This window comes from Erigeron canadensis, chromosome 4, assembly GCF_010389155.1.
Source record: "Erigeron canadensis isolate Cc75 chromosome 4, C_canadensis_v1, whole genome shotgun sequence".
Lineage (NCBI taxonomy): Eukaryota > Viridiplantae > Streptophyta > Magnoliopsida > Asterales > Asteraceae > Erigeron > Erigeron canadensis.
The window spans coordinates 2,938,763-2,999,661 of NC_057764.1; the positions used below are offsets into that span (position 1 = coordinate 2,938,763).

The following is a 60,899-nucleotide window of genomic DNA, read 5'->3' on the forward strand; positions in this document are numbered from 1 at the left end:
GGCTGCCATCTTGCACTTCTTCGTGGTTGCTCGTTTGATCTTGCGTTGTGATGTTGTGTTGGTACACCTCTTGGGTAACTAATCTTCTAGATTGGTTTTGCTCAAACAATTGTTCTTGGTGCAAGGAAGATCTTGCTAGGAAGATCTTGCCAGGAAGATCTTCCCATGAAGATCTTGGCCAGGAAGATCTTGCCAGGAAGATCTTGGTAGGAAGATCTTGGCAGGAAGATCTTGCCAGGAAGATCTTGCCAAGAAGATCTTGCCAGGAAGATCTTGACACAAAACGATCTTGTTTTAAAACTTGGCATACTTGAACTTAAATCAATCAGGTCTTGTTCATGTTCGTGTTCTTTGACCCTTAAGACGATCTTGGTTTATGTAACTTTAAAACGATCCTGACCTAGCTTGAGCCATAAGACGATCTTGAGCTTGCTAACCTAAAACGATCTTGAACTAGGATCAGCTAGGACGATCTTGCACCTGAGGGACGATCTTGGAACCCTAAAACCCTAGGACGACTTCATGCAATCATAAAACAACATGTACATGTTCTATAACACACCATACTTAATTCTTTAACACCAAACCAAGTTCATAACATCATTATCATTCGATTAAACACATTAAAGGCTACTTATTAACATCGAGCTAGTTCATGAGTCGATCTAAAACAACGAACCAAGTGCAAACCTTAATTGAGTACACATAAGACATGTGCTAACTAAATTACTAAAGAACGAGTTCTATGAACAACTATATTAAGTTCTAAGGCTAAAGTTCCTTTCTAAAGTCATGTTCAACTCATTAACACGATAAGTATTTAGGTGTGAGTTCAAAGACGTTCATTTCGAGTCCAGTTCATGTATTTAAAGTGCATTTAAAACGCTTTTGAGTCAAGATGTTCAAAGAATCATCAAAGGACCAAATCATCAGTTCATCAAGGTTATTTCAATGATTAATTAATCACAATAACTAATACATGTATTCATATATGTTCAATGACTTGTGATTAGGTTGACATCAAGACATAATTGGATTTAAATAGATATATCTTACTTATATCTGTGCTCATTCTCTATGCTTATAAACTACGCTTGTACCGGATCACTGTGAGTCTTCGTAGCCCCTTTTTCTTTACTTATGTTTTGGGGTGAAAGGAATACTACATATGTTTTTATATATGCCGTAACTACTTTTATTACTCTATGGCTATCTGACTACTTGTTACATATCAGCCGGTCCTGTTGAGGATTGTGTGTGCTCGCTTATTACATATGAGCCGGTCTTGTTGAGGATTGTGTGTGTTCGCGTATACATATTAGTCGGTCCTGTTGAGGATTGTGTGTGCTCGCTTTGTACATACTTGCCGGTCATGTTGATGATTGTGTGTGCACGATTATATACAAACACTTACTTATGTGCAAGTTGGTCTCTAGCCACACTATACTACTTTACTCTCGAATTCTATTGACGGCACAAAACGTTTTTATACCTCTTGTTATGAACTCAAACCTACGAACTCACCAACCTTTGTGTTGACACGTTTAAGTATTCCTTTCAGGTATTCAAGCTAACCGTGGCTAGGATTGGTAGCATGGGACTCTTAGCAGACCGCAGGCTAGGTTTTGAAGTTTGCATGCTCTTGTTTATGCTTAATGGCAATATGCCTAACCTTTTCCCCTGTGTGGGAACTTATCTCATCTCTATTTGAATGCTTGTTTTAACTTGTGTGTGATGACTACTATTATGCTTAATGTATGCACTCATTTAGTATTCCTATGTAACATCCATGTGCGTGTGTGCTTTATCTTACATCCCGAGTTTTCCGCCGCTGTCGGGGTGTTACATGACTACATAGAAACCTTTGCTCCTGTAGCAAAGATGGTTACTGTGAGAACTCTCTTGGCAATGGTTGTTAATCAAAACTGGATATTTGAGCCAATAGACATAAACAATGAATTCCTTCATGGGGATCTCAATGAAGAGGTTTACATATCTCTACCTCAAGGTTACAAACAACATGTACCTCCAAACACAGTCTGCAAGCTCAACAAGTCATTATATGGACTCAAACAAGCTAACAGACAATGGTTTCACAAGCTTACTACCATCCTGCTTCAACTTGGTTTTAAACAATACATTTCTCTTCACCCTCTCATCCCAAGATGACTTCACTGCCCTAGTTGTTTTTGTAGATGATATATTGATTGTTGGATCCAACAATACCCTCATCTCTCAAATCAAACAGCAACTTGATTCCAAATTCAGCATCAAAGACTTGGGTGCATTACATTACTATTTGGGTATTGAATTTCTCAGGAATTCCAAAGGTCTTTGCATGTCTCAACGCAAATATGTCGTTGATCTACTAAACACCTGTTCAACATGCTCGCACCAAACATATTGAGATTGACTGCCATTTTGTGAGGGACAAAGTTAAAGATGGTCATATTCTACCTCGATTCATTCCCACCAACCATCAAACTGCAGATGTATTGACAAAAGGCCTTAGTAGAACACCTCATCACAGATGTATTTCCAAGTTTGGCCTTTATGATCCATTCACACTACCAACTTGCGGGGGGTAAAGGTGTAAACTCTACACCTTGCATTAACAATATCACTACACAATATATTTGGCATTGTAAATACTTTACTGATTGTAATAATATGTAATTATATAGGAAAGATAGTTAGAAAGCTGTTAGGATTGGTCGTTTCAAGTAGTTAGACACGTGTATAAGTTTATCCTCTTGTATATATATATATATAGGACGGTTATTCCTTGTATATTCAGTTAATCCATTACACAAAATATTCCCAAATATCTTTCTCCCCTTTTCTCTCAAATGTCTTATCTGTCTATAAGTTTCTAAGTCAAGTTAGAATAATCATGGCATTTGTATTAAAATTAAGGGTCAAGATTCAATGATGGAATCCCCTTCTAAAGTGTTTTTCCCATTCAACACATGATTCCATAGGTTAGCTTTCCTATTTTTGAAGAGCTAATTCCTTAATTTCTTTTTTTATTATTGCTAATAATACTTATATGTTAACTAAAAACCGTGGTAGACAATAATTATTATAATACAGTAACTTGAATCAAAATCGATCTCTCAAATACAGTACAAAATAGCAATATTTTATAATAAATATTGTATTGTAAAAAGTAACATTTAACTATAAAAACTTAGTGATCAATTATGGCACGGTAGCAATTACCGAGATACATCGATTTTCACGTTGATGACTCTATATTGTAATCTTTTTGGATAAAAAATACCGAAATTTTATATTTTTCTTCGAACGTGTCAATGAAAGGTAATGGATTTATGCATTTCATATATATATATATATATATATATGGTTTGGTTATTGTAAAACAATTATTAAAGTAAAGAGAAATTGTTACAAATCGTCCTTGTGGTTTGCTCAAATTCGCATTTTGATCTCTGTGCTTTTTTTATCATTAGGTGTACTGTACTTTGCATTTCCATCGCTAGTCATCCCTGCCACTAACAACCGTTAATTTTCATCTGTTAAACCCCTCATGTGCAGGGCATTTTCGTTCATTTTGTAACCATAGAGACTACAACAGCAACAACAACTGTACCCAATCCCTGAGCGGGGTATGAGGGAGGTAAGTTGTAGACAGTATTACTTCTACCCAAAGGTAGAGAGACTGCTTCCATAAGGACCTCTGGCCAAGATGATGTAAAAGCCGTAAAAGGGTAAAGTGTTTATACCTGTCTGTCGAGAACATGATAAGAAGATATAACTGTCAGTTGGGTCCGCTGGGTATGTCTACCTTAAGAGTAGGGAAGAGTAGCAAACGTACAGCCTAACAATACCTTAGCAAAGTACATAAACTCTAGCAACAATAGTACGCAAATAACAGCATAAAATGTAGGAACATAATAAACAAAGTCTTCAGCAAGGAGCTCAAACAGGAGGAATGCTCAAACAGGAGGAATGTAAACTGTCAGTACAACCATACCTATACGTACGTATGTAACCATAGGGACTATTTGTGATAAAACATATTTGAGCGACTATTTGTAATAAAAGGAAAAAACTCATCATCTTCTTCCCTCTCTCACTCCCATCACCAACCAAACTTCCGGTCACCTTCACAACCTCCTACCGCCGCTTTTTTTCACCATAAAAAACTCCGGCCATCATCCCCAACAAGGCAACAACAGTTAGGGTTTCATCTCTAACCTAAGCCTTAATTACTTATTCAAAACCACGAAACCGTCGCCGCTGCTGCTGCTCCGCCACTCTACCATCGTTGTTGTTGATGTTTCAATTTCCAGCCACCACTACACGACTCCATAACATCCCAGGAAAAATATGAAACGTAAGTAACGATCTTTTAAACAAACTCATTTCACCTCTCTCCCAAAAAAACCCTAAATCCTTTCTTTTTTTTCTTCTATTTCTCCCTAACACAGCCACGCACCACCGGACTACAACCATCTAACGACGGTCTAGAAAGAAGAAGAGACGTTCAAGCTTCAATACAGTTTGTTATACATCTGAGCATGCTCAATTATTTTGTTTTTCTCTTCGGTTTTTGTTCGAACCGCAATAGACCACCATTCTTCACCACCTTTTATCACCACCATGAACCATCACTGTTTTGTCAATATTTTCGGGACAGAAATGGTTCACTTTTTTCAATGTTTTGGTAACCATAGTGGGATGGTGGTTCTCGGTTTTCGGCGAAGTTTTCCAGCGGTGGCAGGTGGTGTTGGTCGGCCGGTCAGAATTAGTGGTTGGAGTTGTGTGGGAGAAGGAAAACAAAGACTTTTTTATAATCCGATGTTTTATTACACCTAGTCCATGTGGTTAGTGTTTGATCAAATAATCGCATTATGGCTCAACCGGAGGTTTGAGTGTGGTTGTTGGTGTTTATCGGCGATTCCTTTACGCCTATTGTTTTGTTGATCCTAGGTTGTTATGTCCGACTTAGGATTTCAGGGTTTGTTTTAGGGTTAACTCGGAGGTCGAATAAACTATGAATGAGGGTTATGTATGTGATGAATATGATCGTGCCGTATGGCTCTTCCTCTATTTATATAGAGGGTTAATGACTTGGAGAGATGGGTAAGAGAATTAGGGTAAATATCTTCCTCCTTTATGAATATCTTGTTTCCTTCTTGAGAAGATTTGTGGTAATCCTGTTACCAAGCCGTGTCCGAATATATCGTAGCTTCGATATATGTTTAATAGGATAATCATGAGGAAGATCTTTATCCGATCTCCCTTGTATGTCTCCTCGAAGCTGGGTACTTACTACCTTCGGTGCTCCTGGATAATCATATTGATCGAAGGTTAAGCTCCGTTATGGGCATATATACTTATTACCTGTACGAAGGTGGCTTCGTATTCAGTTTCTACTTCAGGTACGGAGCTAGGGCTCCGTATGGGTATATCATCAAGCCCAGTCTGATGGGAGATGCTATCTGTAGGATGTCGCATTAGACTCAATTACATATCTGCTCCGTAGGTTACCCCTTACGGAGGTTACTTGAACAACGTGCGCGTATTGGGCCAAAAATCCTGAGATACGTATTGTGTATGTATTCGCCTGTGCGGATTTTGAGTAGTGGCTTCTGCCAAAATACTCTCATTCCTCACACATATAAATATTATAAGAAACAAAAATAAGAAATATAATACCTTTTTCCGGCAGCTGTGACTTCAACGATTCATCCGTTGTATTCTCAATACAACTGTTTTGTCAAACGAGGTACGTATTTTTAACTTGATTTCATCTTCTTGTGATGCGAATTGGATTAATTCCGTCCTCCTGAAACCCTAATTGATAATATGTAGCTTTATATAACTGTTGTGCCGCATCCTTTGTTAGTGTCTCAATTTATAGATCCTGTGTTTCCCTGCCTGTATTCCATTTGTCCCAATTTTCTCTGAAATGTGTTGTGGGATTATCTTAATTAGATAATGCCTGCTTTTGCCCATCCATCTTTCCTATCGCGATTGGCCTTATTAGGGTTGTCCTTCTGTCTGGAGGTTGTTTATTCCCATATACTGTATTTTTGCGGGATGGCTTTTAAGCAAATGATAAATAGACAATCATTTCTTACTCAGTTGGTTATGAAGGTTGCGCCCTCCGCTCCGGTTTTAGGGTTAGGGACCTCCGGTAGTGATTCGCAGGCTGTTGATCAGGCGGGTCTTGAGGCCATATGTCAAGCGGGTGAGGCTATTTCTCAAGAGGCTGGCTCGGTTGGTCCTCCTGTTGTTGAAGTTTCAGACTTCCCCACTAGTGGAGAGCAAGATGATCAACCCGAGGATGAGCAGGGTACCGTTGTCGGTCGCCTGAGCAGTAGAAAAAAGACTTCCTCAAGGAGGTCCAATGTTTCTTCCTCTAGGAAGAAGGCGAAGAAGTCTGGAGATTTCCGTCTGCATAGAAGTTGCTTGCGCTTGATGTTTAAAATTCTTCCTTATTAATTCTTTTTTATTTTTGTAGGTTTTAATCCTCTGACCCAAGCTCCTAATGGGCGATCTTGCTACCACGCCCTTAGCTCTATAACCCCCTTAAGTGGGTTTCAAAGCTAGCAAATCTGAATTCTTCACAGCTTTCCGAGTTGTTTAATCAGTCATCTTTCTGCTCAGCCATGATTGGTAACGTGTTGGACTCAAGACTTCGTGAACTTTTAGAGGATACAGGGCCATCAGCCGAACAGGTTGAGAAGTTGAAGGTAGAGAAACTATCTTTGGAGTTTAAGGTTTCTGATTTGGAGGTTAGGTTGAGTGGGTTGACTACAAAACTTGAAGTTGTTCGTGAGGGGTTCGTTCGAAGAAGGAGGAAGTTGTATTGCTGAGGGAGGACTTGTCTGCTAAGGATGCAATGCTTGTTAGTGATCGCTTTGCCTATGTGGAGCTGAGAGGGAAGTATAGGCAGCTTATTACTAAAGTGATTCCGCACGCTTGCAGGGAGTTTCTGAATGGGCCCGACGTTGGTGCGAAGATTTCGAGCCTTTGTAATGCAAATAGGGTGGATGCCGACTCAGAACTTATTCGTGTTCTTGCTGCAGAAGGGCGCATATCTTTCCATGGTTCTGAGCTTGTAAGGCATACCATAGGTCCTCTTTACAAAGCTATGAGTGATCTTGAGGATATTCACTCTCAATACTTGTGTGCCCTATCCGCAGATCCTGACGCTTCCCTCTCTCAGTTGATCCAAGTTCCTATTATGTGAATCGTTTGAACATTATGTCCAAAAGTTTGTTTGTTTCTTTATTGGATTCTTCTTCCTTCCTTTTCTCCTTTGTAGATTGTTCCTCCCTAATGATTTTATTTGTTTAGCCTTATGTTTGCGGATTATCTACTGGTATATGCCTTTTCAAGATGTTGGTAAGGCAATCTACTAGCTTTTACATTTTCAAGACTTATTCCTTAAGGCCTTATTTGGACATGCCTTGTTGATCATTTTGTCACGAAGGCTTTGTCCATGAATTTGGGCTGAGCTACTACAATTATGTTTGGAGCTTATATATTGTCTTATGACTGTCGCCTTTTAACTTAATTGTTTTATGGCAGTCATCTTATGACGTAATTGCTTTATGGAAGCGTTATCGGGCGTCCCCTGAACTTCTCATAAAGTCTTTCATATACATGTATATTTTGCGCATGGTACTCTGAGCGATCTTATTTGAAAGCAATTTTTGAAAAAATACAAGGCAGAAGGCCTTTACATAGTAAAGTCTACACTGCGTTAGCTTTCACTGGCTGCTTTCTGGTGATCCGGAATTTTCCTTAACCTGCTTACGGGGGTTGTGGGGGCTGAGCATTGTCGGTCTTGGCTCCGCTACCTGCCTCGTTGATGGAGGCATGGTTTCTGGGTCTGGGTGTGGGTACCCCTTTATTCGCTCGTTCTCCATTCTGCAAAAAGGTCAACCTAGCCATCTTTTTAGGGTTTTTTTTTATTAGTCCCTCCTTTTTACGAGGTTCTTTATTTACTCAGTGTGAGTGTAGTTGTTGGTGTTTATCGGCGATTCCCATACGGTCATAGGGTCGAAGACCGCTTTACGCCTATTGTTTTGTTGATCCTAGGCCGTTATGTCCGACTTAGGATTTGAGGGTTTATTTTAGGGTTTACTCGGAGGTCGAATAAACTATGAATGAGGGTTATGTGTGTGATGCGTATGATCGTGCCGTATGGCTCTTCCTTTATTTATAAAGAGGATAGATGACTTGGAGAGGAGAGTAAGAGAATTAGGGTAAATCTCTTCCTCCTTTATGAATATCTTGTTTCCTTCTTGAGAAGATTTGTGATAATCTTGTTACCAAGCCATGTCCGAATATATCGGAGCTTCGATATATGTTTAATAGGATAATCGTGAGGAAGATCTTTATCCGATCTCCCTTGTATGTCTCCTCGGAGCTGGGTACTTGCTACCTTTGGTGCTCCGGGATAATCAAATAGATCGGATGTTCAACTCCGTTATGGGCATATATACTTATTACCTGTACGAAGGTGTCTTTGTATTCAGTTTCTGTTTCGGGTATGGAGCTAGGGCTCCGTATGGGTATATCATCAGTTAGGAACTTGACAATTATACCCTCATGTGCATTGCACATGTGGGGTTTAACGAAGCAAAACTAAGGGTTGTTAGCATTAGGGACGGTTGGCAATGAAAATGAAAAGTACACAGACACCTAATGACAAAAAAAGGGATGAAAATGCGAATCGAGCAAACCACATGGATGATTTGTGATAATTTCTCTAAAGTAAAACAAATAAGATAAGATCTTGACCCTTAGATCATGGTTAATTTGATGCACGGAGATTCACAAAGTAATTGATGCACGATGATTTTCATGATGCACAGTGATCTTTAGTGAAGAGAAACCTATTATTTTACTTGTTTTACATTAATACTTGTTATATTTTACTAAAGACCTATATATATATATATATATATATATGGAGGTGGTAATATAAGGTTGTTCGGTAGCTAAGCTTAGGTGTGGAACACTCGCATATTATTTTTTTAGTCCATAAAATTTATGGGGGGCCAAACATTTATTCATTAATCAAAAAATATTAAAATATCTGTATGTGTGGGGTTCCACACCTAAACTTAGGTGCCGGACATCCTTATATTCACTTTTCATATATATATATATATATATATATATATACTTGCTAATTTATTTGATTTAGAGACACTACTTTTTTCATTATTTTAAAACCCAGCTTTTGATTTGCAAACAATTAACGATTTTTGACTTATCAAGTAGTAGATGGTCACAATCAATACTAGAGAATGATTTTTGACACATCAAAACATAGTTTACCACTTTACTTATGGCTATTTCTCAAATTAGCCACTCATATCTTATGTATTTATGTCATTGATATATGTACATGGTAGAAGTAGTATTAATACTACTAAGTGTGAGCTAAAAACCGAACTGACTTGATGACCTGTCACTTGAGTTAAGTGTGGTCTTTGTGAACTAAAACCCTATTTGCAGCTTCTCAATGTATTAAAACCCGAATTGCATGCTAAAACCGATCTGCAAGTGTGATTTGTAAATGTCGAACATCAAGTTATTTGTGCTTAAAAATCTGCTTACACTATGACCCAAACAAAGTTAGTTATTTGCTTTAAAATCTGAATTGTTACTCTGTTTGTACTAAAACTCGAACTGGTGTTCTAAACCTGACTCGTAGGTGTTTTGTGCCAAAACTTAAATCTGACTTTTTTTTCTTGTATTAAAACCTGGACAGTTTGTTGTTAAACTCCTTTCAATTCTATTTTCAACTAATATTGTTGTATCTAGACTTTTGTAATGCTAAATCGGCATATTCTATAATTGTTAGCACATCTCGTAAAGTAACTTATCACTTTCTAACATTAAATCATACTTTTAGCATGTCCCCAAAATGAATGTTGCAAAACCAACACGCATGGTCGAAAAAAGTCAATCACAAAAGTTTCTGGTATCGACTTCATCCCAAGTTCAACATGTAACTGCTTGCTTTTGCTGAAATAACACATAAATACATGTTAATCAAATTAAATTCTCATATTTTAGTGTAGGCTCAAAATAAAGATATTGTGGTGCATTCTAAAAGGCAAAAGATGTCTGAAAAGCCTAAAGTGAATCAATCAATCAGTGTCAATATGCCTCCTAGAATACGTTCTCGACCACCAGATTTATAGAGGTTTTATTCCCGTTTGAAGTCCAATGATGAGTGGTGTCGAGTGGGGGTTACTGTTGAAGCTGGGAATGAGGTTTTTGGAGCCGAGAAAACGTTGATCACATTATGCTATGAAGATTTGTATGACTTATTGACGGAAGGTTGGCTGGAGTCGAGCATCATTGCGGCATATATGAAGTAAGTTAAATATATATGCTTTCACTTTGTTGTATCTATAATGTCACTTTACTACCTATTGAACTTTTTAGCGGACTACATTTGTTATTGTCCCAAAAGGCAAGGAACAACCGTTGTGCTTTTATACACCCGAATTCAATTGGCGATCTTCAGATACAGTCTTCACCTTCACATGTAACTCATCTAATCTATGATGCATTTACCGCATCACACAACAAAAACAAAGAGTTTTTCATTGCACCATGTATGGATTGGTAAGTACCTCTATCTAACTTCATTAACTGTTGTAAGATTTTAAGTTTCTAGTTTTAGTTTTATTGATAATAGTTATTATTTTGAATCAATTTAAATGATAGGAATCATTGGGTGCTCTTACTGGTCTTGCGTAGAAGTCGCACTGTCTATGTTTTGGATTCAACCCATGCGAAATCTAAAAGGAAGCCAGAATTATATATGATCAATCATTACTTGACAAGTAAGTAATTTATTGATATGTTATGTGTAATGTTTCCAGTTTTGGTTGCTGTCACGCTTTTAATATATACAACCTTGTTTATTTTATATGTACTACTGTTTGCTTGTTCATAGTTAATAAGTTAATCTGTATTTTGTTGTTGGCAAGTTTTTTTATGCCCGGTGCCTGACAAGTGTATAGGCTAGTACTTATGTAGTTAGGCAGTCGGGTGTAGTAAACCGGCTAGTAATGCTACTAGTATTCGTGTAGTCAGGCTCCCGTGTTTATATGTATAGTTAGACGGGTTAGTGTATGTATATGTTGGTGTGGTCTGTAGTTAAAGCTTGTTTTACATATTGTGTGTATATATGTTTGAATTAGGGTTAGGATTAGGTCGGTATGACCAAGAATAATGTTGCTATTCAAAGTTTATCTAAAGTAATCGTGCATTATATGCTGCCAAAACAACTCTGTTATACTGCTGTTGCTGTCAAAGGTAATTGTATGTGGAATTATAGCGTTACACTACTGTTGCTGCTGTTTTCGTGTATATAATATCGTGTTACACTGCTGCTGCTTTTTATCTCTATATATAAAACAACTCTACTATATTGCTGCTCTTTGTGTGTATATAATGAGTTCGTTATATATATATATATCTTTGGTTGTTGCCATATTAGATACCTACTTTTGTTGGATTGTTTTATATGCATGCATTTGGTCCCGTGTTAGCTTTTGAAATTATGATACTTTTATACACTTGTTATGGCTGCTCTTTTGATATCGACTAAAACAATGTTTTTTTTTCTTTCATGGTATGCATTTTATTTGAGTTGACTATTTTTGTATGTTTATTTAATAGCTCAAACTAACATATTGTTTTCCATATAGGGCTATTATAAAATATAGTCCAAGTATTTTGGCTAGACCAGTGACATGGATCATGGCTGAGGTATATAGTTAATTATTTATTTTGCAACTTTATGTTTATGCTTTCATTTGTCTGATTGTTATATTTTCTTTACAATCTAGTGCAATTAGCAAAAGGAATCATGGGAGTGTGGCACTATATTTGCAAATGGTTGTGTCACTTTGTGATGGAACATCAATATACTTTTCCTCAGAAGGTCTGTTTTAGATTTGTATTAAAATTTTCTTATTCTATATGAAACATGGTATTTTGTCAATCATTATGGTTTCATATATTGATATTCATTTGTAACCTCCATGGAAAACACAATGTTTTTCGAAAGCTGAAGTGGATGGAATTGCTATCTCAATTGTCAAGCGGCTAAATATTTGCTACTTTAAACCATAGTATGTCTTTGTAAGCTTTAGATCTTAATTTATCCATAGCTAAGTAGATCTCTTTAACAAAGATGCTGCATATATGTATGTTATCTTTAATGTCTTCGAATATGTTTCATCTTGATGGTGTTTTTGTAAACTCACGGGGCATTTGGATATATATATATATATATATATGTGTGTGTGTGTGTGTGTGTGTGTGTGTGTGTGTTTATGATCTTTGCTTTTTATATGATGTTTGAATGAATGAGTAAAGTCATAATAACATTGTGAGTATTGGTATGGATTATTAAAGTGTATAGGATAGTATAATTTGTAAGCTGTGCAGATGGCATACAGGACTGGTATACAGAACATATTTTTAGGAAAAATGTTATTGAAATCATACACGGTTGGGAAGCAAATATGTTAAAAAGTACTTTTCAGACACAGTTATATTAGTGTTTCTTACACGGGTGAAGAACCGTGTCAAAAGATAACCCTTTTGACACGGGCATAAAACCGTGTATAAAGGTGGTAAGCATTAGTTACACTACCCTTTTACACGGGCTCATAACCATGTCAAAAGATACTTTTCGACCGTGTCAAAAGTCAATTTTTTTGTAGTAATTGTTTCCTTACAGGCGTCATTTTATGGGTTGTGTCATCTGGGTCAGATTGGAAGGCATTTATATGTTGATAAACTTTGCATTTCGGTTAGCGAGCTATCCTTTATATCTTACGGGCGCATAAACTGAGTATCTAAAATGAAATAAGTCGATATGTCAAATTAGGATTCTTGAAAATAAAGTGTTTTACATCAACCCAATAATGTCTCCACACAAACTTTACCCATTTGACCAGTGAGCCAAGTCACTTGACCCAACCATGGCTATTAAAAAAAAACTTTAAAGAAAAAAAAAAAAAAAAAACGCACTGCTAACTTTACCTAATAGTCAACAAACTTGCGCAAATTCGAAGCAACTATATAGCATTATTAGAAGAGCTGTTCAGAAAATGTAAGTAGCAAACTCGGAGATAAGTTCTAGATGAAGGCCTTTAACTCCTAAACAGTTGAACGAATAAAGTTTTTAATTTATATATATATATATACTAAAAACCAAGTTTTTTAATTTATATATATATACTAAAAACCAAGTGGATTTTTACAAGTTTCTATGCATAGGCCTACACATGCATGCAACTTTGAAATCTTTACTTTTTAACCCCCTAAAGATTTTACATTTTACATTTAAGCCCATCACCTTTTACTGCTTTACATTTTAACTCCATAAAGTTTTCTCTTTACTTTTTAACCTCCAAAGTTTTTTCTTTTTACAGTTTAGCCCATCAACTTTTACGTCTTTACCTTTTAACCCCCTAAAGTTTTTATCTTTTACATTTTAGCCTATCAATAAAATGCTTTATTGTTACAATGTCAAATAAATGTTTGTTGGTGACTTTTTCAAATTTGTACCAAAACATTGTCATCTGAAATGATAATCTACTTGAGTCTCGCCGCAAGGTGTGTAATATAATCTGCGGCAACATGTTTAAGCTTAATGAATCATTGTCCACGACGTTACTATAAAAGCTCCGCGGCAACACGCAGGTGTGTATTTCTAGCATGGGTCTAAAATGAAACTTACAAATGTTTTATCTATTACATAACATTACGAAAAGTATATTGTTAATTGAATTATTAATTACAGTATGTAGCAATATTAGTATCGTCATTTAGAAGGTTTTGTGGATTTGAAAACACTTTTGATTTAGTCTTTTGACGCGTTTCGTATTCAGCTTAGTTTCAAAAGTTCAATATTCGAGTATACTGAGATTATTATATGAAGCATGATATCAGTAATTTCAGTCCACGGTAAAAAAAAAAAAAATGTTACTTTTATTTGAACTATTATTATTAGCTCAATAGTGACCACTTCTGCTAATTAAAAGATGCATATGTTCAGATGCAACCAAAAACATCCTATTAAGTTCTCTCAAAAAGATTAACGAGAAATAGAACATTTAGAGTCTCCACTTATGAAATGATCTAATATTAGGCGAAATAGGTTGGTTTTAATATGTATGGGTCAAAATGTCAAAGGTCAATCCCAGGCACCATGACGCAAAAGGTGGGGTTTCAGTTTAGTTTTGTGCGGAACTAGATATTAATGGTCAACACAAAAGGTACCTTTAATGGGCTGCTCGTGACTTAGGAACTAAACAAATTCGTTAATGGATGGCTAGCGCAGCCTGCTGCCCTGCTCTATCCTTGAGAATGTTGAGTTATTCACTTTTGTTAAGATTGACATGAACAACCGAGAACTCGATGTCTTCCCCTCTCGACCACCACACCTTTCTACTATGTTGTTATCGTTGTGCATTAATAATACTTATCAACAATGTTTTTTTAACGTTATGTTTCTATGAAGAGATGGTTGTTATAGCGGCTGTCTCCATTGTGGGTGCTTTTTCATTTTACCCCTAACATTTGTTCATTAACAACTGTAACTTCAAACATAAAAACTAATCTTTGATAAAAACCAAATTGGGGATAAATTTGGTACAAGTAAAACCAAAATGTCCGTAATAGAATTTGGTTGTGTTTGGCCACGTCTACACAAACAAATCTGACATTGAACAACTGGTAAACCACTCGACAACAGACATCTTTGTCAAGGATCTTCGGTTCAAGTTGCTGCGGTAATATGTAATGATGAATGAAAAGACGCAATTGTTATTCAACAGAACCAGTTGAACATCATAGAAGATCATCAACGCTAGTTATCATTAGGGATCTCTGCAGCATTCTTGTTATACTCTGCAATTTCCTTCTTGTAAATTTCCATAGCTTCTGCAGCCTCACTGTTCCATTTCTGTTTCTGTTCTTCACTTAAATCTTTCCACTTCACCGAAATGAGAGCAGTGAGTTGGGCATTGCTGATTCCTGGCTTCTCTTTCGACAGATCCTTCCTTGTCTCTTTGCTGGTAAATCCAAACACATGATTATCAATGAATATGCTAAAGAACTTTATAAGAGCTAAATCTTGAAATGGGCAACTGTTTGAGCCATCATATCTTGAAATGGATATCAAAGAAGCTACCTGAACAGGAGAAATGAAGATGGAGGGCGCTTGGGCTTGCTAGGATCATCGATTCTCTTGTTTTTCTTCTCTTCCTTCTTTTTGTTCTTCTTATCTTTTGTCTTCTACAAAAATAACAAGAAAATCTCGATTAAGTGACATCTTAAAAGCCATTAAGAGAACCAAACAATAACATCTAAAATAAGGACGCTAACCTTAATGATGGTTTCGGTTTTCTCTTTTTTTCTAAGCAACTGTAAAGCTTCCTGCTTTAAAACTTTCAAAAGCTCATCTTCTTCCTTCTTGGCTATTTCAGCTTCCTCTTCTTTATTCTGCTTGTAAACTTCCATTTCTTGTGTATATTTTACATTATTCGCCTTTGCTATTTTTTCATAGTGAGATTTTTGCTCCTCTGTCATGTTCTTCCATTCTTCTCCTGTTATCTTAGCAATCTGCCAACACCAAATATTAATTACCTCCACAATACTCTTAATTTCCACCACATATATTTGATATGTAAAGGACACAAGTTGTGACTAATTTGATCCTCCAAATATTAATTACCTCCACAACACTCTTATTTTCAGCAATCAAAGCAGCGCGCCTCTCCTTTATAAACAAGAAATACGCAGACTCTGGACGTTTTGGCTTCAATGGATCTTTCTCCTTCCTGTATGCAGAAAAATTCATCAACTTACAAACAAAAATGACTCATAACCAAACCACAAAGTGTATCACATTCACATATTTAAGATTAAGATCGAAGTAAATAGGATAACTACTTGTTCTTCTTGTTATCTCCCTCATTCTCAGCTTCTTGTTTAAACTGCATATATTGCTCAAGCAACTCCATAGCTGTTTTCTGCTTCTGTTCTTCATTCAAGAGCTTCATAGCTTCATTTTCTCTCTTTTCGTTGTCCACAATTTTCGAATACACCACCTTCTCAATCTGATATTTCTCCTCATAAGGCTTTTTCTCTTCAGGCGTTACCATCTTCCATTTCCCACCCAAAATGCTTGCTATTTCACTGAACTCTGCATCTGGGTTTTCGTTCTTCACCTACAAAAGATCATTAAAGTTTTCACAATGTCATCAAGTTTCTCACATGTTTCATAACCATAGATTTGCCACACACAAAAAAAAAACCCAAAATACTAGAGAAAAGTTTGCTGCTTGCCTCAGTCCAATGCTCCTTGCACCACATAATGTAAGGAGTTGCTGGCTTTTTAGTATCTTGGCCACCCTTCTTCTTCTTGGTCACTTGATCTTTGTCTTTCACAGATTGCAAAAGGGGCAGTGTCTGCAATAGATAGAAAACAGATGATCGATTTCATAGTTTTTAAGTTTCCCAATTCAAGAACCAATCATCAAGCCCAACAAAGATTTTAAGCACCCCAACATTACACTTCAAGATACATAACGCAGTCCCGAAAAACAAGAACATTGCATATAAATCGCTATACAGACCAGATTATTACTACCCTCATATAAGATGCAACCGAAAATTTAAAGAACCCTATCTACGCAATGGTAGCGATAATGGGTCGAGTATCTATATAAACACCCTAGCTTATAAATCAAGAACTTTCATTATTGACAATCAAGAATTTCAAGAGCAAGAATCGAAACACAAGAAATGTTTCTGACAGGTAATTAAAACCCTAATTATAAATTGTCCTATAATTCCCAATTTAAGATACAAACCCTAATTATAAATTATCCAATAATTCCCAATTTAAGATACAAACCCTAATTATAAATTATCCAATAATTCCCAATTTAAGTTACAAACCCTAATTTAATTGAAACCCAAAACCAAGAACCAAGATTCTGTCAGTTCCCTTATATCAAAAGATTATATAAAAAGCATGCATTTTTATAAATCTGGAAAGATTATATAAAAAAGGGTTAGTGATATACCACAGTGGGTTTGAATTCTTTCATTTTCTGCAACTTTTTAAGCTCCAATTTAACCTTTTTTTGTTCTTCGTTACAAGACTCGAGTTCTTGTTCCTTCAATTTCAACATCTCTTCAACCTGTTGTTTCTCGAGTGTCATCTTTTCAAGTTTCACTTGCATTTCTTGAAATTCTTTTTCGAATGTGACTTCCGGTTGTATTGGCTTTTTTGATTTTGATGATTTCTTGGTTTTTAGAGATTTGTTTTGTGAAAGGGGATCCACGTTTTCTTTACCTGCAGAGTTCTGCAGTATCAATGATGGCTGAGAGATCGATCCTGTGACGATATTGGATTCATTTTGTGAAAGGGTTAGTGGGTTCAGTGGCTTTCGGGTTTTCTTCTTTGTCGGAACGTGGATCTGTTCAGCGGTTGCAATATCGGCCATTTTTTGTTTGTGATTTTCAGATGTAAAAAGACGGATATTTTGCAGATTCAAATAGTATGATAGTTGATACAGGGTTTTATAATATGGAGCCTTTCTAACGGTCATGTTTGTGAATTCAAAAAAATTTGAAATATTTATTTTACCGCTTAGACTAAATTAAGGTTATATTTGGTATTGTATTCACTATTTACAATATAAAAATCAGAGTATATTAGATGTTAGGCGAAACTTGTGCGTTGCACCGTTCTATTTACTTTTTTACGTAATTCATCGTAAATGACAACAATAAAAAAAATGTTATAACGAAACGTGAATAGTTATATATAATAAAATAGATGTTAATAAGAATTAAACAATAAAATAGAATTAGTCATAAAAATGTTCACAAAATGAAGGTACAAAATGAAATACATTCCATCGTTGAACTTCAAAGAAACAACATCAAAGTCAAATCGTTGATATTCTTTTTCAACCCGAGGAAATATAAGCCATTTGATTACAATCAAAACACTTCATTTTAACAGCAATAAAGCCGACAATAATCGCACCATTGACAAAAATGGCAAAATGGATGGATAAGTCATGTTGGGCTAACCCTCAAGAACTCCTTATATGATTTTACTTTATATAACTATTTGGTTAAAAATGATACTTTAATTTAGAGAAATTATCACAAATCGTCTATGTGGTTTGCTCGATTCGCATTTTCATCCCTGTACTTTTTTTTTTTATCATTAGGCATCCCTAGGCTTTTTATTTTCATTACCAGTCGTCCCTCAGACAAACGTCCGTCACTTTTTATCCATTAATGCCTTCACGTGCTTGCCACGTGAGGGTAAAATCGTCCATTTCAACAAAAAAAAATAAACCACAGGGACTAATTTTCTCCTTCCTCATAAATTACATTAGATTTTAGTGAATTTGTAAATACATAAACATAACTGTAAATCTATATCTATGTCCCTGTATACATATTTTTGTGTAAAAATAATCATACATTTTCATACCTTCACATCTTCAGAATTTCTTCCCAAAAGACATTCATACACATATATATGTTTACATTTGTTATTACTCCCCAAAGTAATCACTCAACAAATAAGATCATTCCTAAATTTCAATTTTTCCAACAAAAAATCTAATCAACAAAACAATAATTATTTATATATATATATATATATATATATACACGATCTATCTAAATGAAATCTCATGAAATAAAGAAAATCTCGTGAAAACCCACCATGGTTGGTCGACGGTAGCACCAAATCTGGGTTATGCTTCCGAATGAAAACAAAAAAGATTGAATCTTTGATGTGGGTTTCCATCCTCAATATTAAAACTTGTATTAAACATGAGGGAAAGAAAAGAATAAAGATGAACAAGAGGGAAACGGATGGTGGTGGTGATGGTTAGCCGACGACGGTGGTTATGGTGATGGCAACGGTGGCTTGTGGTGGCAGGGGATAGGCCTACGGCGATGATAGAGGTGGCATTTACTGGGCCTGTGGTGGTGGCAGTGGTGGATTGTGGTGGTGAAGGTTGGGAATTGTGATGGTAAGTTTAATTATGTGAGGGATTCATAGGTCAGTAGCAATAAACAAAGTTAATTATGTGGAAGCACTGCAAAAGGGTATAGTCTTGGAGTGAATTTAACAATCTAACACCTTTTGCTTTGAAGTCTCGTTGTATATAGCTTACAAATTGTACATGTATCTGGTAAAGGATTGGTTGTTATTGGTTTTTTTTTTTTTTTTTTAACATTTGTTATTGTTTTTATTGTCGAGGGAATCTGTGTTTTATTTTCTTGTCATGTTAAAGATGAGGTTGATGATGATGTTGATTGAGAGTCCCCACCATAAATAGTCCTTGTGGTTTGTTTTTAATGAATATGGACGATTTTACCCTCACGTGTCAAGCACGTGAGGGCATTAATGGATAAGAAGTGACGGACGTTTGTATGAGGGACGACTAGCAATAAAAATGAAAAGCCCAGGGATGCCTAATGATAAATAAAAAAGTACAGGGATAAAAATGCGAATTGAGCAAACGACAGGGACGATTTGTGATAATTTCTCTTTAATTTATTTGACAATCTAATTTTTCAAATAAATATACCTAGAAGGAACTATGCATTGAAAAACTAACTTTTTAGTCATTTGACGATCCCTATTAATCTATCGAGTATTATATTCGACTCATGAGATCAACGAAAACCGGATCCACCAAATCAACATGTCTAGGCACTCTGTTGATGAGTTTGAAAAAATGTACCAAATATAACTTGCGTATAGTGTTAACAATTAATAGGTCGTAGTGGAATTGAGAAGGTTATCTTACGGTACATAATTTGTGATACGCTCTTCCAGAGTGTTGAAATGTGTGATTTCAAAGTCATGATATTTTTCTAATGTTTTTGGTAATTTTGTTTAACTTTTTTTTTTTATGAACTTATTACTTACTACATTTGATTATATGAATAGTACTAAATTAAATTCGTGTACATTAGAGAGAAATAATTTAAAAGTTCTTTCAAGATGACCACGTTGTTTTAACTCTTAACAAAACATAAATAAATTTATATTCATCTCATAAATTTTCGTGTTTTGGGTACCTTCTTTCTCAGTTTGATGCTATGCAGTTTGATAAACATCATAAACTGTCAACAACAAATTGGGAAAATTGGGAAAAATTAACTGTTACTTTCTTCAAAATGGTAAACAAAACTCTCAAATAAAACCGTGTATCGAAGTGATTAACCCCACTGTAAACCTCAACGGACTAGCTGCCCCTGTTGACCCTTAAAGCAATGATGATGTCACAAAATTCTCTGAAATCTGAAACCCACTCATATTCCCACCATTATCAATCTTTATAACTCCATCGCCCAAACGCACATACATTCACGACGATACCCCCTACCATTATCCATCACTATACCCACAATCAGAACAAACCCAAGTTGTCTTATTTTACTTTTCTTCTTAAATATCTAAATTAAGAAGAAAAGTACCTAAGTTGTATAATTATATATATGTGACTCGACTCGTAAGAGTCAAAACATTTTTTATACTACATAATATTGTATAACTATATATATGTGATGTATTTATAAACAAAATAATTTGATAACGTTGATGATGTCATAATTAATTTAAATATATTAGTATTTATATTGGTATTAGTAGAAAAAGCTCCCATTAATTTATATTATTTTTGCTTTTATCAACAATTTACACTTTTTATCCATAGTTTATAATTACATTTTGTAGCCAGCAACTTGAGAATTTTTTAATATTTTTTATCATTTTAAAAATTAATATATATTTTAACGTATTATTTAAGACATTTTTTATTTCAAATTATCCAACTTATATGTTAACTAATATTTTCAATAAGTATATGAATCATAAATATTATTTTAATACATTTATTTTAACATACTTTATGTATATAAAATATTAAAATCTAATAAGTGTTTTAACATACTTTACATAATTCAATCATCTTTTTAAAATAAAAGTTCTTTTTTAAATTTTATTAACTGATAATTCATTAATTAATATTAATTTTTGTTTATTTATATCTCAAACTCTGTCTTTAACATTTAGTTTTTATATTTTAAGTTTAAAAGTTCATTTTTTAAGCAAATTGATAAATTGTTTTGAAATAAGAATTAAATGGTACAATGATCATATAAATTGTTAGTAACAATTTTATCAAAAGTTGGTTGTACTTACAATGTCCGGATTTTAAGTACGAAAAATTATACGTTGTGATATTTTGAATCAAAGTGAAAAGTACCTTTAGGTAATGATAAGCAACAACTGTTATATCAAAAAATATAAACAAAGATTGTTTACAAAAGAATATTACAAAAGATGAAGTACAATTACCGCATTTAATGTTTAAAGTTATATTATTTTAATTTGATTTAATATTACTTACACTTTTTACATTTTAATCGACATATTTAATAACTAATCTTATTTTTAAAGTGTTATAAAATAACCCGTGTATTTGACACGGAGATAAATATAGTAGTATATTAAAAATTGAAGAAACGATTTAAAGTGAATGAGTAAAAGATATGCGAGGATTTGAAAAAAGTTTGACAAGAATTTGCTTACATAGAAAAATGCAAAGAATAACTTTGGTGATTACTGGAAAGGGCGGGGGAAAAGAGGTTTAATAGAAAATAACGTCGCTTAATATGCTAAGAATTTGTAAAAGAAAATAATAACTTTGAGTCAAGCGAAAATTTTAGTTTAAGTTTCAACCATATTGGAAAAACCGATTTAACTTTTAATATGTATTTAAAAAATTATACGAAAGTTAGAAGCAAATCTCTAATATAATACTACCATCATGTTGATTAATTCAATATTATTCATTGAAAAATAGTATACAAATGGATTAGGAAAAAAATTTAATTTCTTATTTTCGATTGATTTTTCCATGTTTATAAATTAAATTTATATTACATTTAAAATTATAATAACATGATTAATAAGATTGCTACATGAATCCAGGAATTAAATCTTTATCCACGTCATTTGGTATACACAAGTTGCCATTTGTGTGTGTACTGTGTAGTCTTTATTCTGAAACCCATCGAAGACATAATTAAAAGATATGTAGAGCTATAACTATATACATTATTGAATTGAAATTTTACCACAACTAAACTAATAGTCTAGTTGGAAATGACTCCACCTTTGGATCCGTAGGTCTCCATTTTGAACCCATCAGAGACATGATTTTTGATTTATGGTTTTCAAAACATGTTTCACATATCTAATGCCACGTCGAAGCTAATCACCCTTTTCATACTAAAGAAGAGATCTCAAGTGACATCACTTGTGTGTATTGTCAAGCAAATAAGCCTTCCACATTGAAATTTTGATGTCAAGTGATGTGTATTTTATGGTGTATTTAGTGTGGGGGGGAATTGTGGATCCACCACGCGCGGGTTCAATCCCGGTCGTTAGCCCAACAATAAATGGACCATTTGTTACGGAGACAGAAGACAAACCTAGAAAGCTTTTTTTCTGTAAGTCATCTCGCGGCTTCAAACGCATCCAAGCACTTGGTATCCGATTGAAAGAAATAGATTCGCGTCGCCTACTTGCTGAAAACACAAATGAAATGTCCGACCATGAATTATATGAGAAGTTTTTAAGACCTTTTTTAGTTCATAATGAATGAAATGAACCCCCGGATGAGGAGCAAAGCTCCCCTCCCTTTTAATAAACCATGGGGACCCCCTAGTAGTTTACCGGACAAATTGAGTTGTCGTCACGAGACCTTTCTTAGTGGAAGATCGGAATTCTCTTCATCACGAGACTCATCGGATCAGACACCCGAGAGACCCCCACAATTGAGTAAGTAAGAGGACAACAAGCAAAGAGTTGTGCTTTCATTTCTTTGTTGAGATTGAAATAAAGTTCTTTAAAAATGGGGTAGGTATAATGAACGCAGGCCAAGTCAAGAAAAGGACTTCCTTACTTTTAGTCTTAATTACTAGTAGTTTGAAGCGAAATCGATTTTTTTGGCACTCAGTTCCTTCGTCTTAAGTAAAGTTCAATTTACTTTTTTGATTCGGAACTCTTAGTCGAGTTGATGGTGAGATCTTTTTTTTGTTCAGGTTCAAGAGGAAGAAGAGAAGAGGAATCGCCGCCCAATGGTGCTTTTATGAAAGTACGGTCACCGGTGGCTAATACCTTCTCGACACTATCGAACCTGAAATGTGTATTTGGGCGGGGAATAAGGCAGGATTGAAATGGCGGACCTTTTGATTTTTGAAAGTGAGGAGAAAGATAAATAGAGGAAGAATGGAGAGAAGGCCAAATCATACTTATCAAATCTAAAATGTATTTTTTTTTCACAACTTCCTTTCATGTCTTCTTTTTTTCTTTGAATCTCCAATCCAACTTTTGAAAATGATTGTATATGTATGTATATATACATACATCTGTATATCCATATGTATACATACAGCTATAAATCAAACTTGTTCATTTTTGTCTTGGATGAAAGAACAAATCAAGGATATAGACATATGAAATTGCGAATTGGCTTCTAATGACGATAGAAGACCGATGATGATGCTGATAACCTAATTAGACTTCGAATATTGGATTGGAATTCATGTGTAAGTTTTGATATTTGTTGTTTTATGAATATTTATTTATTTATTTCATAATATATATTGTAGAATTGATGCATCTAAGGTGTTTGATAATATGTGTGAAAGAATTTTTTTTTTTTTTATCAATTTGATAGTATAGTTTGTGGTGTTAAAATGATCATAAGCTTTTATTTATTTAGTTGTCAAATCACTTCTCTAAAAATGTCATTTATATACAAAAATCATTTGATATTTTAAAGTTGGGCATTGCCAATGGTGAAAGCAAGTAAAAGAAGCAGAAAAGAAAAAAAATCATTTGATATTTTAAAGTTGCACTACTATGCTTAACTATTATTTTTTGTTTCTTTTGACTGCAGGTGAATGAAAGAGACATGCCAAGACTTTCTTTTACAAAGGAATGGAAAGATTGATAATAAAGTGTTCCCATGAATAAAAAGAGTAAGTCTTGACGGACATAGAGGTATGACTAGATTACTTGAATGAAAATTAAGTGGTTGCTCATGGTTTTTGTTGATTCAGCCTAATATATAGGTATATAAATATATGTTATGTATATATATGTAACTATATATATAGATACATATATGTTACATGTCTTTTTTAATGGCTTTAAACAGATTCAGCCTAATATGAGGGTGTTAATGCTTAAAATTGAAGAGGAGTTTTCGATTTTAGAGGCACAAACGACTTGTGCTGTTGAAGATTTGAAGTTTGCAGGTTCTTTCAATGTTTCTCCCTATGTTATAGAATTTTTCATTATGTGATCGAGCTCAAGTTTTGCATAGATGTGATGGTGAAGGGTATGTGGGTTTGTTTAGTGTGTTCATTGATAGTTGTATATGGTTTTTTCAATTTTATGCTATACATATTTATTTCAATTTTAGATTCAGCCTAATAAGTATTTAGCTAATTAGCTGAATATATTCTCTGTTATGGAGCATGTATGATACTATTCATCTTGAATGTAATAAACTGCTTGCTATTGAAGCTCTTGAATGTAATATCTCAACTGTTATTTCATCTTTAGCTTCTAATTTAAAAGCTTTTCATGTTTGAGTGCAGAGGGAAGCTTGGAATCTTGATTGTTGATTTGCCCATTTGTGAGTGTTTTTTGTTCAAGATGACGAACTTGAGGTATTTGAGATAATAAGACGGTATTGGAAGAATCTAATGCACTCCCAAAAATGAGGTACTTTCGGGTTTTTTTTTTTTGGTTTTATGAGGTACTATGGAAATTCAATTTCGTGATAACTATTAACAGTGTTTTTGTAGAGGGGCTTAACCCTTTTAGTGGTGGCGGTGGATTTAATCCTTTGGGTTAAAAGAATGGGTTGGGTAACTCTTCAAAATGACTCAAAAAGTTTGGTTAAAAGGCTTAAGCTAAATTTTCCGTTATTGGACGATAAGTTGTAGACTCAGACTTTAAGTGGTAGGTGGACTGGTGCCTTCACTGGACTTTACCTCAGCTATATCAGGAAAGTTTTTATGACCCGAATATAGTCATTGGGTAATAATTAGTTTTATACATCTAAATAAGGGTTTGGATGAAGATGATGGTGAAAAGGTAATATTTTGTCCTTGGTTATTGAAAATCTGTCCTAAACTCAATACAAAAAATTGAGGGTTGTTGTGAAGGGCCATGGAGGAGGTTGTGTATTGCCTACATTTTGGGTATGTCATTTACATTATCATTCAAATTAGTGTGAACGTGACTATTATATATTTTAGTGGATAACATGTGTTCAAACTTTTTTTCATAGAATAAATGCAGAGGACATGGTGAAGAGAAACAAGAAAGGGCAAGTTGGCGGCAAGGATGGCAAAGTTCAAATCCAAACCTCACTCACTCTTCAACCGTTAAGCCACTATAAATATACATGAACACAAAGAAGAAGCACATATCCACAGGTACATATTCGTTTCTTTCAGGTCAACAGACTAAGGAGTTTTGTTTTTATTGCTTTTTTGGACTAAATGAGATTAGCTTTTGATATCATGTGTGATTATTATAGGCATTGAAATTGGTGGTTAGTTTATATGAGGCGGTTGCTGATGAAAATGGCCGTCAAGGGATGAGATATCTAAGGCGAAGACCTCAACGTTACAAGCATGGATCATATTTTTTATTGGCGAGGTATATAAATAAGTTACAAAGTTCATGTTTGATGGTGTATACCCTTGTGTAATATGTATGATATTACACAATGCCAGAAGAGGTAATCGAGCAATTGGATTGCAAAACAATTGTTGCATCACCACTTGAGTATGATATAAAAAAGTGAGGAGGTGAAATCTGTCTTTGGAGAGTGGTGGGGAAGTATACATTTTTTGTTTTATATAGTAGTTATAAGAAAAATGACATTTATATCTTACACACCTTTTTTGTGTCGATCAACCTTAAGTTATATAACTCTATAGTTATTTGACTTTTTGTGACATTGGTGCACACCATGCACCTGATGCAGTTGTTGTGTGTAGAGAAGTCATTGAAGTTACAGGTGCTAAAAAATGACCAAATGTTGTTGCGCAAAATATGGCTGATACAAGTATTTCTCAAGAGGTTCAAGGGTTGAATGATGTTCCTTCAAATGATCAACCTCATAAGAGTGGCAAGGCAAAGCAGCATGTCGGGGTTCGCGATTCTGCAGTTGAAGTTCCAGCCACCGGTGGGCCCCAAATGTCTGTGGAAGATTCTGGGAAAGCTAACAATGCAGCAGCTCATGCTGAACATGGTATTTTACCTGCGGAGACACAATTTTGTATGAAGGGCCTCACATGGAGAGAGGACATAAGGCAAGGATTGACATCGATGAAGTACTCAGTTGGAAAGATGAGATACCATCCATACAAGAGGACAAGCAAAAGGTGGGCTTTGCAAATGTGGTTCAAGTATAAAGAGCATGTACACGTAGATGTCGAAGAGCACGAAATAGAAGCAACATGTGTTTCAAGTATAGAAGAGCAGTGTTCTTTTCATTAGTTTTTGAGTTTGATCTGTCTTGAATGAAGTAAATGTGTGAAGAAAATTTATCTGCTTGAGGGTGTCATTTGGTTGGCCTTTAATCCAGGTATATGTTTCATAATAGGTAGGGTTTAATTGATATTCTCTTCCTTGGTAAGACTCCCAAGGGTGACACAACTTTTGTTATGGAGCAACATCATGAGTCTAAGTGTGAAATCATGTCACTTAAGATAATGACTTCTTATTTACATATCTAAACTGCTTTGTTACCACTACAACAAAATGGGGCTTTTAGGACGCCCAAAACCGTCCTATAATGCTACTTTATAGGACCTTTCGTCTAATAGGACCAACTCTAAAAGGGTTTCATGTAAGGCGGTCGTAATAAGTCATAAGCATCCTAATAGTCCGAATACATATAAGGACACTTTTGCAATGTCGTAACATGTGATTACCTACTTTTGTTATTTTAGTACCCATTATAGCGTCCTTAAAGATTAGTTTATAGGACCCTTATAATGTAATACCATTGTTACGTTAGTACCAAAAAAAGGGTCCTAACATCTCAAACAAGATTATGAAACCAATTTTATGGTCGCATAATATGTCTATGTAAAACTCAAATAGCGTCCTAATAGATACATATTAGGACACTTTTGCAATGTCGTAACATGTAATTACCTACTTTTGTTATCTTGGTACCCCATTATAGCGTCCTTAAAGGTTACTTTATAGGACCCTTATAATGTAATACCATTGTTACGTTAGTACCAAAAAAAAGGTCCTAACATCTCAAATAAGATTACGAGACCAATTTTATGGTCGTAAAATATGTCTATGAAAAACTCAAATAGCGTCCTAATAAATACATATTAGGACACTTTTGCAATGTCGTAACATGTGATTACCTACTTTTATTATTTTGGTACCCCATTATAACGTCCTTAAAGGTTAATTTATAGGACTCTTAAAATGTAATATAATTGTTGTTTTAGGACAAAATAAAAGGTCCTAATATCTCAACTAAGACTATGAAACCAATTATAGAGTCGCAATATCTATCTATAAATAACCCAAATGGCGTCCTAATAAAAACATATTAGGACACTTTCACAATGTTGTATAAAGTTTACTAAAAAACATTTAAATAATGGCTTTTATTAAACAATTAAACACACCACCAAATATATAAAACCATAATAGTTATTATGTATAAAAAATCAACTAACGATAGAAACGGAATTTTATTATATTTCAAATAAACGTGCATGTTCATAACAAAAACACTAAACATTGAGTTATAACACTATCCAACATAAAGTCTTGTAACATAATAAAAGGAACTAAAAGCAATGAAGAAAACAACAAGCATCCATAATGCCTTCTCAATCCTCAAGAACCGCAAGTCATCGTGCATCCTCAATCCTCACGAACTACCTACAAATAAACCATCTATATGTAAGCATTAAAAGTCCAATAGTATATACATCCCAAAAACTAAGCCAACTACACTTATAAACACATCTATAATAAATTAATCACATCTAAGTACACTGTGTTTAACATGTTCAACCATATATGTGATGGAACCGGGTGAACAGGCATATGAGGTCGTTGCTGCAGTAGACATGCAAAATTCAAAATTAAAGTTTGCACATGATGGAATACAAATCAATATAAGAGTACAATGTGACTTCTGTTGGCACAAGGAGCAGTACTTGACGCAGTAATTGTATAGAAAACAATTCAAGTGCCCTTCAACAAACCATATGTTGCATACATGGACTGAGGTCATTGAAATAAATGTATAGGAACCCAAAACGAAACAGAATACAGTGACAACAGAACTTGTAACTAAAACTGGCTTCGTAATAAGGAAGGGGTCGCTGCCTTAGGGTTGAAGGATGGAGCTTAACTGAATAGTAGTTTAAACTAGATCCTTTTGGTTACGGGCTACCTTCCATTCAATGTAAATTCAACGATTCACTAGAATCCTATTAGATCCACTTATAGATACAGTAGGCAACAACCACTAAACAGAAAACGTACGGTTATCAGTTTTAGACCCTTTTGTTAGTTACACCAAGTACAAATTAAAAGACTAGAATGAAGGTTACCTGCAAACAAAATCCATTAATCCAAGCTGACAAAAAATAGTTTCCAAATAAGCAAAAATATCAGTAGTGTTATTTTAAACATAAAAATATTGAATGGTCATTCATCCTTTCTTGTATTGAAAGTTGTGACTTGGATATGTATCAACACCATTTTATTACCAGCTAATGTGTTTAATAAACTAGGAGACAGCAAGTAGCAACTAAAGGAGCTATGATCAGTCTGTTTACCAGTCTATTTACCATTTTCACCTATTCCTTTAAGCTAAACGCTTTTATTTACGTATTTCCCAAATGTTCTGATACAAGCCATTTGAAATAAATCATAAACCAAACCGCCCAGTACAAGTAAACACACGTGTGGAAAAACATGATCAGGCAGGAGAATGAACATATATCTTATTCTGTGAGTATATATAGATATATGACCAAAATCACAACGCCAAAATAGACTCAAACTTGGAATATCCTAAAGTATTTCACAATATTCCAGGTCATTGACATGCCCTGTTAATTTAATGACTAGAATGTAGTGACCAAGATACTAGGAAACTGTTGTATACAGCATGATAGGTTATATTTGTTTAATTATAAAATTTTATATTGATTAATTGAGTTTAATAAGATCAATAATAATATAAAGTTATAAAATTCACATATGTCAAATCCAGCTTAGCATGTATCGTGTTCTGTTGCAAAAACCAGACTTAGGAGTTTTAGATATCAAATTAATATCCATTATTTTGTTAAGCATCAAAACTGTTCAATGATGTGGCAAAATCAGCAGTAGTACATCTAGCTGTTGTCTACGTATGAACATACGTACATAGGCAATGAAATCTCTTTCAACAATTTCTTCAATATTCTTTCCACAAGTAACATTATACCAGATTAAACAATGACAAATAGTGGCAAAATGGGTGGGTCAGACCGCTTGATAAAAACATGAAATCTTTACATCAGTCAGACAGTCGCAAAAGGTTGACAACCTACTTTCTTTTTGTGAACTTCAATTTTTTTTTTCTACAAGTAAACATTATTTCTGATTAATTGAATTGCTTCTACTATATACGCTTCTAATGATTTCTATTGTTCTTAACTACAGTCAAAGTTTTAAAATTTACCTTAGGTTTAACTGCACAATACACCCTAATATCATTTCTCAAAAAAGGGTTACACCGACGACCTCGATGCCATCAACATTTGATGGATATTATTGAGACAGCCAAGACAAGGAAATGGAAAAGTTTAAGAAATACATACCGAGATGAACGGGCAAGGCCATGCAATAGTTGCACCAAGAGAATCTTGAATCGTGGAGAATAATCCATAAGGTCTGACCAGCATTTCATCTTTTTTTATTGCAACTTGAACGTTTACCTCACACCATCCATGCCCAATCTCTATACCACCAACTATGTCATTTGGGTCCAAGCTCTTCACCCATCCTTTTGCTACAGTCTCAGTTGGATTTAGAATGCTTTTAAGGAAAACCTCATTTCCAACCTAGATTTTAGCAATCAAATTATGTATCAGAAACAAGCAAGAAAGATTCGACAAGAATGGACTGGGCCTAAAGTACCGAGCTAAAATGACTAAGCAAAAATTCAAGTTACCAGACTCTACAAACTAGTGACCTGATCAAATCAAAACATGTATTTTCTTAAACAAATGTACTATCCTGTGCACAAACTAGTACATACAAACTGATATGTTAATCATGTTATGTATAAGAAACCGAGCAACAAAAGACCGAGACGAATGGACCGGGCCTAAAGCACCAAATTGAAAAGACCGAGCAATATACAAGTAACCAAAGTATACAAACTAGTGAGTTGATCAAATTAAAACATGTATTTGCTTAAACAGTTGTATTATTCAGTGCATGAGCAACTAGTACCTATAAACTTATATGTTGATCAACAACCTAACAAGTTGGACATAGAAGCAAAGAAGTTAAGGCGAGCAATAGGCTTACAACAGCAGAATTTCAGGAACAGAATTACACCAACAAACTTACAGAAATAGAATTTCAGGAAAATAATTACAGCAACAGAATTTTAGGAACAGAACTACAGCAGCAAGATTTCAGAAACAGAATTATAGCGACAGAATTACAGGAACAGATTTACAAGAACAGATTGATAGCAGATTCAGTACAGATTATCAACTACACAGATTCAGTACAGAATTTCAGATTCACTACAGCAGCATTCCAGAAACACAATGACTACAGATTCAGCACAGATACAGAAACATAATTACGGAAACCAAAAAAGAATTACAATTAATAAAAACTAAAACAAACACAAAAACAGAAACATAAACATAAACATAACCTAAAATTGAAACATAATGTAAAAAACAGAAATAGAAACACAATGTAAGCAAGACTACATGGAACAAAAACCGAAATGGCGAAATCCATAACGTGATTACTAGGAAATTTATAAAGTCGTAAAACTATCATGAAAACAATCCAAAATGGAAATTACTATCTAAAAACCATCCAAAAAAGTATCATGAAACAATCTTATCAAGATTCCAGAAACACATTTCAATCAACTTGAAGGTAGGGATCAACTAATAACTGATCAATTTTGGTTTAATAACTCGGTCCATTCATCCAGTGTCACTGTTTGTTACTATTACGTAGGGCTTTATAGATACTGTATGTATTGTAATTTATCAAGTCATATAAAAGCTGGAACAGTAAGGATTTTATGCGGAAACATACCCGTAAAGGTGCAGGTCCATTGGTCACAACAGGGGAATGCGAGGTTAAAGGCGGATCACTGGAACCATCCATCGACCCATTAATCTTTGCTTGGGCTTTTAACCAGTCCACTTCACTAGTAAGTTCTTCACATCGAGCTTTCAATTGGATGTTTTCTTTATGACATGCTGAACGATTTGGAATTACCCCCCATACATCAGAAGCACGAACACCCAAACCATACATGATTGCATCACCATTGCGATCCTTACCCATGACTTTAGAAAAAATATCATCTGGTCCAGGCGTATCATTCGAACCTTCGGCAAGTTTTAGTTTGATTTGTTTCATCTTCGCCTAAATTGAATATAGCAACAAAATGATTATATGTATTTTTAACGGCATGAAAGAACACATAAAAAGATGACCATAAAAAGATTTTAGACACCCAAATCTCAGATCTTTTTGTAAGTTTGTTAGCGATCCAAAGATTAGTTCATGTTTAACCTAAACAGTACATAACCGAATACATAACAATATTTATAGGAATTTGCTAAAAAAATACATAAAGAATCGATGACACAAGAGTAGTCTTAGAACTTTTAAATAAGTTCACAATAAAAGTAGAAGTTTTAATATATATTAAATTTAAAAAACCAAGGATTAATGTATAACAAACCTAGACATAGCCTACAAAGCTCAACACTAACTTTTCTCCAAACATCTTCACAAGCATATATCATGGGCTAAGACCGGACCAACCCGTACGTGCTCAACCCGGCCCGGGCCGTGAATCGTAAGTTATTAAATTAATGTCCCAAGGACCGGCCCATGATTTTAAGGGCCAGGTTCTGTCCAGTTTACTGTACGGGCTCGGTTTTCCTGGGCTATCCCGTACCCCGTAAAACTATTCTCTAAGAGCAATAATCTGGAACAAAAGTCACTGCGTATATTTGGCAAACCAAAAACGTCTTACTACTACAATACATGCATTATATTGCACAAACTTAGCTATCGCTTCTCGTGCCATAAACTAGTGATAACAATGAACATTTGTAAACCAGGAACTCTACAACACCTATCCTGACATTATCAGCACTCTACTCATTTCGACACAGTAAGAAGCAAAAAAAATAAAGGGGACAAGTAAAGGTCAAAGTAGTCTTAATAAATAAATTGACTAAAAATAACTGACTCCAAGTTAGGCAACACTTTGGACTGCCAAAATAACAGAAAGCACTGATGTAAACTGGACTCACCAAGAACCAACTTTTAAAGAATTCTTGAACATAACTATACTAGTTTGGTTCAACAATAAAATAGCCAGGTTAGTTCTTGTTTTAAACTGGACTCACCAAGAACCAACTTTTAAAGAATTCTAGACCGGTAACCGATTCTTAAAAATATGAAACAAGAGAACCGAACATAACTATACTAGTCTGGTTTGGTTAGGTTCAGGTGACACTAGTATGAGAATATGAAACCAAGAATCACACACCAACTGATACTGAGATGATTCAGCCCCATTGAGTTCAGTTCTTTGATTCCGTGAGCCAGGACCAAGTTTTGCACATTCCAATTAGATGATACATTTAAGATGGAATATAAGTTAGTTTATTCGTATAATTTTAATTTCTATTATTTATAATATTTTGTAGTAGAATTTAGTTTTTGTTATTATAAATAGGTGGAAAATTTATATAGTATAAATATGTTGGTGTTGAATTGGCAGAAGTATTGGATAAGAAAAGATAAAAGTTAGATTTTGGTTAAATATGATTGTAGAATTTATAAATAATATGGTTTGAATATGGATTGCAGTTAAATAGAAGGGGTAATTTGTGTAGCAACAAAGGGATTGTAGGTCTTGATGAATATTGAACCATATGGGTAAGTGTTGATATAAGTGCTGATTTTTATGCTTGCACAGATGATCATGTTGTCATTGGGTGTCATTGATAAAAGGTGGAATAAAGACTAAAGACTAAAGAGTAAAGACTCTTTTTGTAGGTGTCATTGTATGGGTAAAAAAAGATAAGTTATTTGTTTATGTTTAAGATGATGGTATATTTAGGATAATGGTACATTTTTAGTACAAAGTTATAATATGTCTTTAAGCGAGCAATTGACACAAAACTACCGGTGCTACTCCATGCTATTCCATGTTTTGAGCAAATTATTTTTTATGTTAGGTGTTATAATCTTTGGATTTTAATGTCATTTTATAAGATTTATAATATGTCATTTGAATTTGCAATGCCATCATTTTATAAGATTTGGTGGAACATGTCATTGATTTAACCGTTTATATATTTCAACTATATTTTTACCTTTAATGATCTTACTTAATTCTTACTCAATTTTATTAAAACAATTTTACTAAAGTAAATCACGGTTTTCCCACGGGATAAAAATCTAGTTAATATTATATGATGCTTTTGTGGATGCAGACTTGTCATTCGGACTAATACGGTGACGCCACGTAGGAAAATGCTGAGGTGGCAGGATTAGAGAGTGCCACGTGAGCACTTTCTGATAGCTTTATATATATAGATAGAGATGAGGGCGACGGAACGTCGGGCGGACTTGTGATGGGTTGAGATGGTCCGCGGAAAAGAGTGCCGCCACCACTGTGGGCTTGGAGAGGTTTGGGTCTCGTCGGTGTCTAAAGCCACCGAAACATTTGAGAAAGTTGAATAATGAAACGATCACGGTTAATTCGAACGATGCTGCTTTTAATACTATAAAAAAAAAAAATTCCCTTATTTTTCATCAATAGATGCACAACTTTTTAACCATATGGCGAAGACCACTCTTAGATAATTTATAAGTTTTTTCATAAAATTGAGACATGTTTGAGACACATAGGCAAAGACCAGTTTTAGATAATTTAGACAAAGCTGACGTCTACAACACCGGTCTTCATAGTCTTACAACTTTTCGAAAAAAAGTTCTTACAAACACCATATGGGCCAAAGAGTTCTTGTTCGTACATTTATTTTTCAATCTTCCACCATGGGAAAATGATGGGTACAACAAACTATACCATGGCTTAGGTACTGCACAGACAAAAAAATTTAAAAATTTTACATTTTAAAAATTTTACATTTTGATCCTTAAACATATCATAAATGCCCCCTAACTTTCTATGTTGTTGTATCGAGAATACGTACAGCCTGTTGTACGTATGATATGCCCTTATTTTATATTCATTCATCATCGATTATTCAAATATTCAACAATGGTTAGCATTTTTATTTAGGGATTAATCACGGGATGAATAACGTACTTTTCCTTTTGTACATAGTTGCCTATTATATATATTTTATTGATATACATTATCCATAAACTTACAAAATTTGTACATGGTTAATCAATTTCTTCAAACCTGCTTCTCTCTCATACTCATATCTTCATATCTGATTCTCTCTCTTCAACAAAACCCAGATTTCCCCCACCCCACCCCACCCCCAACACACATCTATACTATATTATAAAAGAAATAGTCTTTTTTATTTATAAAAATGTTGAAAATAAGTAATATTTTCACTTAGCACCCCTTAAAATATTTCAACATACACTACCTCATAACATTAATGATTAATTTACACTACCAATCCTTTATTCTTTAATATATTTTCATTAACCATTTACATCAATTATCCACATCACTCGACGCCATCTCCACCACCAACACTCGGCCCCCACTGCAACGGCATTATCACGACCACCGCTGCATTGCGCGGGTAATGTGCTAGTAAAATAAAATTATAATTAATATATTTACATATACATCGTAAAAAGCTAAAACATAAAAGCTCCATAAAACATCCCCCAAATCAAGATCTAAAGTATGATTATTTAGTTTCCTTACTAAATTTCTTTACGTATATTTACTTCCCTTCTTTGTTTTATTATCTTCTGTGAAGATGGTGGAAATATAATGATTAATACATATACGTTCTTGTTCCTAACTATATTCTTCTTACCTAACACCCTCTTTTTCAGAGGCAGTGATGATGGAATTTGTTGTTGTCTGAGTAAATCGGGATGAAGTCTGAGAATTACCATATCTTGACGGGGTAATTTTCGATGATTGCAGCCATGGCAGTTTGTTCATCCTTCGTTCGATTCACTACCATCAGTAGCAGCAAAGACATCGTTATTGGCAGTCACCATCTCCGTGGGGGGTTTTCCGACGATTGGTCTACTGGTCGAAGTCCACGACTGTCGGTCATGGATCAGCTATATCTAATTTCTTTTCTTTCTAGATTTATAGTTCTTTGTTGATAATGTTATTCAATATATAAACTTCTAGGTTTATAATGTTAGATCACCTGAGTTGAATTGAAATTCGGGTTTATTTCAATCCAATTCGATTAATTCGGGGTCGGATTCTAATCCAGGATATGTTTTTTGTTTAATTCGGTCCAAATCTAAGTTTTGTTACTTCGAAAATCTTTTTTTTTTTTTTTTTGGAAGATCTGGGAAAAATCTGGTTTTTGTTGAGGAGAGAGATTCAGATATGAAGATACGAGCATGAGAGGTAAGCATGAAGAAATTGGTCAACCATTCATATGTCGTATTTTATACTCATTTCCCATGGTTTAATTAGTTCTTTGTAAGTAATTTTAGAGTCGTTTTCGTGTACATTTGATGCTTTTATGGTATATGTTAGTGTTTCAGGATATTAGTAGGTACTTTGGGTATAATTCTGGAGAAAACGATCTTTCTGAAGTAAAATGAGTGCTTACGGCTGATTTACAAAGCACGAAACTGAAGTTGGAAGCTGGTCAAAGCAAGTCAACAGGAAACTGCGACGCATCAGTGGACTGCGTCGCAGTCATAAAACAGAGATATAGACTGCTTCGCAATCTTAAGAGGTTGCGACGTAGTGGGACCAGATATGAGCTAGCATTAAGTCAACGTTCGTCAAAGTCAATTGAAGTCAAAGCCAGACTGCGACGCAATCTTACATTGCGATGCAAGGCGAATCGGGATTTTTGGCATTATTTTGAGAAACCATAAATAGCTTGCAAAACATTCTTTAAACCTTAACTTTTACTATCCAGCCGATTTTGGGAGCTTTTGAAGCCGTTTTTCTTAAGATTAATTATCTTTGAAAATCTTGATTACGATTGGATTATTTTTGTTATTCGTTTCATTCCTTTGTATTCGGTAACGATGAATTCTCTTTATTTGATTTGTTATTCGTATTTTAATATGAGTGGCTAATCGCCTTTTCATCTATCTTGATGGAGTAAGACAATATGTAAGGATTGCACACTTTTATTAATTCAATTTTGATTGCATTTAACGTTATATCGAGATCTCAACGTATTTGTTCCTTATAATTTATCTTGAATTGATTGGAGATTTATATGTGTCTTTATTTATTCCGACGAAATGCTATTGATTCTCGGAGGACTATAATGAGGGGGATCAATGTAATTGAAGCAAATAATTCCCTTATAGAACAACTACTGCGAGAGCCTTTACTTGGTAATTATTGATTTCATATATTTTATTTCAATTGTTTGGGTACAAGTGATTGAATCTATGACGGATACGGTAGATAATCATTCAATAATAATAGGAATAAATGTGTTGACAGTTTGGTACAATCGATAGATGTAATTGTTATTTTAATAACCAAAACCAGTGTTAAATTAGCAAAGTAATAAATAATATCTTGGGGTACCGGTCTTTATAACGAAACTAGTTTAAGCAAGAGAGTCGAATGAAGTCATTAACTTGACAGGTACGGGGTTGGTGCTTTGTTTAAGTCTCGGTTATTTAATCAACTAAATTGGATTTGAACTTCATTTTATGTGCAATCCAAACATGTTATTTTATGTGCAATCCAAACATGTTGTCAAGCGAATTCAAGATGAATGACCTTTTATTTATTGTTTAATACAACAAACTTCTCTTTCCGATTAATCGTGAGGGATTACTAACTCATTTTACTAACTATTTGCAACGTGGCAATTCGGCCATAAAAACCCCTCATTTTCTGAATTACTCTATTTTTGCAATTACTTTCAAAGTCCTTGTGAACAATTTCGGATTTACCAGTTTACTATACTGCATACGAACGGGTTCACTGCCTGTGAGTGTGTTGTAGTCAGTTTTCTAGTAGTTCGTGTTTTATAAATTTTATTACTCGATTTCACATATCAACCATATACAAATTTTGTAAGTTTGTAAGTAATATATATCAATAAAAAAATATAATAGGCGACCATATACAAAAAGAAAAGTACGTTACTCATCCTCTAATTGATCCCTTTTCTTTATTAACCTTTTCAAGTCAAGCAAGATTAGATTGGGACAAGATCATAAAATCATATACGGATTCTATGCTTCGATAGATCTTATACAGGTAGCCAAGTCGGTATCATATTCGTTGAACTTAACATCCATGCTTGGCATTTTACTTTGACATATATGCCCATATTGTTTAAATATATTTTTACATAAGGCTTTGGAACAAGAATCTAGATATGAAAAACACAAAAATGAAAACCAAAAGAGTTCAAAGCCTTCTTTTAAATCTTAAGAGGGCATAATTATTGACTCGTAACTTTTAACTTGACTTGAAAACATGATTTTTTGACTCGTAACTTGGAACGTGACTCGACTCGTAAGAGTCATGACATTTTTAAATACTACATAATATAATATAACTATATATATATATATATATACATATATATGTGTGTGTGTGTGTGACGTTTTTACTAGCAATATATAAGTTCATTATTTTAATAAATTTACTAAAATGTTACATATTCAATAGTTTTGAGACATAAACTTATAATTTATCTCCAAATTTGTAATAAAATGATCAAAACTACATATATAATACACAAATCAATGTAGCATATTAAGTATAATATATTATATAACTATAGTATAAAATTGCAATAATTATAAGTTTGCGACTCGTGACTCGGTCCAAGTTCACACAGAAACTCGTAAGAGTCTGGACAAAAACGAATCACCTAACGAGTCGACTCATTTTTGGTGTAAATCGACTCAACTCGTAAGAGTTTAACAATTATGTAAGTGGGGCATAAAAAAAAAAAAAAAAACTACACGTATCATGTTTGGCGGGCTTATATTGTACCGGGCCTATGAAATTCATATAACAGTCTTGATTTCTTCAAAGACATAAAACAATCAAAATATTGGAGATGTACAACCAATTCTAAGGTGCCCATTTGTCAACATCTATTATTTTTACAAAAGATCTTAAGAGCATCTACAATAGTAAAAATTAAAAAGCTTTTTTGTCTAAATATGTATAAAAATATGTAAGAGATTTTTTTAAAAAACTTTTCATCCCAATGGTAAAAAGCAAATTAAAAAGCTTTTTTGTCTAATTATGTATAAAAATATGTAAGAGATTTTTTAAAAAAACTTTTCATCCCAATGGTAAAAAGCTTTTGAGAGCTAAAAGTTACATATAATATAGTTTTTAAAATGAAAAAGAAAATGAAAAACTTATTATTTACTAATCTATTGACTATTTCTTCAACCAGTTCTTGTTATAAAGTAATATATTTTATTTAAATTTAAGCTTTCAAAATTTTTTTAACCATTGAAGTACATAGATTTTTATGAAAAAATCTCTTACATACTATTATACATATTTTGACAAAAAGGTTTTTGACATTTTACCATTAGAGATGCTCTAAGACAATCATGGAATAGTCAAAGAATAGTCTGGAACCTGTCTCCGAATACTCCGGTTTTACCTTGTGATCAATTACTATTTTTCAAACTCTATGGTATATATCTGCGGTATATCCATATTTTTGTAAAACAAAACATAATTGCACCATGGAACCCTTGACTTGAATGGAAACGGCATTCCAACCCTTCCAAGTTTTGTTAGCTATCTTATTTTGTTAACTATTTTGCTTATATTTTTTTGTTGGGTTGTATTTTAGTTGAAATAGAAAAAAATTTTGAGAAAAAAAATTAATGCCTAGGTTTACTAGTCCATTTAAACCTTTTAAACCCTCAAACGCCTTAGAGTTCGGTTCAATGTTCATCTCGTTTTGAAAACATTGGCCAATATGCGTAGTAATTTACAACCAATTTAAAGGCCCAGTCAGTTACTACCCATATAAAGGCCCAATAAGCATATATGCTTACTTGCTTAGTAAGTCACAACCCAATTTTAGGCCCAGTCTATATTCTATGAGCCCGCTATCCCAATGCTCGATATATTTCTCTTTCGAGTTTCGACAAATAATATATACACGTTTGATCAAAAGAAATAACTATAGACGGGCTAATTAGAGCTCTTTCTTTTATTTCTCTTCTTAAACGAGACTCGGGAGTAGGGGTGTTCACGGTTTGGTTTTTACCCGGTTAAACTGTAAACCGAACCGTTTAAAAAACGAATAAAACCAAACCGTTTTTGAATTTGGTTTTGGGTTTGGTTTGTAACCTAAACCGAATTATATATTCGGATTTTGGTCTGGTTATGGGTAAAGGATAATGAATTTGGTTAAACCAAAAAAACCGAATAACCTATATTACTATTATGTATTATTAAAAATATTTAATTCGTATCTTTTTTTTTATGGACAATTTTTAATGTATTTTTTACTTTATGAAATTATAAATTCAATTTTGATGAATAATTTTTAATAATGATGATAAACAAGAGTTTAGTTCTTTCACTTATGTTATTTGTTTATCCATATGGTTTAAATTTACTACTTTGGTGAAAATTGAAATTATGAACCTATTTTGGTTAATCACAACTAAGACAAAAAGAAATGGTAAATTTATGTTTCTCATATTTGGTTTTTTTGGTTTTAAACCAAAGCCGAACTGAATTCTAATTTGGTTTTCGGTTTGGTCTTTCTATTTCGAATTAGGTTTTGGTTCGGTTTTGGTTTTGAAAAATAAAAATAAAAAAAACCGAAAAACCCGAACCAAATAGACCAAATAACCGAAAACCGAACCGATGAACACCCCTACTCAGGAGCATCCATATTTCCTCTTCCTTTCAAACCGAGGAGCACAGAACAATCCTTCCCTTTTTTTTCTCTCTTTCATTCTTTTTTTTTTCCTCTTCAAACAAACTCGGGAACACAGCCTAGGCCATTATGTGAAAAGACCCACAACTAGAGTCCTGGATCGGTTTGAATACGAACTAATTTGATGAAACTAGTTGGTTTTTGTTTCTTAACAATTGGAAATAAATCATTCAACCTACTACCTTTTTTTAACTAACTTCACAACACTAATCTTAAAGCCCAATTGACATGCATAAATCAGGAATAGATAGTGCATTTAGGTTAAAATCAATTGATGACATGTAATGATTCCCAACAACTAATTATAATTATTAAGGACTTAGCATATTCATATTGCAAAGTTTTCAAACTGTGAAGGTTGTTGTCACTTTATATTGTCGGCCCACCGAATTTGTAAAAGATATTGTATTGGATTTTAAAGAATATCTTGGTCAATAAAGTTTGACTAGTAGAATTCGGGTTTTGCTAAAAGAGATTTTAACAGGCAATCTATCTTTGCGTTTGGTTTATTTTCCAGGAAAAACTCGTTAATCCATTCACCCATGAATATGACAACGGGTTAACAGTAAAATGATGCGATCATATAGTCTGATTGATACGTAACATAAAACCCGTCACCCATGGATCTCCTAGCCCCATTACTTCATGAATTTTCCAACAAAAATACATAAGTTCTAATATATCTAATTAAATCTTACCTTGGAGTAGAGTGCAAAGTTATTCATTTTAGCTTCTGGCCTTGTGATTGTTGTTTTAATTTTGTTGATCATTTTGTCCAGTCCTAACAAAAGTTAGTTAAGCGTCATCATTGCCTTGATTTTCTACCTTACTTTAGCGTTTTTAGTTTTTTTTACAATTTAATCTATTCAGCTTTGTCTTACTAGCCGACATGTTATATACAAGAAAAATAATATTTGTATGTAACAGCTAACCTTTCTTGTCAAAGTTATCATAAACTAAACAATATGCATATTTTGCAAACTTTAATCATTACCGTTCTTTGACTTTTGTATTAGAATTTTAATTTGGATAAAGCACTCCAATGAGGCATATATTGGAACGTATTCAACTTCGAATACAATGCTCACCACACACCATCGAATGTTTCGTATTCGGAGTGTATTAGAGTCAAATGGGGTGGCCACCACAATTGTTTTAGGGAATGTATTGGAGTGCATTACATGTATTGGGCATTTGGTTTGAATGTTTTGGAATGTATTAGATGTATTAGGTATTGAGTGTGAAAGAGGGATAATGTATTGGAAAATTTTTTTACTGATTCGTTGATTTGTTAGTGTAGTATTGGCGGAAATCATTTTTTTTAATAATAGTTCTAACAGTTATCATTAACATATATACAAAACAATTAAAATTTTACTTTTGAATTTAATGATAGAAGTATAACGGATTTATGCACGTTAATAACAGCGTATAGGACTGTACCCTTATTCTTATGTTTTTTTAGTATTGAACAATTTTTAGGCAAAACAATAAATAGCTTTATATATATTTAACTGAACTCACTTTATGACCAGAGAGTATGATAGAATTTAAGACATGAAATTTATATTTAATGGAACAACAGGATACTATTACTAATAATAGAAGGCGATACTTGCAAGAAAAATACAATTACAATACGTATAACAAAATACAATTGTAAATTATTCTAGAGATATAAGTCGTACAATATAAAGTCAAGTTGGAATTTTCTCTAGAATTTAGCTCCGAAGACTACAAACTATGTGAAAAAACTCATGTCACTTACTTTAAAAATGACATGAGTAAAACCTCATCAACAAAAGTCGCACCACCAACTTTTACATTGTGATGTTTCTATTGCAGTCTCGTACAACAACCGGGTAAGACATATCGTTATATTACACTATATATGGGTAAAATATTGTTGTCATCAACAATTATAAATTATAGAGTAACAGATAGCGATTCTTTTAAGTTGCTAGAAGGGTAAAGTTAAAGTCTCATTAACCTTTGTATCAAAATCAATGTTCAACGTTTAATGATTATCTCTGAATTTTAAACATTGATTATAATTCAATGGTCTAAATTTTCTAACTTTTTATAAATAAAATTTGAAGGAATCTTTTTTTGAAAGGTGTATTTCATTAAAACTTCATTTCACGATTCGACAACGGGAGGTCTAGCATACGTTGTCTTAACCGGGTCCGTGCTAGATAATTCTCTCATCCTATTTCAAATACCCAATGAAAAGAAATCCCCTACTAATCCGTCCGAAAACACAATAGTTAATAGAGATAAACCTATTATTTCAGGCTTGAACTTGAGTATACCGAAATCAAGTCCATATAAAAACACTTAATTCCTATGTTACTAACAAAGTATATACTTTTGGTTTGAAACTAGTCAAAATTTAATGGAGGAACAAATGTACAGAAAAGATAGAATCTTCTGCCACCAATGCCAACAGGATTCGCCCATATATGAATCGATTGATATATAATAATATATATAGTAAAACATATACTAGCATTAGATAAAAAAGGAAGGGAGTATGAGGCTGTTAGGCATTCAAGTTGGGTAAAAAACTCTTCACATATCTTTTTTTAAAAGGTAAAATCATGGGGGGCCATGTATTTATTTAAAATATTAAAATATTAATATGTAAGGGGTTTTTCACTCAAGTTAGGTGCATAACAGTCTCATACTTACTTTTCCCTAGATAAAATATTAGATAACATTAGATAAACGACCTGACATATACTCTGTTGTTATTTTTACAAATAAAATATTGGAAACATCATACAAATCATCTTAGGGCGTTGGTTTTTAAGATAGAAATCGCTATAGGTTCACTAAAGAAGTATTTGGTTGGAAGATTTTTATGCAGGGAAAGGTAGTGAAAGCGTTTGTTTCGGGTTGATATATGATGTTAGTGGGTGTTTGGTTTGAAAGTAAGAGTCCATATGGGTTTTATTCTATGGAGTATGAACTACCTACGGAATTGACACATTATCACCAAAACCTCTATGTAATTTCTCCTAGAAATTATATATTTCACTAGTAATAAGTTAATTTATACTACCTATATAAACAAATTACCACTTCCATTTAACTCTCTACCTTTGAATTACCTAATATACCCCCTACATTTAAACTACCACCACACACCTTATCCCTAAAATTTCGAAATTACCCTTAATAAAAAAACCCACAATTACCTAAAACCCCTATTTTTATAAAATCCCCATTAACTCTAAAATTATTATTGCTATGGATAATTAGAAAAAACATTTTAATTGCCATAAATTATATTACAAAATATTTAAACAATAATTGTCTTTTTATAACTCACGAAATTACGAACAAATTATGTCTTTTGTATAAATTTTAATCTTTGACTATTTATTTTTTTAATTGTCTTGGTCTCCTTCCTTACAATTGTAAATAGTTATTTTTCATGGTCAGTGTTTGCACTTCATTATTTTTTGCACCTAATACACGACTTATTTTTAGAATGATATATATGGTTAGATCATGCATTGACGCATCTCATGAAAGTAAACTGTACGTTATAAACCGTTACGGTGTCTAAATCATTATAGACCGTCGCCGCTGTAACATGCGGACACCACTCTAGTAGTCATAAATTAGCACTGCTTTTAAAAAAAGCCCGATAAATTTTTTTTTCTAAACTTTGGTAAAACAAAAGACAAATGGAAATAAATCACGTTTTTCATAAAATAACTAGTTTTAAAAAAACACCATCGCTTGATCATCGTGAGTCTAAGTCATGATAATCGAATAGGCAATTCAATACCCTCCGGATATGTGTAAAGAGCTAATTAAACATTATAATTCAATTTGTAGTGAAATAAGTTTAGAATGTCTTGAATATTAGCAATTCCCTTCTTAAACCATCAATGATAAAAATATAAACAAACATATTATATCTTACTTTATATACCGATTGAAAAATCTGTAACATATAACTGAAAATTAAACATAAAAAGAAATGGAGTAGTAGTGAAAAGTGTAAACAAAAAAGCAGAACACAATCCAAGCAAATCTTGTCATGTATAAAAGTTTGAAACTCTGATTAGAAAATGATAAGATGATAGAAATGAAAAACATGTCATTTCCATTCCAAGTTATTGTTTAGTGCTTACGTCAAAATTGTCAAAAAGTCTACAACCTTACCTTTGATTACTAAAAGACAACATATTGAAAATGAAAACCACCTCAATTGACTTAAAAGTCAACAACTAACACCCATGTCCACATGAACCCGAGTCAACTCGTTCAGACTCGATTTGGCTTTTTTGGTTCTACGTCTGAAAGCGCGTTTGGTTCACAGATTCTGATGAAATCTGATGGAATTGAATTTCATTCCGTTGTACGTTCGGTTGTCAAAAGATGATGGAATTTCATTCCATTGGAAGGTAAACATTCCATCAAATGATGGAATCTCCAATCCATGGGTTATTGGATGTAATTTGATTCCTTCATTCACTTGAATTTTAAGAAAATAAAAAACATTACATCAAATTTCATTCCTTCAGAATATAATTCCGTTATAAGATTTCATTCCTTATAAAAACATTGTGTGAACAAAACGCGCCCTGAGTTGTATGCACCCATAAACTTTCTCTATAGCTATTGAATTGAAAACTCTAATTTGAAAATGGAGGAAATATGTTTTTAAGAGGTACGGTAGCTAAATGGAATGGTAGTCACTTTATCCCTGCCTATTATTAACGTAACCTAATATTCGTCTATGTCTATTTACATTTATACCAAAACTATAAACTCAAACATAATAAATTTCGCATCCAACATACCTTTTGTCTGATAAACTGGATTGGAGTAAAAACGTAAAAGATTTACATTTTATATTAGTACTATAAACTTCCGTTGACACAGAATTGGTCAATATAATGGGAAGACCGATAGTAAATCAGTTATCTATATCATAATATTAGTGCTATAATAGTAGATTAGTTTTCCAACTTATAATGTTAATTAGACTGAAGTTGAAAAAAAACAGAAACTCGATTCCTTGATAGTTTAATACGAGTTATAGCTTGTGAAGTTGTCAATATAATAGTAAATTATACTGTACAAGAATTTTAACTCTTACAATAAGAGTAATAAATTTGTTTGACAAGAGTCAATGACACAAAGAATTAATTGTATGAACAAACTCTTTCATAATAAGAAAAAGGGGTTTGCTAAATACAGCTCTTAGGGCTGTGTTTAAGGTGCATAATTTGTTTGTATATTTACTATTAAAATTAAAGGGCGGACTTTTAATATGGAAGGTACAAGTTTTTTTATACATATTAAATACAACCCTTGCTGTATTTAGCATTTCCCATAAAAATATTGGTTTGGTTGGTCCATTAATTAGATCGTTCCCTGTTTACCACGTAATTAAATAGTTTAACTACATAGCGGTATTGCTTGTTCACATTTCAATTCAGTTTAAGGGGGAAATCTAACAACATTTTGCTCATAATCTGATTTAAACTTAATATATATCTTAAAGTACGTCTCAAATACTAATATATCCATAGTTGGTATGACAAACCGAAAGTTAAAATTTATATAAAAAAAAATGAGTATATTTAGATGCATGTTAAACTAGATTTTTAAAAATATCTATACTCACATGTATTATTACTTCACCATCTTTTTTCCTACTCATGAACTTATCAAACATCCCACTTTTGGGTGGTTTCTCTTGGATTTTGTTAGCTTTACACATGATTTTGTATTCAAGTAATAAATCAATCAAACTCCCCTTGATTTTAGCAAGATATTGAGGCTCAAGTGGGGGTTCTTTAAACAAACAGCTAGAGAAAAAAATTATTGAAGAGGAATTGGGGAACATTCATCACAACTTTTACGAGTTAGAGTGCCATAAATATATTATACAAAAGAGCACCATCATCATCCACCATCGAAAATCTGTGGAGTGCAGTTGTGATTCATAAATCGATTGATTCAGTATTTAATCTATACTAGTTATCGTAAATAATCATTCAGCAAGAAAAAGGTATCATATATATTCTGTCACGATTTACTTTTACTAAATAACAGTTAAATTGTTTTAATTATGCATTGTTTTTTAGTTTATGCGCTTTAACTATTATACATATACATAATTACATATACTTACACAAGATATATAATAGAAGTGAAAAAATTAGCGGATGATTGTTTTAGGATAGACTAAATTGAATTTGATTTTTAATTAAGTTTTACAATAAAAGGTGATATTCTCATAACATATTTTGACCAAACATAAACATATATATTTTATTACATATTGTATAACTGTTTAAAATGTATGGTTAATTTATGTTGAAATGATATAATCCCCTTTAAAATACCCCGTTGAAAACACAAATCAAGTGAAAATGAGTCCTTAGCTTTTGTTTAGACCGTAGAGCTCGGCCCTCATCTTTAAAAGTGAGAGACCAGTTATGTTCAAAATTGCCGTTTAAAAAAACTATTTAGACACTAATTACCTTTTTATGGTAACTAAACTTTTTACATTTTCTGACTTTTAGCTTTTTGTGGCCGAAAGTCCTATGAAAGCAAACTCTCTTCCTTTGAGTAGAGGTAAGATTGTCTACAGCTCATATCTCATATCCCTGCTCAGGGATTGATCCCGCTGTTGTTCTTGTAATTACCACGAATTTACAACAATCCGCATTTTCAAAATATGTATCATACATGTACCGATGTACGTTAATGAAGTTACGTGGGGGTGAGAAATAGCATCCATTACACCAAAAATAACCAAATTAGTGTAAACATGATTCCAAACTCCTTTGTCATGTAATGTTGCATATTTCCATTCATGATAATTTACGTGATACAAATTTTAAAATGTATTTGGGTACCCATGTTCAGGGCTAACCATATATGCATATTCTTAGTAATAGTTATTTAATGATTTGCCAAAAATAAAAACCCACTAATAAATAGACTTGTCAACTAAAAGAGGTATATATGGTCTCATATACATGCATTTATCAACTCCAATGATACGAATATTTGGCTCATACGTGACGATACTAAACATTATACTTTTGGTTAAAGTAACTTTACTTTATATAATAAAAAATAATACAAGCCAACTATAATATTACAAACCACCGCCAATTTGGTGTAGTGGTACAAGGCTACGATGGAATAGATTAGTTGGCTATAGGTAACTTGTTCAAACCTGAGTTGAACAAAGCCAAGTCAGCATTATGGTGTTTCGCAGGCATATAAGATTGTTTTTTGTCATTAGGTTACGTAAGTAAGTAACAGGAGTTTACTCGTAGACTGTTTAAAATAGGAGAGTGATTATTCTTACAACATAATTTTGTAATCTACAAAAATATACAAACTTTATTGCAGAGGATACAACGGCATAATGCAGATATTGTTGTATATTGTCAAATTATGTTATATGAATATCATTTCCCTTTAAAAAACTACAATGTCCTATATGATTAGATATTTTATTATAATGAAACTATAATACAATATTATATATAATTAGATGTTGCACTATGAATATAATTTTATTACAAATTTGAAAAGAGTAAGAAAAACGTTTAAAGAAAGAAGGAATCTATCTCATGTTGTGTTTCACCCTCCAAGATGAAGAAGCATGGTAAAGGCCTTTTTGGCCCCATCTTTTTTCCCTTAACTTGGCCATGAAATGAAAGCGAGAAGGTCCACATGAACATTTCTTTTTCAAATAGGTAAACCTTTTCCCACTTAATTTACCATAAATGGTGCATTTTAACCTTTTATGATTAAAGTTGTTAATAGTTTAATTAAGTTAAAATCACCGGATCCAATAATTAAAAAAGATAATAGTAATAATAATAAACAGCTTTTTTTGTTGTTGTTGTACTAATAGTTTAGAATGCTACAACATGTTTATAGAGATGTTCTATAATCATCACATGTCTTTGATTTTTTTAACCAAATGGCTTAGTAAACATAAGACATGTGTTAAGTTACTCCTATAGTCAATTAAAAGCTATTCATAACCTCTAATTACAATAACATATAAAATAGTGTTAGAGCTCTGAAAAAATTAGAGGAGATGTTCTATAATCATCACATGTCTTTGATTTTTTTAACCAAATGGCTTAGTAAACATAAGACATGTGTTAAGTTACTCCTATAGTCAATTAAAAGCTATTCATAACCTCTAATTACAATAACATATAAAATAGTGTTAGAGCTCTGAAAAAATTAGAGGACAAGATTGGAAAAGAAAATTAGTAAATACCACATGTCACCTTTTTAATGTTTTAAAATGGTTATTAGGCTATTTGGTTAGAAAGATTTAACATTTTCCTTAGAAAAAATGATAAATTCTTCTAAAGATTAACCTAAAAATCCTCTTAATACTATAAGCATGTGTTATCTACAAATTTGTACTGTATTTTATAATCTTGTCCTCCTGATTTTTTTACATGTCACCATTTAATAGTTATAAAATTTTTTAAAGTATTTTACTAAAAGAATTAATCATTTTCCTTTTCTATATATATAATCTCTTACCCATGACCAAACTTATTTTTTAAGTCAAAATACAATAATCACTAGAAAACAAATTGTCTAGTCAAACATTACAGACTTTTATTATATTGTAATAACTTGCGATATTTCCAAAGAAAAAAAGATTATGTCTATATATGGTATATACTTGCCTGTATGTATTGGGAGTAAAAGTACGGCATTTTTGTGATATTTTTAAAAAGAAAAATACATATATTTTTCGTCTTTGAATTTTTCCCGAAACAATGATAAATGCTTGTATTGGAGATAAAATCCAAAATAATTTAAAGTTGTACAACATACATAAAGATATGTATAATGATACGAATTGGCAAAAGAACAGAAGAAATTTATGGGTTTGTTTGGCAAAGGGCTTTTAAGAGCTTTTAAGGGCTTAAAAAGCCCTTAGCTTTTAAAAATAAGCTCCTTTGAAAATTATAGCCCTGTTTGGTAAAACATAAAAAATCAAAAGCCCCAACTTCGAAAAATTCCTAAAAGCCCCAAAAGGTCTTTAAAATAAAAACTCGTCGGAAAAGAGTCGAAAAAAAAGCCTCAGCCCCTAGCCCCAAACTCCAGCCCTTAACTACAGCCCAGCTCTAAACTTTTGTGTCAAACATACCCATAATAACAAACCAAATTTTCAATAATTGAACACTTATTTTTGAATATCTCCCTTTTTTTTTCTTTTTTCCTTTTTTTTCCCTCACTTTTCAAATAGAGATTAACAAACCAAATTAATAATTTTTAATACTACTAAATAACCACAAATCAATATTTCCTTCTATTCTATACAATCTCTCTTCAATTTCCTTACTATCCCTTTCCATCAAACCTACCAAATTACATTTCACCACAATCAACTCATAATTTCCCAAAAACTAAAAAAACACTACTTAATAAATATTTAAAAACAAGATGATAATTAAATGAAGGAAACCCAAACCATATACCTTTTCATTTTCTTGACTTCAATCTTGATTCATTCATCGTGTTTAATCCAATCCAATCCAATCACTCAACACATCATATCAAAATCTAAAAAACAAAAAGTAAAATGAAAACCCATGAATAAAATTCAACATTTTGGAAATGGGAAATTTAATTGGGAATCTTTTTTTTTTTTTTTGCTAATTATAGTAAATTAATAATGCAATGAAGTAAATTTAATTTCTTACCTCTTTCATGTAGAATCATTTTGGTCTTCATCACCACTGTCAGTATTTTGTGAATGATGTTGTTGGTGGTGATCTAGGGAATGATTTTGATTTTGATTTTGGTCTGAATTCATATTTAGACCACCTCGTGAATAAGCATTTAGTGCTGCCAACATCCCTAAATTATTACTGTCACTCATTCCTAAACCCAAATGTTGTGATGGTGGTTGTTGCTGTTGTTGTTGCATTAGCATTGACCCAAGTTGCAATGAATTCCCTCTTGAATTTTGTTGAAATGTTGGGTTACTTTGAAGAAAATGCAATGGTGCTTGAAGTGTATTTCCGGACCCGGTCGGGAACGGCCACATCTGTTGGTGGTGTTGAGACTCGGGCGCAGATGTTGCGCCCGAGCCTGGACTGGCAACCGTTGTGGATACAGGTAACATCCACAACGTGTTGCCGGTAGCATTTGTGGGCGCTGGGGCAACCGCCCACATGTGAGCGGTTGTTGGCATCATATTACCATGATGCCGCAACATATTGTTACCAGAACTCGACCCCCCGGTTTCCTGTTGTTCCATACCTCCTTTGAAATGTTTATTTGTTGGTGAATGTGATGAAGACCCAATTGTTACATTTTCTTCTTGTTGGGTTTGATTGCTTTCCTCTTTAAACAAATCTTCTCGGTACCTTTTTCTCATATAATTATTTGTTGAATCTCCACCGCCGGTCGAAATTGCTTCCGCAATTTGATCGGCGGTCAAGATATGCGGGTTTTGATGATGTGGATGAAACCCCATCATTTGAGAAAACCCTTCTTGATCGAAAGGATGGTGTGAAAGTGCCAGCGCCCCATGAAATTGATGGGGCGCCGACTTTGAAGCCGGGACCGAAAGACTAGATCCACTGCTACGTAACGACACATTTAAAGTCGAGAAGTTAGCAGGGATCGTTCCGGTCCCGGTAGCAGCGATAATAGCTGGTTCAGCTTGTTGTAACAACCACTCAATAGTTTCACCATCAGATTTATGACCCAATTCACGGGTCAGCTGAAAAACCCTTGCGGCACAAGTGGCCGGCATTCGAATTCGACGGCCACGGCCGTCGACTTTCGTATGCCGGTCTTTTGTTGACCTTTTTGGAGGTGGGTTTTCTTTTGGGACAATATCCTCAGATCTAGTAGCAATAGCAAGAGAAGCATCAACCGGTGGTGACTGATGGTTATTATTATTATTATTATTAGAAGGTGAAGATAAACTAGATGTAGTAGTGGCACCAATACTAGTGCTAGTATTAGTATTGACCATACTAATTTGATTACTAGAATTTGAAATGGAGCCCATGAATGGGGTAACACTAACAGATCGGTTTTCAAATGGGACCACCATGGACTGGTGGTGGGTTAGATGGTGGTGAGGGTGGTGATGGTTGTGGGGTTGTGAGGGGCTACTATTATTACTAGTTGTGTTGTTGTTACTAGTATTGTTGTTTTTGTGTTGTTTATTATTATTATTTTGTTGCAAATCTGTTGGTTCCATGTGTTCTTTTGGTTATACTTTTGTAAAATAATAAAGTTTTGTTTTTTTGGTAATTTTGAAAGTGGTGGTGGGTTCAAGAAAACTGAGACATCTCTTTACCACCAACAAACCACCAGCTAACACCACCAGTGTAGGATGGTTGATTATAGAGAGAGGATTGAAAAGAAAGAATAAAATAAAAATGAGATGAGATGGGTCTAGATAGAGAGAGAAAAACAGTGGAGTTGGAGTTTGTGGGGTTGGTTTGGTTTTTTGATTGACTCTTGTCTTTGTGTTTCCCCTATGGTTAATTTTAGAAGAAAGAGGGGAGTAGGGGGACCTTTATGGGTGGTCGCTAGCTAGTTGGGGAATGTTGAAATCTGTTTATCTTTTTTTTTTTCAATTTTGCATTCTTGTTATTATTTTTTACATATATTTGTTTTTAAGTTAATTTAAGTTTATTAATTTATTAAAAATGGAAGAATATAAAAATAAATAAAGATCGTATATGATTTCACTATATAACTGTTTATTATAACATGTTTTAATTATGAGTAATGATAAATTCTTCTAATTAAATCTTCTAAAAATCTTTCTAAATATAGGGTCATGACATGTGACAAAGACAAGAGTTGAGATAAGGAAAAAGAGTTAGTGGAATCTACTTGTGACGATTTGAAGGTATTAAAAGGATTTTGAAGAGGATCTTTAGGATGATTAATCATTTTCCTTTAATTATTATTAACCAATTTAACAATTATTTTGTCATTTTCTCTAGAGATCTTAATACATTATAGTTAAATCAACTATCTAAAATCAATACATTTCTGGATCACTGTTGAAAAAAAATACATTCCTGGATCCGTTTTATTGCAGGTAAGGTTGGGAAAGGTGACTCAATCCGTTTCTGGATCGATTCATGGTGTTGTGACACCCCTCTTCATACTAAATTCCCGAATTTGCTCAAGTGGAACGTTATAAAGGTTGTTTTATAATGGAACCTTGTACTGGAAATGGTCATTTCTCACAATGGGAATGGCAATTGATCACCCTGCCATCTAGCCGAGTTGAACTCCATCAACGACAAGATCTTTTGCACATGCTCCATATGTTCACCTCTCTACCTCAGAAGACTCGTGGAGATGGACCCCTGATACATCTGACTCGTTTAGTGTGAAATCGATCAAGTCCAAGCTACAATCTGCAGCCCTTGCATCCAATCGATGGACCTTCCCATGGAACCGTATTGCTTCATTGAAAGTCAACATGCACGGTTGGCGTATCGAGATGAACCGACTATCGACGATTGATCAGCTCCTATCAAGCAACATTCCTCTTATTTCTCCTCTATGTTCGATTTGTAATGACCAGAATGAATCGGCATCCCACCTCTTCATCCACTGCTCTTTTGTCGACTCTCTTTGGAAACACATCCTCGGTTGGCGTAACATATCACTTCTGAAACCTGGAACCTTGCAAGAACTCTTTGAAGTACACAACGACCCTGTTATTGCTTCAGAATGATTTTATTTTTAATCACAAGCCTCCATCTTTCCGGTTTGCAGTAAAAGAGATCAAGACACTTAGCTACTCGTGGCTATCAAATCGATCTAACTTTTCCACTATTGATTGGTCAAATTAGAGTAATTTTATACTTAGCTCTTTGTAATTTTTTGGTCCTTCTATACTCTAGCTTCACGCTAGCTTTTATCTTAATAAAATTTGAATGTTCGAAAAAAAATACATTTATGTAAATAATATGTATTTATTTCTATCATCATTTTATTTCTTTTATTATTATTCATCAATTTAATAGTAGCGGGTCATCTTGCTGCCCCTCACCCACCCACCACCATCGGTCATTGGTAGACCAGCACCACAATACAACATTGGTTGTGCTTACGACTCACTTAACCAACAAGCGTTTTAGTTTTGACGGAATGAATGGTTAGTTGCAACTAAGAAAAGTGCTAAGAAAACAAATTTGAATTTGAACCCGATTTATTTAAAAGATATATTTTATTTTATTATTCTACATGTTGTTAGTTTCTGGGAATGGAAGGAAGGATAATGACAAACCATTGAATATTGGGTCCCGACTCCCGATTTTAATTTTGATGTACTAAATAAACTCTTTAAATGTGGCTCTCATTAGTTGTTTGTAAAGAGCGATTAGTTTATAATAATAATAATAATAATAATAATAATAATAATAATAATAATAATAATAATAATTTATGATGAAAATGATTTATCCAAATAATAATAATAAAAATAATAATTTACTTTCGTCGAACCATGTATGCTTGTGTTATATTGCATAACATGATCGTCGAGGATTCGGGTCATGCAATAACCTCCTATGATCTAGAAATCCTAGCTGAGCCACCCTGTGTACCTGTTCGTACCTTCCGAGAGAGGATGGCGGTCCACGCACGGACCAATAAGGAGCTTCGAGACCGAGGGGTTCACCATGGTCTTCGTCACGATCTTGTCGAGCATATTTGGCGTCTCCCGTGATCCATTGTTGTTTGTCTTAGTAATAATAAATTGTGAAACTATGTTGTTGTTTTTAATTAATAATGTGTTGTTTTTTTTTTAGTATTGTATTGTATGCTTTTTTTATTTAATGGAATTTTTAAGTGTGTTTTTATTAAAAAAAATTGAAGTTGTATAAGTTAGAGGGTTGAAAATGTATAATTAAATAGATGGTAGAATATTGGGTTGAAAAGGTAAAGTTAAATAAATGGTGGGTCCTAGACTAGTTCTAGCATTGTGGGTGTTTTGGGGGGATTAATCCTTGGGCTGATGTGGTGTTGACAAGGACTAGTCCTTGAAGGATGAGTGTCTCCCACTGTGAATGCTCTAATTACACACAATGCTTTATTTCTAGGTGATCGGCCTGGTACTTGGTGAGTAGGAGGTAAGTTAACACCTTGGGTAGTTGATTTGATTGGTATGGGGCATTATTTGTCTTTAGACTAATGGGTCACTAAAACTTTTTTTTTTTAGAACAAAATTACATGGTGAGATTTAGTCGAAAAGAGTGCTCATTTCAAGGGTTATTAGATTAGGAGGAGTAGAGCATCCATAGAATGCCCCTCCTCCATCCATATGTTGACACGTGTCCCACTCTAATCACAAGGGGCATTCCCCCATTCTCTTGGGGTGGAGGAATGCCCTTTGAGGCATTCCCTAATATTTTATTTTTTTTGTAAATAAATTAAATAAAATAAACTACTTTATTACATAAAAAAAACTAAATAATTTTTATTAAATAATAAAACATCACACTTTTTATTAAATAAAAAACTAAACATCACACTTAAAAAATACATAAAAACTTGAAATAAAGCTAATCAGAGTCGTCATCGTCGGTGCTAACATAATCTCGAAGATCGGCGAAGGGATCGGTTGGAGGCTCGAAGTCATGTGGTGTGTTCGCCCAAAGATGGTCAACCAAATCTGCCGTTAGCATGTTGTGAGTTTCTCGGTTTTTGACAGCATGCAGATTTTGGATCCGAACTTCCATTGGAGTTTGGTGCCTCCAATAATCGGGATTTAGGCTCGGTTCTTGATCGTTATAGTTTTGGCACACGGCTTTGCCTTCATCTTCCAGAATCATGTTATGTAATATGATACAAGCATAACAAACATCCTGAATGGCTTTTTTGTTCCAATATAATGCCGGGTGTTTTAGAACCTTCCATCATTTTTTAAGCACACCGAAAGCCCGCTCAATACCCTTTCGTGCCGACTCTTGTTTTTTCTTAAAAAGCTTTCTTTTTTCATCAATCGGGTCGGAAAATGTCTTCACAAATGTAGCATATTAGGGATAGATGTCGTCTCCCAAATAGTAGCCCTTCTCGTAATGGTTTCCGTTTGCAGAAAACTGTACTGCAAATAAAATAAAAAAACATACAAAAATTTCCTCAAGATAAATAAATATTTACGAATACACATTAATAATTAAACATTTGTAATTAAACTTTTACCACTAGGTGCCAAGCCGTTAATAATTTCCTCAAGAATCGGCGATGCTTCAAACACATTGATATCATTGTGCGAACCTTGCTGTCCAAAATAAGCATTCCAAATCCATAGATCGTTCGATGCTACAGCCTGCAGTATCAATGACGGTCTACCTACATGACCGCTCGTGTAAGTACCTCTCCAGGCCGCCGGACACAACTCCCATGGCCAATGCATACAATCAATACTACCAATCATTCCAGAAAAACCAAGCAGTTGTTCATGGACATAGTATATATGTTGCAAATCGGTTGGAGTTGGCCTCCGTAGGTATGTTGCCCCATAAATTTCCCGTATACCTTTGAATGATAAATATATACATACATAAGTGTATACATTGTAAATATACATTTTAAATAAGTATATACGTACTATAAATTATTAACTATATACATTTTGTAAAAATAATGTTACTGATACAAAATTGTAGACATGCTTCTCTTGATGTCCGCCCAGACATCTGCAAATACTCGTCAAGAAAATCACTATTCGCGTCGTATACCAATTGACGAATTGCAGATGTACACTTTTGTACCCCGGCGAACCCTCTTCTCCCAGCCCGATCATATCTCGTCTGAAAATATGGGTACCTAGCCTCCAAATCACTAACTATCCGCATAAATAAAGGTTTTGTCATACGAAACCTTTTTCTGAAAAGTCTCGCGTTGTATCGCGGTTGATCATCAAAGTAGTCATGCATCAAACGCGCATGTGCTTCAATACGATTGCGGTCAACTGGTACCCTTCGGTGAATGATTGGGGTAGGTTGGTCAGCAACCCGCCGTTCAAGTAGTTCGGCAGCTCGAAGAATCGCATTTTGGACACGATCTTTGTAATCGTCGTGACCGTTAGAAGATCCAGATGAAGATGAATCATCGGAATCCATATTGTGATTTTGTAGGAGATTACGTATATGTATGTAGTTGTGTTGAAAGAAAAAGATGAAGAAAATAAGAAGAGGAAGAAGATAGATGGATAAAAATGTGTTTGAGTTGTGTATGCATATATATAAGGTTGATTTATTTAATTTTAAAAAAAAATTAAATTTTTGTTGATTTCTAAGCTTTCAAACGGCTAGATTCCCACAAGAAGCCAAAATGTTAGACGCGTTACATTTCAGCCGGGCCAACTTTTTTCTCTCACCGGAACGCCCCTCGGGACCGAGTTCCGGCGTTCCGGGGGTGTTCCCGGGCGTTCCAAACGAAATCCAAGGCAAGTAACGGGCTACTCCGTATAGTCTTAAATAATGGTTTAGAGTTACGACAGCCAAACAATACAAGGACATTGCTAACATCTCCACCAACCATCCATAGTCCATACTTTGTAGCGACTATAATTTAAAAGAAGCCGGTTTTTACACTAAACAATTTTAATATCTATTCTATCCATACATAAGATATAATTGTTATTTGAACCATATTTATCGAGTAAAAAAAATTGTAGTAACTTAATTTAAAAATATAACACGGGTTCACATCGGATGTCTAAATTTTGTACCTTTTTAAAAAACAGCTCGGAAAGCAACCCGTTCACAATTGTTAGTTGGAAACGAAATCAGCCCCCTCATATTAGTTTTGAGAGAAACTTGCGACATTTCTAGAAAAAAAATATAAAATCACATTGATTACATTCATATCCATATATGTGATAAAATATACGGTTATGTATTTCTTTTTCTTTTTAACAAATGTAATGTTGCGGTATATGAATAGTGATTTGTGAAGTGGACTGACTCCTGAGTCCTGTGTGGCAATTCAGGTAAGCGGTCAGATAAAGCATCAAATGCAGTATGCCAGTTCACCCCTCTCTTTTTCTTTTTAACTTCACACTCTTTTCACTTTTTTGGATACAAAGTTTAAAAGTTATTTTTGAAATTTACAAAATTTTTTAATTTATTTAAAACCACGGAATTCACAATCAACTCAAAATACTTGGCCTAATAGACAATTAGACATAACAGTCAATCTTTCGTGTGTTTCTAATTATTATTTATCTAAAGTTAAAGATAGACATTGAAATTTTGAGTTTATGATCCGTAGTCACAAGATTATTTGTTGTTATCCACTAGACTTGCAAGTTCCGATTTTGATGTGATTCCAAACATTTAAGATAAATCTAAAATTCTAAGTAAAACATATTTTATATTTATCATTAATGTTTATTATAATTTAGATTCGATCATCGATTTACTTTAATCATAATTTATTTCATACTCATGAGTCATGTATGAAGCATATTCAAATTTATTTATGATACAATCTATATAGCTACCGTAGATCGTACGGGTATTAGGACTAGTAAATATATACAGTGACGAGTTTCTCAAAATATGTTAATCAAAGCTAAATAATTACAATTCAAGTATATCAAAGCTAAATAATTGGCAGCGGCATGCTTGGCGGGTTGGCCAAGCCGCTGGCTGCACACCGCCGCCATCCCTGCGGCATGCGAACGACATGAGGTTCGGCGGGCTAAAAGCCAGCCACAGGCTGGAGGAATTTGAACGTTGGGAGGAGCGTGGGGAGGTGGGGGCCACACCTTTTTGACCGTTTGAACTCAAATAAAAAAATAAAAATTCTCTACCTCTTTATCTATATATACACTACATTTCAACCAAAAAATTCACCAAACAAAACCATATCTTCACACTTTCACCCAAAAAAATACCACATTACTAAAAAATGGATTCCTCTTCCTCATCTTCTTCATTTTGTGTTCTACCGGAGTTAGACGATTCGTCTACGAGGAATACTATTCAGTTTTTTAATCAAGTGTACGTCAAGCTTGAAGATACCAGCACCTCTTCCGACACTCGTAGGTACATCGATCGAGACCGAGAAGAAGCTCCCGCGATACTAATGCGTGACTACTTCGTTGAAGACTTAAAGTTTGACGAACCATTTTTTCGTCATTGTTTTCGCATGAGCAAGAAGTTATTTTTGAAGATTGTTGGTGATATTGAAGCTAAATTTAGTTTATAACCCGGAAGCAAACCGGGAGTTACAGGACGAAGACGTGCATCATCGGTTCCGATATGATCTCACGGCGCATGTATCAGCTTTAAACTTATCATACCTTGATGATCCAGCGATGCAACCACCACCAGTTGTGAGTTTGATTTAGTTGTCTTCGTTATCATGTTGTTGTGTACTTTTTAATTTATGTTATGTTTAGTTTAATTCTAATGAATTATTTAAGTTTTTATTAAAAAAGAAAATGTTTGATTAAATTAAATGAAAAAGAAAAAAAATAAAATTTGAGATGGTTGAGAAGGTCATGAATGCAATTGAAAATGGTTGGGAGGGTTGGTTAGGAGAGATGAAAAAGAAATTAATTTGAAGGTATTTGATTGGTGGAATTTAGGAGGGATAAAAAGTCCAACTACATGACTACTCTCTCCCTTATGGCAAAAATGTCTAATCGTATTACTCTGATGCAACTATAATTATTTTGTTCTTCGACATCTTGTCGTTAAGCAAATTTATAATACAACTTAGTCGTCCAGGAAAAAACATTAACAAAATATTTGTTTTGCTAAATTGATGTATTTTCTAAAATAATTTCCCCAGTGCATAGAATCGAAATACTTCAATGTTCCTATATATATATATCAATCTCCAAAAGAAAACCTTTTGTTTAGATAAATACAATAAATTAAGTTTTTACTTAATAAAGAAAATATCATTTTTTAGGTGGAAAGAGTATCTATTTATCTATAATTAATATATTTTACTCATTTTTTCACAATCAAAATATTTGGTCACTTACAATATTTATTTTGGAACGACATATTTCAAATTACATCCAACGCATCATATAATAATGAGTGTCATTATGAATATACCATATTGTCTTAATTAGGTCTGTGTTATTTGTTACTGTACAATTGTTCTCTAACAAAAAATCTCATGGATATGTCAACCATAATGTTTGAACTGAAATCTATGAGTATAACCGCAAATACATATCTTAGTCTGACTTAGGTGGTGTTTGTTTGGAACTTAATAAATTAAGTCATGACTTAATCAAAATACTTAATTTATTAAGTCATCAACATTGTTTGTTTTTTTGACTTAATAAACAAAAAACAGCTGTATTAATTCAATCCATACAAAAATTACTTATCCATTTAGTCACCTAATCAATTCAGTCACTTAATGGTTAGAAAACAAATATGCCCTTAATTTGCCTCTGGTCACTTAGATAACCGACCAAATTTTCTCTTAGGAACATAAATGTGCAATGATTCATATTCAATAGTAAAATATACAAAGTTGAATACATATAATATCAAACAAATTAACTTTGCTATATGCTAAATCAAGGACACATCAACATAACCGATCCCACACAAAATGTTTATTTGTTGTTAAATACATCGATCGTGTACATGACAGTGGTTTAGAGGGAATGAGATTTCCTCAAGTTTTCCCAACTTGATAAGTCAAATTAGGAGGATCTTGACTATTGATTGAAAATCAAGAGCTAAAATTAAATAAATATCATTGAATCTTGACTTTTAATTTTCATCCAAAGGTCAAGATTTTTCCAACTTGACTAGTCAAGTTGGAAAAACTTAGAAAATCATCCTCCGGTTTAGAGTCACATACAAATAGTATCAAAATCAACAAAGTTTATTATACTCTCATGCACTAACTTTTAAATCTAATAGTATGTGTGTGTTTTTGACTTTTTGGCTGCTCTTCTTTTTCATGTCCTTTACGGGGTCCCTTCCTCAAGATTGTAGCTTTCATCTTAACATCCTTTGTGTGTGGACATATATGTAAATAGACTTTGCGAGAGATATAATTCATTCATTTATGTGTTTAAATTTTGGCAGTCTTTTATTTTGTAGCGTGTGAGGATCGAATATTTGAACTTTATCTACAAAGATAAAGGTTTTTAATTTAATCCAACCATATTTATTAACGGGTTATCAGATAATAATAGTAAATTAGATAAAACAATATGCATCAGCTGGTAATGGTATGTCGCGATGTTGGTTCGTCAAGGTCACACCCAATTTTAATTATAGCTTAATTTTTTTTTTCTAACTTTTAATTATAGCTTAATTAAATGAGGTTATGACAAT

At 33.5% G+C, this 60,899-nt stretch overlaps 4 protein-coding genes and 1 long non-coding RNA gene across 5 annotated transcripts; 1 reads left to right on the forward strand and 4 right to left on the reverse strand.

The window, feature by feature from the left end:
* Window positions 1-14,628: 14,628 nt before the first annotated feature.
* LOC122596371 (high mobility group B protein 13-like) lies at window positions 14,629-17,578 on the reverse strand. Its single transcript, XM_043768938.1, has 7 exons — window positions 17,121-17,578; window positions 16,378-16,500; window positions 15,982-16,259; window positions 15,764-15,869; window positions 15,415-15,651; window positions 15,221-15,324; window positions 14,629-15,101 (listed from the first exon to the last, which is right to left on the reverse strand). The coding sequence occupies exons 1-7, from the start codon at window positions 17,541-17,543 to the stop codon at window positions 14,897-14,899; spliced, it is 1,476 nt and encodes a 491-aa protein (XP_043624873.1). The 5' UTR covers window positions 17,544-17,578; the 3' UTR covers window positions 14,629-14,896.
* Window positions 17,579-28,075: 10,497 nt separating this feature from the next.
* On the reverse strand, window positions 28,076-31,837 carry LOC122595414. The gene is made up of 4 exons (XM_043767767.1): window positions 31,508-31,837; window positions 30,034-30,276; window positions 28,199-28,273; window positions 28,076-28,093 (listed from the first exon to the last, which is right to left on the reverse strand). Exons 1-4 carry the CDS (start codon window positions 31,835-31,837, stop codon window positions 28,076-28,078), a joined length of 666 nt encoding a protein of 221 aa, XP_043623702.1.
* Window positions 31,838-35,273: 3,436 nt separating this feature from the next.
* On the forward strand, window positions 35,274-35,910 carry LOC122598292. The gene is made up of 2 exons (XR_006323576.1): window positions 35,274-35,337; window positions 35,495-35,910. It is a non-coding gene; the product is annotated as an uncharacterized LOC122598292 (long non-coding RNA).
* Window positions 35,911-49,825: 13,915 nt separating this feature from the next.
* LOC122598172 (transcription factor TCP8-like) lies at window positions 49,826-51,875 on the reverse strand. Its single transcript, XM_043770771.1, has 2 exons — window positions 50,280-51,875; window positions 49,826-50,139 (listed from the first exon to the last, which is right to left on the reverse strand). Exon 1 carries the CDS (start codon window positions 51,794-51,796, stop codon window positions 50,285-50,287), a length of 1,512 nt encoding a protein of 503 aa, XP_043626706.1. The 5' UTR covers window positions 51,797-51,875; the 3' UTR covers window positions 49,826-50,139; window positions 50,280-50,284.
* A 3,729-nt stretch (window positions 51,876-55,604) lies between these two features.
* Window positions 55,605-56,693, reverse strand: LOC122596811. Its single transcript, XM_043769459.1, has 3 exons — window positions 56,222-56,693; window positions 55,771-56,106; window positions 55,605-55,672 (listed from the first exon to the last, which is right to left on the reverse strand). The coding sequence occupies exons 1-3, from the start codon at window positions 56,691-56,693 to the stop codon at window positions 55,605-55,607; spliced, it is 876 nt and encodes a 291-aa protein (XP_043625394.1).
* Between the last annotated feature and the right edge of the window lie 4,206 nt (window positions 56,694-60,899).

Excerpts from the sequence above, each read along its gene's own strand:
- LOC122596371 (XM_043768938.1), bottom strand. The coding sequence starts at position 17,543 with ATGGCCGATATTGCAACCGCTGAACAGATCCACGTTCCGACAAAGAAG. Across the intron at positions 15,325-15,414 it reads AAACCGAAACCATCATTAAG|AAGACAAAAGATAAGAAGAA; the intron begins GTTAGCGTCCTT and ends TTATTTTTGTAG. Across the intron at positions 15,102-15,220 it reads TCTTCATTTCTCCTGTTCAG|CAAAGAGACAAGGAAGGATC; the intron begins GTAGCTTCTTTG and ends TGGATTTACCAG.
- LOC122595414 (XM_043767767.1), bottom strand. The coding sequence starts at position 31,837 with ATGAAACAAATCAAACTAAAACTTGCCGAAGGTTCGAATGATACGCCT. Across the intron at positions 30,277-31,507 it reads ATGGACCTGCACCTTTACGG|GTTGGAAATGAGGTTTTCCT; the intron begins GTATGTTTCCGC and ends GCTAAAATCTAG. Across the intron at positions 28,274-30,033 it reads GGCCTTGCCCGTTCATCTCG|CAACGACCTCATATGCCTGT; the intron begins GTATGTATTTCT and ends TGTCTACTGCAG.
- LOC122598172 (XM_043770771.1), bottom strand. The coding sequence starts at position 51,796 with ATGGAACCAACAGATTTGCAACAAAATAATAATAATAAACAACACAAA.
- LOC122596811 (XM_043769459.1), bottom strand. The coding sequence starts at position 56,693 with ATGGATTCCGATGATTCATCTTCATCTGGATCTTCTAACGGTCACGAC. Across the intron at positions 56,107-56,221 it reads ATGTCTACAATTTTGTATCA|GTATACGGGAAATTTATGGG; the intron begins GTAACATTATTT and ends TATCATTCAAAG. Across the intron at positions 55,673-55,770 it reads TAACGGCTTGGCACCTAGTG|TACAGTTTTCTGCAAACGGA; the intron begins GTAAAAGTTTAA and ends TTTTATTTGCAG.